This window comes from Bufo gargarizans, chromosome 2, assembly GCF_014858855.1.
Source record: "Bufo gargarizans isolate SCDJY-AF-19 chromosome 2, ASM1485885v1, whole genome shotgun sequence".
Lineage (NCBI taxonomy): Eukaryota > Metazoa > Chordata > Amphibia > Anura > Bufonidae > Bufo > Bufo gargarizans.
In genome coordinates, this window is record NC_058081.1 from 604,988,862 (window position 1) to 605,060,950 (window position 72,089).

At 45.9% G+C, this 72,089-nt stretch overlaps 1 protein-coding gene across 2 annotated transcripts; it reads left to right on the forward strand.

Moving 5' to 3' along the window:
- The first annotated feature begins 11,282 nt into the window (after nucleotides 1-11,282).
- SLC37A2 (solute carrier family 37 member 2) lies at nucleotides 11,283-40,385 on the forward strand. Of its 2 annotated transcripts, XM_044281989.1 has the most exons (19): nucleotides 11,283-11,506; nucleotides 16,994-17,075; nucleotides 17,432-17,522; nucleotides 23,011-23,089; nucleotides 24,260-24,395; nucleotides 26,864-26,940; nucleotides 28,963-29,129; nucleotides 29,905-29,942; nucleotides 30,953-31,111; nucleotides 31,197-31,287; nucleotides 33,327-33,389; nucleotides 34,170-34,255; nucleotides 34,736-34,784; nucleotides 34,865-34,938; nucleotides 35,062-35,140; nucleotides 35,544-35,641; nucleotides 35,728-35,792; nucleotides 37,753-37,812; nucleotides 40,007-40,385. In XM_044281989.1, the coding sequence occupies exons 1-18, from the start codon at nucleotides 11,448-11,450 to the stop codon at nucleotides 37,796-37,798; spliced, it is 1,539 nt and encodes a 512-aa protein (XP_044137924.1). In that variant the 5' UTR covers nucleotides 11,283-11,447; the 3' UTR covers nucleotides 37,799-37,812; nucleotides 40,007-40,385. The 2 variants fall into 2 exon arrangements, with proteins under 2 accessions (XP_044137924.1, XP_044137925.1); XM_044281990.1 differs by lacking the exon at nucleotides 37,753-37,812 and having other exon boundaries at nucleotides 11,284-11,506.
- The last annotated feature ends 31,704 nt before the right edge of the window (nucleotides 40,386-72,089 follow it).

The following is a 72,089-nucleotide window of genomic DNA, read 5'->3' on the forward strand; positions in this document are numbered from 1 at the left end:
CATGCAAATGTAAAGTCCAATAGGTGTGTGGCTTGTGCAAAGGATTCAGCACAAATATGTTGGCTCCTAAGTGGCGGTATATGGTAGTTACTGAGATATGATACTCCAGGTAAGAGAATTGTATCAAATCTTACCTTGAGCCGGCTGGAGTGAAAACAAGCAGTCACTCACGTGTATGCTGCAGATAATCCCACGTTTAAAGGTTTATTGTATTCGGCGCCAGAGCAATGTGGTCTATGGCGTGCTGTGGTAGACGCTGGGATGGTGCGGTCTATAGCATGTTGCTGGTTTGGCCGTCTGTATCACAGTGTGTGCTGCGTCCCACGTGGTTCGTGACGTACCTCCAGTCCGGGACTCCAACAGAGTATCGCGTGACCTGGTATGCGGCAGTCAGAGTATCAAAGACTATGCCCGGCGAGATCTGGATAAAGTTGTTCACTGGAGCGCTCCAGTAGTTACAAAGAAATATTCTCAGATTAAAGTTCCATCTGAGTATATAAAGAAGGCCTTGATTCTGATGGGAGTATATCAGCTGGTTACGCCAAACGCGTTTCGGGGACCTCTTCCCCTTCCTCAGTGGCAGCTGATCTCCCTAAGTTTGGAATGAGTTTATATAGGCTGCATAGAGAAACAAAAAAGGTGGTTTGGATTCTCAATTCCAGTTTTTTGTTCTCTGTTCCATTTATCATAGGTACTTGCAAAAAGCGGTTTGGATTTTCAATTTCAATGTTCCATTTATCATAGGTGCTGTTCTGTGCAATATTAATGCGATAATTTGAAACGTTATTTGGTTAGGACTTAATTGAATATTTGTCAATAAAATACATTAGATGAATATAATAAATAAATGCTGCAATGTTAATTTAAAACAAAAATAAAAATAAAAATAAATATATAAACAGACGAATACTAAACAGTTCATTCAATTGTTATATATAATCTATAGATAAATGAAAAATAAAAACATGTATATGCACATGTATGTGAATGGTTAAAATATGCATAGTATATATATATCTATATGCATATATATATATACATATATATATATATATATATATATATATATAAAATAAAATGAAAACATAAAACCTATATTGGTGATATGTATTGTTTGATGTCATTGAATAATAGCAAGACTATTCGTAGGTAATTGAAAGAAGAACTATATTTTTCGGACGTATTAAAAAGAAGGACTATATTTTTCGGACATATTAAAAAGAGAAGTATGTTTTCCGGACATATTAAAAAGAGGAAAATGGTGGAAGGGATGTGTGTCCGACTCGGAGGGAGAGACTCAGTGCTGATAAACAGCCTGACATGAGGCTCACCGTCAGAAAACGGACACATAACCTATATCTATAAAAAGCCAAAAATTTCTAGGTCGGCATTCAGACCCAATGGAATAAGACTCCCAAAGTCAAATATCAAACGTGATTCGGCCCTAGACATTCTATCTATATGTTTCCCTCCCCGCCAGTGTGTATCAATTTTTTGTAGTGCCATAAAAAACATACCTGTTGGGTCCTTATTGTGGACTTCTTTAAAATGTTTGGATAGTGAGTGTTTTATGTATCCGTTTCTGATGTTACGCAGATGTTCACTTATCCTTGTTTTTAGGCATCGTTTTGTCCTACCAATGTATTGTTTTCTACACGGACATTGGATAAGATAGATTACACTGGAGGAATTGCAAGTGAGAAAGCTTTTTACCGTTAGGGAGAAGGTATTTTGTGATGAAGTTATGTCAGTGGTTTTTCTTGCAAATTTGGTGATTTTGCATCCTTGGCATTTACCGCATCTGTAGAATCCTTTAAGACTCATCCAATTTCCAGTTAGAGTGGTTTTCTTAGGATTATATTTAACTGAAGGTGCAATTTTTAAGCCTAAATTTTGTGCTCGAGTGTATGTAATTTTTGGTTTTAATGGTAAAAATGAACCAATTATTTTATCCTGTGTCAGCAGGTGCCAATATTTACTAATGATGCGATCAATTTTTTTGTATTGAGTAGAAAAAGGTAATATAATCCTAAAGTCCGTTTTGTTATCTATATTTTCATTTGTTGTACGGTTATCTGGATTCTTGGGGTCTTTTTTAAAAAAGGTTTCTCTTGGTATTTCGTTTACCCTCTGTAACGCTGTTTCCAGGACATGTGCAGGGTATTTTTTATCTGTGAATTTCTCCTTCAATATTTCGGCTTCTTTTTGATATTCTGAGTCTTTTGTGCAGTTTCTTTTCAAACGGCGAAACTGTCCAAAAGGGACATTCGTCAGCCAATGGGGCAAATGGCAGCTTGAATATAAGATATACCCATTTTTGGCTGTCTTTTTCTGAAACGTCCGGCATATATATCTATTTTCATTTTTCATTATATTTAAATCAAGGAATTCCGTTTCTAACTGATTTATATTTGCTGTGAAAGTTAAATTATAGCTGTTGTTATTTATTTCAGAGATAAAGGAACATAGACTGGTTTCGTTGCCTCTCCAGATCAGGATGACGTCATCAATATATCTGCGCCAGAGCACCAGGTTGCCCCCTATATTGGGATCAATGAACGTTTCTTCCCAATTTGCCAAAAACAAATTAGCATAACTGGGGGCAAACCTGGTGCCCATGGCGGTCCCCATGATCTGGAGGTAATAGTTCTCTTTAAAAAAGAAATAATTGTGTTCCAATATATGTTTAACACCTTCTACAATAAATTTTGATTGTTCCGGTTTTAGATTTTCTTTCCCTAATTGAACTTCAAGAGCATAAAGACCTTGATTGTGATTAATTACTGTATATAATGATTTAATATCTAAGGTTGCTAGAATCCAATTATCTTCTACCTTCAATTTTTCTAAGATTTCAATGATTTCTGTAGTATCCTTCAAATATGATTTTGTTTTTTTAACTATTGGTTGTAACCACGAGTCTATATATTTAGACAAATTTGCGGTTAAAGATCCGATGCCGGATATTATGGGACGGCCTGGTGGGCAGGCTGCATCTTTATGTACCTTGGGTAGGCAATACAGCACTGGTAGCCTGCCAGGTGTTCCCATAATGAAATTGAATTCTGTTTTGCTAAGGATTTCTAAGTCCAGTCCTTTAGTGCTATATTTAAGTAATTTTTCTTTAAAAGAGGCAGTTGGATCACCCTTTAAAATCTTTAAAGGGTGATCTAATGTGACAAAAATTGCTTATTTTTACACAGTTTCTTTTTTTACGATGTTCATCTGAGTGGTTAGGTCATGTGATATTTTTATAGAGCTGGTTGTTACGGACGTGGCGATACCTAATATGTATACTTTTTTTGTATTTATTTCACTTCGGCACAATAATAGCAGTTTTGAAGCAAAAAAATAATCATATTATAGTGTCTCCATTGTCTGAGAGTGATAGCTTTTTTATTTTTTGACCGATTCACTTAGGGTATCATTTTTTGCGGGATGAGGTGACGGTCTGATTGGTACTATTTTGTGGGGCATATGCCTCTTTGATCACTTGCTGTTGCAATTTTTGTGATATTTTTTTTTTTTACGGTGTTTACCTGAGGGGTTAGGTCATGTGATATTTTTATAGAGCTTGTTGTTACGGACGTGGCGATACCTAATATGTATATATTTTTTGTTTATGCATTTCACTTTAGCACAATAATAGCAGTTTTGAAACAAAAAAATGATGTTTTAGTGTCTCCATGTTCTGAGAGCTATAGTTTTTTTTATTTTTTGGGGCGATTGTCTTAGGTAGGGGTTCATTTTTTGTGGGATGAGGTGACAGTTTTATTGATACCATTTTGTGGGACATACGCCTTTTTGATCGCTTGGTGTCACACTTTTTGTGATGTAAGGTGAAAAAAATTGAATTTTTTTTACACAGGTTTTTTTTTTTTTTATGGTGTTGATGGATCAGGTTGGATCATGTAATATATTTATAGAGCCGGTCATTACGGACGCAGCGATATCTAATATGTGTGAGTTTTTTTGTTTTGTTTTTTATTATAAAATAAGGGGAAAGTTTTTTTTTTCTTTTTAACTTTATTAATTTTATTACTTTATAATTTTTTTTTAAAACACTTTTTTTTACTTTTTTTTCTTTACTTTATTTCTGATGTTAACTTTTGGGGGTCTGATCCCCTCTGTAATGCATTACAATACATTTGCATTGTAATGCATTGCCTGTTAGTGTATGACACTGAGTCATACACTAACAGGTTGCCTAGGAGACCCAGCCTGAGGCTGGATCTCCTCGGCACCTGTAGAAGGCAGGTCCCGATGCCGTGCAAGGCATTGGGCAGCCTCTGCACGGCATCGGGCTGCCTTGTCACGCATTGGGTCCCTGCCACAGCAGTGCGGGGACTTGATGCGCTCACTCACCCGACACAAAACCCTTCTATTTCTCGGTCAGCGCGGACCGTGGCATAGAAGGGGTTAATCCGCCGGCATTGACTTTTGCAGCGATGCTGGCAGATACAGAAGGGGTCCGGCTACCAGGGACTGCCGAGCCCCTGCAGTTATCGTGCGCACACCACTCCGGTGCCTGCGTGATCACCATGACGTACTATTACATCAAACTGCGGGAACGCAGTGGTTCCCATGACGTAGTAGTACGTTATGGGTCGGGAAGAGGTTAAAGGGGTTTTCCTGGAAAAGATCATGATTATTTATCCTCAGGATAGGTCATCATTATCATATCGGAGGGGTCCAAATCCCGGCATCCCTGTTGATCAGCTGTTTCAAGGAGCCGCTGTGCTCACCAAAGCTCTGAAGGGCAATGCAGGCTCCCAGCCCTTTTCCACGGACAGCACCGTACATTGTATGGTGGCAGTGCTTGGTATTGCAGCTCAGCCTCATTGACTTGAATGGGGTGGAGCTCTAACTAGGCCATGTGACCGGTGTACACTGATGTCACTGGCCTAGGAAGAGGCTGCAGTGCTCCAGGCCTCTTCTAACAGCTGACTGGCAGGGGTCCTGGATGTCGCACCACCGCAGAACAGATACTAATGACCTATCCTGAGGATAAGGGCTCATGCACACGAACGTATTGCGGCTCGCAAACAGTGGATTTGCAATATACAGGCACCGGCCATGTGTGCACCGTATCCAGGGCCGTCTTTAATATTGATTGGACCCTGGGCAAGAATTTACTTGGGCCCCCTGGATCCTGCCTTCACACACCCTAGCATCCCTCCATTACAACACACAGTGAATGGGTCCACATCTGGCTCGGATGCGGACCCAAACAACGGCCGTGTGCATGAGTCCTAAGCACATGCAGTCTCAGGAGTGGTCCACACCGCACCCCTGCCTTGCAGCCTCACAGGAGTACAGGACCCATATCTGTACACGTATGTATGGCATAATTGGGATGCACATCACACATGACGTGACACAGGTCTTTACCAGGCTTCAGGCCAGCAGACACATTATTATTGCCACATGTGTCACATGCCACTACTGACTGTACAGCCATTCAGAGTTCAGACAGTTCACAGTTCCACTTCCTTCAGAAAAGCAGTGGGAACGCGCTGTAAAACGCTCAGGTGTGAACCCAGCCTCACAGATAGAGGCAGCGGCGTTGCTATGGCTGGTGTCACCCTTTGCTCAGGGGGGGGCCCTCATGGTGTGGAATGGTCATTTTTTTCTAAGGAATATAGTTTAACCGTTTATGTGCAAAAGAGAAAAAAAGAAGTCACTAAGTCAGCTCCAATCAGATATCTGCACATAGACCCAGAGTCTTGGTCTATGTGCAGATTGATATCTGATTGGAGCGGACTTCTTTTTTCTCTTTTGCACATAAATGGTTAAACTATATTCCTATGTGAAAATGTCCAGTCCACACCACCCCAGGCCCCCCCTGAGCAAAGATTAGTAAATGTGGCAGATATCTGATTGGAGCTGACTTAGTGACTTCTTTTTTTCTCTTTTGCACATAAACGGTTAAACTATATTCCTTAGAAAAAATGACAAGTCCACACCATGAGGGCCCCCCCTGAGCAAAGATTAGTAAATGTGGCCGGCCGGGTGGTCCCCAGCCACAGTTCAGCAGACATAGAGAACCCAACTCTTTTGTCTCCAGTCTCTCTAATAATCCACCAGTAATTTAAATAACCCCATTAGTGGGGGATTATTAGAGACGGGAGACAAAGGAGTTGGGCTCTCTCTGTCTGCTGAACTGTGGCTGGGGACCACCCGGCCGGCCACATTTACTAATCTTTGCTCAGGGGGGGGGGGGCCTCATGGTGTGGACTTGTCATTTTTTCTAAGGAAAATAGTTTAACCGTTTATGTGCAAAAGAGAAAAAAAGAAGTCACTAAGTCAGCTCCAATCAGATATCTGCCACATTTACTAATCTTTGCTCAGGGGGGGCCTGGGGTGGTGTGGACTGGACATTTTGCTCAGGGGGGCCCTCATGGTGTGGACTTGTCATTTTTTCTAAGGAATATAGTTTAACCGTTTATGTGCAAAAGAGAAAAAAAGAAGTCACTAAGTCAGCTCCAATCGGATATCTGCACATAGACCAAGAGTCTTGGTCTATGTGCAGATTGATATCTGATTGGAGCGGACTTCTTATTTTCTCTTTTACACATAAATGGTTAAACTATATTCCTTAGTGAAAATGACCAGTCCACACCACACCACACCATGAGGGCCCCCCAGGCCCCCCCTGAGTAAAGATGAGTAAATGTGGCAGGTGGTGACCCCAGGCCACAGTTCAGCAGCAGAGTCAGACAGAGAGAAGAACCCTTACCCAACACAACCCCTTATGTCTCCTGGGGCCGTCTGTCTCTATAATAATCCCTTATCCCCCACTTATTTATGAATGGTCGGATCTGGGGTTAATTATTAAATCACATTCAGATATCAAATAAAGTCAATATATTTATGCGCAGCAGTTGCTTTACCTTACCTCAGTCCTCCCCTCCTGGTGCGGCAGTGGCAGGCCGCAGGTCTGGCTGGCTGACTAACTTAAGGTACTGGTACTGCTACTATTAGGTCAGGACGGTGACGTGACATCATGTGAGTGAGTCACCGGTCTGATCTGGTTCTTGTCTGGCAGTGGTCACGTGAGGCGACTCACCACAGCCACCCAATCCCTTTAGCTCCGGAACGGAGGCGGGGACTTAGTCCCTGCTGCTAGCTACTCAGCCGTGGCACCACTCACCAGGCTGAGGTGAGTGACACACCCACTTTTATCACGTGACGGGCGCTGAAGTGCTTCGCTTGTAAGTTCAGGTTGTTCTAGTGAAGAAGACTGCTGCGCAGCTGCGCTGCTGAATAGACAGTCAGAGTCAGTGGATGGGAGTCGCGAGGGCCCCCAGTAGCAACTGGGCCCGGGGCAGCTGCCCCTTTTGCCCTGCAGCAAAGACGGCCCTGACCATATCACTTACATATCACTTACGTACCATATTCACTTGAATGGAAGATACGGAGAGGAAGGCCGCTGAAGCACTACGGAGCATTTCTGTGGCATTTTGGTCCGTGCCTCTGTAATGTCCCGGAGTGCCATTATCACTTCTTTTTGGCACCTTGCTACAGTCTTCTATTTGCTAATGTATAACATCTAATGTATTTTGTGGCATCGCCTATTAATGTGCATATTTTTTCCTGAAACTAGTTATGTTCATGAAATTGGTCTACCAGACGATGGCAGCAACATTAGCAGTGTTAGCTTCCCTGGAGAGGAACCTCCTTGTTCCCTTCCAGCCCTCTCTAGAGAGGGAGGAGTTAGTTAGTTAGAAGTGAGTGTCTAGTCCACCCTCCTTAGGGAGAGGTTGTGTGATGGCTAGCAGAGCACTGCCTGCTCTGCTAGGCCCAGAGGCCCCGCCTCTGAAGTCTACGTGGTTGCTTGTCACCTCCTGGGCTTGCATTGCCTTCATCTAAACTGAAGCTAGAGTTAAGCCAATACATGCTGATGACAAAGATATAGTTTGGAAGCTGTTTGGTTTGCCAATTTATGCCAAGTAAAAGCAACTATTCAACGTTACTACAAGTATTCCACTTGTTCATCATCCAAGTTCAACTACCCCCTTTTGCACTGCTTCGGACCACATCACGTCTGGGATCCACGGATATCCAGGTAGGAACACAGTGACATGTGTAAATATCTACAGAGACTGAAGGCCACCCTGCACCACTCTGGCAATCCTACCTCTGGGTACCAACATTACCGTCTACAAAGGGAGCCTTGTGCTTCCGCTGCTTAACCGCAGCTGGCGTCACGTTTACTTGCTCTATAAGAGGGACATATGTCGTAGAAACCTCCTAAAGGGCAAGGGATCCCCCAGGTGTGGCCTTAGTGGGTCGTTGCATTCCTGCACCTCAAAAAAAAGAACATGCTCTATTTTTTTGCGGTGCGGACAGATTGCAGACCCTTTCAAGTTGAATGGGTCTGCATCAGTCAGCACAGTGCCTGTGTATTGGGGACTACAAGTTGCGGTCCCCAGTGCACAGTCTGGGCTGTGTGCATGAGTCCTAAGTCGTGGAGTGGAGTGCTGGCACCCCAAACCCGCCCTGATCAGCTGTTGGGCAATAGCTCCAGTGCTGGAACTATTGCCAAACAGCTAATCGTCCTGGGTGCGGGGCGTTAGATCCCCACTGATTATCTATCTCCTGAGCATAGGTCATCACTTAATAAAGAGTGGACAATACCTTTAATGTCTTTGAGATACAGGAATGAGATCCTGTCAGATCCTGCAGGGAGTCACATAGTAGAGAACTGGAAAAATTAATCAGAAGTGGAAAACAAGTGCTGGACAGGAAACGAATGGGGACTGGACATGCAGTGTTCTATAGGGAACCAGTCATTTTTAGGAATGCACCAATATGTGCCAATTTGCTTGATTTTCAAAAGAGTTTGTGCATTTCTTAGTCGCAATATTGTTAACAGTCCGTAAATTCCTGGACAGTCCGTAAAATAGGGAACTTTTCTCCAGCACCGTTTTTCTGTTTTTGGCTTAGGATATGGCTACACAGTGATTTTGGGCACGTGTCGCACACCCAAGTGTAGCAGCACAGTCATGGAAATGAATGGGGTCGCCGTATAATTCATGTTTGCCTCAACCGCAACTCCAGAATCGCAAAAAATCTACACGTTGGATTTTTTGGGCAATTTTGCAGTCGGCAAACGTGCAAGTTGCGCTGCGACCCCCTTCATTTCTATGGCTGCACTGCGATACATCTCACACCTAAAATCACTGTGTTGTACCCTAAGGTTACTTTCACACTTGCGGCAGAGTGATCCCACAAGCAGTTCCGTCGCCGGAACTGCCTGCCGGATCCGTCAAAACGTATGCCAACTGATGGCATTTGTAAGACTGATCAGGATCCTGATCCGTCTTATAAATGCATTGAAATGCCAGATCCGTCTTTCCGGTGTCACCCGGGAGGACGGATCCGGCACTAATACATTCCTGTGGAAAAAAAATATCCGGCATTCAGGCAAGTGTTCAGTTTTTTGGGCCGGAGATAAAACCGTAGCATGCTGCGGTTTTATGGCCTCTTTCACACTTGCGTTGTCCGGATCCGGCGTGTACTCCACTTGCCGGAATTACACGCCGGATCCAGAAAAACAGATCCTTCTTCAAAATGCTTTCAGTGTTACTATGGCAGCCAGGATGCTATTAAAGTCCTGGTTGCCATAGTAGGAGCGGGGGAGCGGTATACTTACAGTCCGCGCGGCTCCCGGGGCGCTCCAGAATGACGTCAGAGCGCCCCATGCGCATGGATGACGTGCCATGGCGATCACGTCATCCATGCGCGTGGGGCGCCCTGACGTCACTCTGGAGCGCCCCGGGAGCCGCACGGACTGTAAGTATGCTGCTCCCCCGCTCCCCGCTACACTTTACCATGGCAAACAGGACTTTAGAGTCCCCGCAGCCATGGTAACCATTCAGAAAAAGCTACACGTCGGATCCGGCAATGCGCCGAAACAACGTTTAGCTTAAGGCCGGATCCAGATCAATGCCTTTCAATGGGCATTAATTCCGGATCCGGCCTTGCGGCAAGTCTTTTTGGCCGGAGCAAAAAGCGCAGCATGCTGCGGTATTTTCTCCGGCCAAAAAACGTTCCGTTACTGAAGACATCCTGATGCATCCTGAACGGATTTCACTCCATTCAGAATGCATGGTGATAATCCTGATCAGGATTCTTCCGGCATGAGCCCCGACGACAGAACTCTATGCTGGAAGAAAAGAACGCAGGTGTGAAAGAGCCCTATCTCTGTCCTGATCAGTCAAAAAGACTGAACTGAAGACATCCTGAACGGATTACTCTCCATTCAGAATGCATGGGGATAAAACTGATCAGTTCTTCTCCGGTATTGAGCCCCTAGGTCGGAACTCTATGCTGGAAAATAAAAACGCCATTCTGTTTTGTGACTGGACACAAAACCTCTGGAAGCTGCTCTGGCACTGAAAACAATATACGTCAATGGTTATGGATCCGTTTTTTTTAGGAACCTGAATAATCGGATCCATTACCCATTGACTTCTAGTGATGGATCACTTTTCTTTACCTTTTGATTTCACACAACTGCATCCTAATGGAACGGATACATCCTGATGTGCAAAATCAGAACAGATCCGTTTTATTCCGGTATTGAGATCTTCTTCCAGGTCTCAATACCTGAATTAACAGCGCAGGTGTAAAAGTAGCTTAAGGGCTCATGCACACGAATGAATTTTCTTTCCGTGTCCGTTCCGTTTTTTTTTCTGGACTGTATGCGGAACCATTCATTTCAATTGGTCTGCGAAAAAACAAAAACAAAGTTACTCCGTGTGCATTCCATTTCTGTATGTCCGCATGTCTGTTCCACAAAAAAATAGAACATGTCCTATTATTGTCGCATTACGGACAAGGATCTATTAGGGGCCAGCTGTTCTGTTCCGCAAAATCCGTATTCTGCGGACCACAAAATACATAAGTTCCTATGCACGAGCCCTAAATACAGGCTATTGTGACAGTAGTTCTCATAATTTCCCATGTCACATAGACATTTTAGACATATTAGTATCCTGAACCATAGACGTATGTTATTAGTAATCTTTACAATTTCTGATGCTTTTCGAGTTTGTTAAAAAACGTTGACTGGCTGTGATTTGTCGGCGAGAGGAGGTCACCCGGCAGGCTGAAGGAGTTCCTCTCATAACTTCTTCCAGCACACTTGTCTTGTCACGTTGTTGCAACATCCATGTATCATTTCAAGTCTCTGTGGAATTACTGGGGGGGGGGGATAGTCTAGGCTCCAACCACTGTAGTCACATGACTGCTGGGAGGATCACAAGCTGTCTGCTAATTCTCATTCATTATGTGTTAGGATCTGGGAGGGTGTATGGAGGGGAAGCTCCTGTATATAACTGAGGAGAGCTGCATCCAGGAGCCCAGTACATCAGTGATCCACCCCTCTAACCCTCACCAGGACCCCCCAGTATCTGAAGGACACTCTCCATACCCCGACAATGAGATCCTGCCTGGCTCCAGCCATCAGGCTGATGCATGCTGTATCCAGGGACAGCTGGTAAGATATTCCTTTGTCTTGTGTGTGTATAGCCGGGGGATGGGGCATGTGACCTTAGCTCTGCTGCAGGCTATGGTGGTCAGATCTGTGCTTGGTCACATCAGGTCCTCCTGGCATCACTGACGTTCTCCGAAATAGTCTGGATACAACAGTCATTGGGTTGAAACTGAGAGACTGATCTTAAATAGGGTTATTGTAACAGTGTAGGTATGGTCAGCTCTGCTGAACGCTAGTTATTTCAATGGAAGGCGACAAGCTTTTTTTTTACTTTATGCACTTATATAGCGCTACTATATTCCGCAGCGCTTTACAGACATTAGCATCCAACTGTCCCCAATGGGGCTCACAATCTAAGTTCCCTGTCAGTATATCTTTGGAGTGTGGGAGGAAACCGGAGAACCCGGCGGAAACCCACGCAAACACGGGGAGAACATACAAACTCCATGCAGATGTTGGGACCCCAGCGCTGCAAGGCACAAGTGCTAACCACTGAGCCACCGTGCTGCCCATAGTTGTCAGTAGTGTTGAGCGAACTTGTGTTTTCAAGTTCGGCGTACAAGATTCGGGTTATCTAAGAATTACGTCATGGATTCCGCTACCACGGACCATAAGTTCAGGGTTGCCAACCAGAATTTTTCTTTTTTCTGGACAACTTATCCCAAAATCACAGACAGCCAACATTTTTTATGGACAAGTTAGAAAACCATAATGAATGATAAAGATTATAAGTAATACATATCTATAGCTCAATATAATGATAAGAACTTCTTATCAGCATTTACTCTGAGATGTAACATAATGATAATTACCACCAAAATAATCTAGTCATGAACCACCAGTCTCAAAAAAAATCACAGACACATCTATTTTATTTTTTCTGGACACATGTAAAAAGTCGCCTATTTTTACAGACTGTCCAGAAATTTCTGGATGGTTGGCAACCCTGCATAAGTTATGGTCCATGGTAGCGGAATCCATAAGGGAATTCTTAGATAACCTTAACCTTGTACGCCAAACTTGAAAACACAAGTTCACTCATATCTAGTTGTCAGGTCTGTGGCACCGCTCATCTCCAGTGGTCAGCTTAGGATCCACCCTGTTGTTTCGTCTCTTCACTGACAGCAAACTGTGGTGGGAGATTGGAAGCAGACCTGGTCTCTGTTTAGACTGCGCAGTTGTCAGCTGAACTATTTCTCCATGTCTGATGGAAATCTGCATGTGTTTTTGCATAGTTATTGACATGCAGATCCAGATGAGGATTTCTTCTTTCATTTACAACAGATATAACACCTTGAAGACGTGGACACCCCACTGCATTGTGGTATCTGCTAAAGTTATTTAAATCTGGCACAAATTCTGACAAATTAGTCAGAATGACGCTCCCTACTTCATCTCTTTGGTGTAAGATCATACTAGGTTATGTTTCTACGCAATGTGAAAGTTGTATATAAATTACATTGATAATCTCAAAGGCAGTACAACATTCATTCTAATTTATGGGGAGCAACTTTATTCCTGTGACAAAATTGAGCAATAGTTGTAAAGTCACCTAAAATTCTTCTCCCTTTAAACAAAACGTCTGACTGCTGGGGTAAACCGAGCGTCTGTTCAAAGAAATGTCCTCCAACTGCACAGAGTGTATATACAGACAAAGGAAGGGTTATGTATGTACTGCTTTATTGTGGCTGATGCTGCTAATTGACTGCTAGTAAATTTACTGACAGCTACTGTATTGCTCTGCACTTCTCACATCTGTAGACTTAGTAAATTTACTGACAGCTACTGGATTGCTCTGCACTTCTCACATCTGTAGACTTAGTAAATGTACTGACAGCTGCTGTATTGCTCTGCACTTCTCACATCTGTAGACTTAGTAAATTTACTGACAGCTACTGTATTGCTCTGCACTTCTCACATCTGTAGACTTAGTAAATGTACTGACAGCTGCTGTATTGCTCTGCACTTCTCACATCTGTAGACTTAGTAAATGTACTGACAGCTGCTGTATTGCTCTGCACTTCTCACATCTGTAGACTTAGTAAATTTACTGACAGCTGCTGTATTGCTCTGCACTTCTCACATCTGTAGACTTAGTACATTGACTGACAGCTACTGTATTGCTCTGCACTTTTCACATCTGTAGACTTAGTAAATTTACTGACAGCTACTGTTTTGCTCTGCACTTCTCACATCTGTAGACTTAGTAAATTTACTGACAGCTACTGTATTGCTCTGCACTTCTCACATCTGTAGACTTAGTAAATTTACTGACAGCTACTGTATTGCTCTGCACTTCTCACATCTGTAGACTTAGTAAATTTACTGACAGCTACTGTATTGCTCTGCACTTCTCACATCTGTAGACCACTAATAAATTTCCTGACAGTGGCTAAATTCCTCTGCACTTCTCACATCTGTAGACCACTAGTAAATTTACTGACAGCTACTGCATTGCTCTGCACTTCTCACATCTGTAGACTTAGTAAATTTACTGACAGCTACTGTATTGCTCTGCACTTCTCACATCTGTAGACCACTAGTAAATTTCCTGAAAGCGGCTAAATTGCTCTGCACTTCTCACATCTGTAGACCACTAGTAAATTTCCTGAAAGCGGCTAAATTGCTCTGCACTTCTCACATCTGTAGACCACTAGTAAATATACTGACAGCTACTGCATTGCTCAGCACGTCATACATTTGCAGACTGCTAGTAATTTTACTGACAGCTGCTGCATTGCTCTGGGGTTCTCACATCTTCAGGCTTCTCTGCTCATTCTGGGGGACGTCTTCTAATAGGCAGAACCTCACCCTGGCCACAGTGCTCTACTCTGTTACAACATCTAGAAACTGCAGATCAACATATATTTCTCCTTTCTCAAATAAAAGCCACAGTCCCCGGCCTGTGTCAGCAAAGTGCTCTGCTCCCGTCTGCTCTGCGCCTGATAACGCCGTGGGATTTTTCTCGACCGTCAGCTACAACCCAACCGTCCAGTGACTGATAACAGAGAGTAATAGAGGGCAAATGAAGAAACATTAGAGGTTTAAATGAATATATTACAAGTTTTACTGAATCTTTTCTCACAAGACTATACATCAATCTTCTCAGCTCCTCCTGCTCTATAACATGGTGCTGTGAGATTACACTGCATTTTATAGTGACAGCTTCACTTTAACCCCCTAAAGCTATAGGACATACCTGTATGGAATAAGCTCGCTCCATATATGGCGGGTGGCGGCTGTGTAATACTTTAGACACTCGACAGCAGTGACCAGAATTGGAGGCAACTCTGATTCTGGTAATTTGACTCTTCAGATGCCACGGTCAATGGTGAGCTCCTTTTGTCCTCCAATTGGAGGCCCTGTGGTGAAATTGTGGGGCTCTTATTGGTTGCTATGGCATCCTGGGGCCTTGTGAAAGCTCCCTGGCCTGTCATAGAAAGCTGCCTGCAAAGCCGTACCTGAAGTACAGCCTAATAGATTGCCAGTAAAAATCCCATAGACTGCAATAGTTTTCTACTGCAGTCTATGGAACGTGCGATCAGAACAGCACATGTACAAATCCCCTAAGGGGACTAAAAAGTATAGTGAAAAAAGTGTTTTTAAAAATATTAGACCACAAATATACAAAAAATTTAAATCACCCCCTTTCCCCCCCCCCCAATTTTACACATAAAAATAAACAAAAAATAAAGATAATTGGTATTTTTGCATCCAAAAAATGTGTTTTACCATTTTCCAGTGCTTGTCCCACAAACAGTAATCCCTTATTTCGGCTATGTGAATAGAAATTATGGCTCTTGGAAGGCAGAGGAGGGAAACCGAAAATGCAAAAATTAAAATTGGCCACTTCCTTAAAGGGGTAGTAATTATTTTTTTCATCAAGTGCCCCGTTCTCTAGCTTTCAGTCCCTGCGCTGTTTACATCTGGTTGTGGTCACAAGTGGCACATCACAGCTGAAACCAATTATTGGCTGCAGCGGAGCATGTGACCATGTCCCGGGACCAGAACATGGATATGTCAAGCCAGCTTGGAGGACCAAGGTGGCAGGGAGCAGGAAAGTATGAAACCTCTATTTACTGAGGCAAGCTGCAGGCATTAGATAAAAATCCTTTAAGGGATTAATATGCAGCAATAGGTTGCTGTTAGGAAGGAGCATTATTATGGTCTCTTCTGCACTGGGAATAGAAAGACTGTGCAAATAATCAAAATTTTGTGGTAAAGAATGTCAGATGTTTACCATACACAAGCGCCTCTAATACAGAAATATACACTGCCATGTACATAGTACATAGACAATAATAGTACATCATGGTAAAAATACACATAATTATAACTGTACAGAATTATTGTTACTGGTCACAATCAGAATATAGACAGATGAGAATAACTCTAGATATATAGACCTTATAATGACACCCGCTGCGACGGGCCATTCTTGGGTCGGTATAATTAGAATTATTCTTATATGTACGTCTTGAGTCAGGTGGTGCATATATTTCCTATTATGTCTATAGTCTAACAATACTTCTGCTCCTGTACATTATTATTGTGCTATACCGCATATACCGTACTTGTAATCACGATGGCGCTGTTATTGTGGTACGTGTCTCCACCCTTTTCAAGTTTTATGTGTATTTTTCCCTGTAGTATTAATAAAGATGTATAGATATATTGTTTGTATACTTGGCAGTGTTTTCTATTCTGGTTGCAGTGCTAATAGATAGACTGATGTATATTTTGGGAGGAGAAGTGCTGGGATGGAAAGAATATGCAGAGTGTTAGTGTACAGTGAGTGATGGAACATTTCCCCACCATGATGAATCCTTTGTGGTTTATGTGGGTGATGCCACATCTGGAGCAGATTTCCTCATCGCCTCAGTCATGTGAGCAATCTGTCTCTCAACTTCACCAAGGATAAGAGCGCTGTCTAATTTAAAGGGCTGCAGGACAATAACGTAGCGAACAGAAGAATGACATGCTGATGCTTGGAGTACAGGACAATGACATGGGGGGGACGGGACATAACCGTTACATTGCTTATGTTTAGGGGAGTACAGGACAATGACATGCAGAGACTTGGCAGTAGGGGGCAATAACATTGCTGACACTTGGGGGTACAGGACAGTTACACTGCTGACATTTGAGAGTACAGGATAGTTACATTGCTGACACTTGGAGCATACAGGACAATTACATTGCTGACATTTGGGGAGTGCAGGGAAATTACATGGCTGACACTTGGGGGGGGGGGGGGGTACAGGACAATGACGTTGCTGACATTTGGGGGGTATAGGACAATGACGTTGCTGACATTTGGGGGGTATAGGACAATGACGTTGCTGACATTTGGGGGGTACAGGACAATGACGTTGCTGACATTTGGGGGGTACAGGACAATGACATGCTGACACTTGAGGGGTGGGGTGCAGAACAATGGCAGACTGTAAGGGGAACTCTACCTCTAATCGCTATCTGTCTTGATTCCAGGTATCGGGGCTTCATTATGGTTCTGACATTTTTGTTTTATACAAGTTATCATCTTTCCCGGAAGCCGATCAGTGTTGTAAAGGTGAGTGCGACTTTATGTTCTCTGTATGAGGGAGGGGCACTGCTTGAAATGCGGATAATTCTATGTTTTTTTTCTGGGTGGGCTGTAAACATCCACTTCCCTCTCTTTTAACTAAAAAAGTGGTTTTAATTCTTTCTGAATATTTTTCTGTCCCCTGTTACCTGATGGGAACACGATCCCCCCCTAATGCAGCATATGTATCACATGTATCTTGGCACATTTTCCACTCAGAAGTCTAGGAAAGCTGGGTGATAATGGCAGGGCATAGTCATTGTCACTCTGCTCTCCTGGAGCAGATAGTAGAGAACACTTTCTAGATTCCAGCTACCCATGTGGCTAACATTTTGTGATTTCAGAGTCAGTTACACAGAAACTGTTCGGAGATTCCCAATCCACCTGCAAATATTTCTGAAAATGACACAACGTGGTGTAGCTGGGCACCATTCGGTGAGTAAATCCTGACGCTTCTAGGTAAACGGACAAATGGCAGATTTCCAGCAGTACTCTCAGGACATGGTAGGGCTTACAAGTCCACAAGGGGACTCATTGCCAATCTTCCAAAAATTCCACTCCAGATGTGCAAAAGATCCAAAGGTCTGTAATTTGGTGCATCCAGCCTATAACTTGTCCTCTACTAGTTGGCACACGTGTGGTGCCCGGATGGGAATGCTGGCATGTAAGCGTTTAGTCACTGGTCCATCTGGTGTTCTGAATGGTGGCAAGTTTAGGCAGATACTTGCACAACTGGCCGTTCCCATTTGGACATCTATGTCATATTGATACCATGTTCATACATTTCACTGAACTACGACCTCACCCCGTCCGGTTTAACTGGACTATCCTGCGCCTCTGCTGACCTCAAGTGCATGGGCTGTGTTTGTGCTTGGGAAGGAATGCATGTGCAGCTTGAAGACCGGATTACGTTAGGGTTTGGTTTCTGAGAAAACTTTGTGTTTTTTTGTTTGTTTGTTTTTTTACTTTCAGCGGGTCAGGTTTAGGCCTCTTTTACATGATAATGTTTTGCAAACTGCAAATCCACAAAATACGGATATCGGATGTGATAGAAATGCTTATTCTTGTCCACAAAATGGACAAGAATAGGGCATGTTCTATCATTTGTGGACAGACGCACACACCGCTGCGGACAACACAATGACATTGCCTGCTATCTGAATTTTCTGTGGTCCATAAAAATGAATCAGTCCGGACCTGAACAGTTAAGCCCTGATCACTTGAATGGGGTTTCTGAGCCCAGGCCAGTGATACTAGTCATGACGTCACTGGGCTTGTGGGAAACAACGAGAAGACCACAGCACTACTGCCAGAGAAGGCCGCGGTGCTCACATCAGTGCCGATGCCTTCTCAAACAGCTGATCTCCGGGGGTACCGGTTGTGGGAACCCCACCGATCAGATGCTGACTATCTTTCCAGAGGATAGTTAATCAGTAAGAAAAAGCTGCAGAATTAAGACAATATAGGAATGACTTGGAAGAAGATACCAATTAAAGGGGTTATCCAATCCTAAAAAGCCCCTCCTGCCCCCATATGCGGGACCCTCCAACGCTGAATATACTTACCCGGGTCCCTGCTCCGTTCGCCGCTCCTGGTCCCCGCACCCCCACTGCTGCCTCTCTCCGTGCACCAATGGCAGACGGGGACGAGCATCGCAGCTGACGCTAGGGAGGCTTGTCCCTGTCCCAGCCTGCCATTGGATGTGCCCCCCCCATGACACTGGATGTTTTATCCGTGCACGGGGAGAAGCGGCGGTGTGGGGACCAGGAGCGGCGCAGGGAGGAGGGACCTGGGTAAGTATATTCAGCGTCGGGGGACCTGCATATGGGTGGGCTTTTTTTGGATTGAATAACCCTTTGACTACCTTAATATCCCTTCTGTAATTTGATCTGTACTACTAATGAGGAAGTGCCAATTCCAGAACCCCCCAGAAGCAAAGTGGAGAATTATGTAGATCTGGGGTGCAAAACCCGAGGCCTGGGAACCCACATGCAGCTAACATTGCCATTCTGTGAGGCCCCAACCATCTACACACACAAAAAGCATGTTTGCATGTTGCTACTCACGTGTAGTTTCCATGTTAAAGAAAAGAATCAGCAGCAGGCAAGTACTACTGGTGGCACTCCAGCAGTATATGAGTTAGAGGTGGCCGTCTATGCATGCAGCTTTTTCCATTGTAGTTTATAGATGTTGTGAAATGCTAAGCACAACACCCATAATCTACAATTGAGCGAGCTACATGCATGCCTGGTCTCATACTCTATGGAGTATTTACTGAGGGAGAAGGGGACCCTCCCAATAGGTGAGTGTCCTGGAGGTGCAACCTGCACCAGACATTTAAGACATATACTTGAGCTATGTCATAAAGGTCTCAGATGGTAATACCCCTTTAACCCGTTCCCAACCGCCTTATGTGTATACACGTCAGCGATCGTGACTTTAAATATGGCGCCCGCTTGCACTGTTTTAAACAGCAGGCATATGGAGCTCATGTCCACAACTGGTGGTAACACCGATCGCAGACTTTAAACCCTTCAGATGCCATGGTCAAATGTGACCACGGCATCTGGAAGTGCAAAAAGACGGAAATCAGGAGGCTGCTGCACATCACTTCTTATGCGGGCTCCATAGGAACATAGTATAATTCTCATAAACTCCAATTCTAATACATTGGAGTCTATGAGAAAAGCAATTTAATAACTGCTTGCTATAGTTCCCTAGGGGAACTATAAAAAAAAAAAAAAAAAGATTTTTTAAATATAAAAATTCAAAAGACCCCAAAATTAAAAGAAAAGTATATAAACAATAAAAAAAACTCATCACCATGTGTGAAAACAGCCGTGCTATAAAAATCTAATATAGAATTTAAAAATCTCATACCGAAAATGGTGAAAAGGAAAAAAGTCAAAATGGCCGATTTGCCGTTTTTTGGTCACTTCAGCTCCCACCAATTTTTTTTTTTTTATAGAAAGCAATCAAAAGGTCATACACATCCCAAAATGAATCAATGAAAAGAACAGATTGCCCTGCAAAAATGAGCCCTCACACAGCTCCAAACACTTTTAAAAATAAAAAAGTAAGATTATGGTGATGCGAAGAGAATTTTTTTTTCTCCAAAGATTATATATTTTTTTTTCAGTATTAAAACATAAGAAAAACTATACATGTGGGGTATTGTTGTAATCATACTGACCCAGAGAATGAAAGTAACAGGTCAATTTTACCGCATAGGAAACGCTGTAAAAACAAAACCCATAAAACTGTGGTGGTTGTTTTTTTAAAAATAAATTTTTTATTTAAATTCCACCCCATTTGAATTTTTTTTTCCTGCTTTTTTCCACTACATTGTATGCCGCCATAAATGGTGCCATTAGAAAGTACAACTTGTCCCACAAAAACCAAGCCCCCATACGGCTATGTGAATAGAAAAATAAAAAAAGTTATGGCTTTGGGAAGGCTGGGGTTTAAAAAAAAAAATAATTTCATAAAGGGATTAAGTTATAGGTTGAGACTGAATGGCAGCATGCGTCAAGTGGTATGAGGATTGTGATATTGTATTGCATTTGACCTACTGTGACGTGTTTGTCACAAAAATTGGCAGGGCCATCACAATTGATTGTGGATTTGTGCTGAATGTTTCTGGGGAGCGGCACAAGATGACAGAGGAAGAAGGCAATGATCTTACCTGACTTCCCCAAGAATAAAGCAGAACTAGTGGCCTGCAGGTTGAAACATCGAATCACCTTGCAGACAATCAGAAAGTCACTTAAGGCCCCCTATATACATTGATGTATTGTCTTCCAAACCCGTTTTGGCCAGACGGAGAGAAGGACCGCCAGTAAAATTAGTTCTGGGGCCCACTGTACAGCTAGATGCAAATATTATCTGCACACACAGTGGTCAGCAGCAGCCAGATGCTAGAAATGACTTAATATAGGGGTCTCTGCAGAAAGGGGGTCCTGGCTGGTCTACTTCTGTACCTACAAGCACCTGAGCCATCCAGTGCATCTACAGTAATATACTGGGTAGTCTGTAGTCTACTAAGTTTTCTTATGGACATAGGGAGCACATAACATTTCAAACAACCTATCTATATGTAGTGCAGTCAGTCTACTGTGCCATGTGCTACTTGTGCAGAGGGTGGGGGGGGGGGGGGGACGACGACTAGGGACCACCCTGCAATCCAGCAGTGGTGGTCGTGCTTGCACACTATAGGAAAAGGCGTCTGCCTCTCTGGTGGCCGGGACCATGGGAGCACATATACGCGCGCATGCAGAGCAGCTCCCATCCCTTATCTGCATGAGTGTATAATTTGATGGAAAAATGAATCCAGCCAGCAAAGGAAGCAATATGGACAATCACAATACATTAGTAAGTGTCTTGTATTCACTTTCTCTACATGATAAGGCTACATGCACACAAACGTTTTTTGTTTCCGTGCCCGTTCCGTTTTTTTGTGGATAGGATGCGGACCCATTTATTTCAATGGGTCCGCAAAAAATGCGGACAGCACATCGTGTGCTGTCCTCATCAGTATGTCCGTTCCCTAGCCCCGCAAAAAAATAATAAATAGAACATGTCCTATTCTTGTCCGTTTTAGAAATTATTACAATGGATCCGCAAAAAATAAAACGGATGGCATACGGATGTAATCTGTTATTTATTTTCGGATCCGCAATTTGCGGACCGCAAAACTCATACAGTCGTGTGCATGTAGCCTAAATGTAATTTGCTAATGCCAGACAGCCCCTTTAACAAGGAGAGAGAGTCAACTCCCAAAATCCTTAAAATCCATGGTAAATGCAAACCATGACTTCTTACTTGTAGGGCAACATCTGATATGGGCACAACTGCCCCTCTGAGGGGTGACTGATACGACCTGGATTACCCGGCAGGTTTGTCTCTCTGTCATGGTGGTCACACTGGTTGTCTTGGGGAGAAGACTCTCCATATACAGCACAGGTCATTTGTGTCTCGTGCAGCTTTGAGGAAATGCTGCTCCTGAGATGAGTGAGGAACATTTCTTACACGAAGTTCTGCTCTTCTGTTTAAGGCTATTTATAGGAAACCGCTGTCTTCTTAAAATGAAAACCCAGATCCACATTCATCGCACATGACCTGCTGTTTGTTCATGGAAAAGCATTTGACAGGAGGCATATGTCAGGTTTTCCACTTGCTTATAATAGATTAATTATATTGTTCTGACACATCAACCATGTGGATCCTATAGGAAAATATTGAGACAGTCTTTTGGTCTCCTACATGGATAATGGGGGGGGGGGGGGAACGGGGGGTTGGTGACAACTACTAATGGCTTCCGTAACATCATAGCACATCTATCCCTGCTTCCTCACTTCTCCAGCGTAGCCTGTGTCAGTTTCCACTGTTGTCCTAGTATTACTTGTATGACATGGAGGAGCAGAGCTCTGTCACACACCATGGAGTGCTTCTGGCTCTTTAAAGGGGTTGTTTCCCTTCAGCAAATGGCATTTATCATGTAGAGAAAGTTAATACAAGCCACTTACTAATGTATTGTGATTGTCTATATTGTCGTCTTTGCTGGCTGGATAAATTTTTCCATTGTATTATTCACTTCTCGTTTCAATGGTTACGACCACCCTGCAATCCAGCATCGGTCGCCGTGCTTGCCCACTTTGGCAAAAAGCGCTGGGCTACACACACTCCCTTGGTTTCGGCCAATAGCAAGGCCATTACTTTTTCCTATAGTGTGCAAGCACGGCCAAGTGAAAAATGAATCCAGCCAGCAAAGGAGGCAATGGCTTGTGTTAACTTTCTCTACATGATAAATGCCATATGGACAAGTGAGACAACCCCTTTAACTGCACTTTAAAAGGGGTTCTGCCACTGAATAACAGGTTTTAACAGAGAACTTGTTTATTAACCTGAGCTGCTTTTTCTTTAGATCAGTCCAATTACAAAGAACTTCTGGGTTCCCTGGACACCTCCTTCTTGGTGGCTTACGCCATTGGCATGTTCCTCAGGTGGGTGGCAGATATGAATGCATTAGTGACATGTAGAGATGACCTGCCATCTATGTGTTGCCAACGTACTCTATAAAAATCCACATACAAAAGAAACATATAGCAAACAGTAAAACATCAACAAAGTTGTTACAAAGTAAAAGAAATGGGAACTGGCAAGTACAGGAGATGATACGGCTACTTTGCTGCAGTGCAGGGGATAAGTTTAAAGGGCCGGTCCAGTTTTATATAAACGAGGCCATGCTCGCTGCTTGTAGCAAATATAGTCAGACTTTACAATGCACCTTATGATATGGATATCATCCGTTTTTTTTTTGTTTGTTTTTTTGCGGATCTGCAATTTGGTCGTGTGCATGTAGCTTTATTTGTACATTCTCATTGCTACACGGCAGTCGAAGAGTGAATCATAAGGTTACTGTCCCTTTTACTAGCCTAGGGGGCGCACCCTCACTGATGGGAAATGTACTGTGTAATACATATATATTTCCATGACAATCAATGTATTGTGCTTGTATAAAACTGTATTATCTCCTCATCACCTTTAGGAAAATTAAAGTCATAACAAGGATCATTTCTCTGTAAATTACAGCGTTTGGGTAGAAGGGCGATCAAATACAATCTCTTTTCTTTTCTGTTTCTTTGAAATCTTGTGGAGCTGAATAAACAAATTAAATCCATGTTTAGCTGCAATGATTAACCTTTGAAAGCAGGAAATTTGAGCTGCAGCAAAAACTTGTTCTGATAATGAAGTGACCAATGATGGACAAAAGTCTAAGGGCAAAAATGAGTCACATTAATCTGGCCAATACTGGAGCAATAATCGGTGCTACAGAGCGGGGGAAGGGGGGGGACTTTTATTGTAACCTAAATGGGAGAGGAATGTAACTACTATAATACCGCCCTAGGTATTGAAAATAATAATATAATACCACCCTAGAAGTTGAAAACAAGAACTATTATAATACCATCCCTATGTACAACAATTGAACTACTATAATACTAAAATAGAGCTACTATAGTACTACCCCCTATGTACAAGAATTCTTTAGGATCTCATCATGTATCAGTGGTGTCTCTATTTCTCAGGAGTTGACAATTAGAATGAGTGTTTTGTGTAGGAGATATTTTTGGAGTAAACTATTATTATTTTTTTCTTTTCTTTCTTTTCAGTGGCATTTTTGGCGAGCGGCTCCCCTTGCGCTATTACTTGTCCGGTGGTATGATCACGTGTGGGGTGTTAACAATCTTCCTGGGTCTGGGCTATTACTGGAATATTCATGCCCTTTGGTACTATATTCTCTTTCAGGTAACAGTCCAGATGTCAGGTGCTATATTTTGTTTCAGGTGAAGAAGACTCCAGTATATGGACACATGCTGTGACGCGTGACATAATATTATTATTATTTATTATTAAAGTGCCATTCATTCCATGGCGCTGTACATATGATGGGGTGCACATACATAATACAGACAACTGCACTAAGCATGAACAAGATGAGTTACAGACTGGTACAGAAGGAGAGAGGGGCCCTTACAATCTACAAGGTATGGGAGAAGGACACAGTAGGAGAGGGTGAAGTTGGTCATGGCGGTACAGAGGCAGCAGGGTCACTGGTTGTAGGCTTGTCTAAAGAGGTGGGTTTTCAGGTTTCTTTTGAAGGATTCCACTGTAGGTGAGAGTCTGATGTGTTGGGGTAGCGAGTTCCAGAGTGTGGGGGATGCACGGGAGAAATCTTGGAGGTGAGTGTGGGAAGAGGCGATAAGAGGAGAGGAGAGAAGGAGGTCGTGTGGGGATGTATCGGGAAAGAGAGATGTAGGGAAGGGACAGGTTGTGGACAGCCTTATATGTATTTGTTAGTAGTGATGGACGAACATCTGCTGGGACGGTTCGCAAACGCGATCAAATGTTCGCAAACCACAAGTTCGCGGCGGGTCCCATTAATTTTAATGGTAGGCGAACCTGAAAAACCTTCAGCTCATATTTGCAGCCAAGAAAAATTTACTAGAAGTGCGCAAATAGTCCCACAACATGGACAGCGACATACCAGATGTATTATTCGGATTTGCAATCTCCATAAAAAAAAAATTCAATGAGAAATATCGGCAATATAATTTTCGCGTACACGCATGTGCAAATGCACTATACAGTACCCAAATGCACTATAAAGAAAGTATATTGGTATATAACACCCCGCTTCAATCAGTTTTTTTGGGGACGACTGGTATATCACACCAGTAGAAATTATTTGTTCCAATAACGCTTGTCCCTCTATATACCTGCAGTATCGCAGCAGAACCGCACACAACTGCCGCACAATACATATGCACTATAATATACTTTCTAACATAGAAAGTATATTATAACATTGTACAAGGAAGGCAATCCATTAGAATATACGTAAAGATAAAACGTAACCTTTAATCATTTTATTATGAGGGTCCATTCACACGTCCGTAAGTGTTTTGCGGATCTGCAAAAGACAGACACCGGCAATGTGCATTCCGCAATTTGTGGACAGCACATCGCCGGCACTATAATAGAAAATGCCTAATCTTGTCTGCAATTGCGGACAAGAATAGGACATGTTCTATTTTTTTGCGGAAACGGAAGCACAGATGCGGAAGTGCGGATCCGCAAATGCGTATGTGGACCGCACATTCTGGCCTCATTGAAAATAAATGGGTCTGCACCCGGTCCGCAAAATTGCGGAACGGATGCGGACCCATTTTGCGGACGTGTGAATGGAAAAGATATCCCTCTAAATGAAATTATTAAAGTTAAGCAAAAAGCATAGATGTGATAGGCAATAACAAGTGCTCGGCGGCACCAAATCAGGTGTTCGACGGCACCAAATCAGAAACCATATGTCCTACCACAATCCGGGGGGTTCCAATGCACATCCATGAATCCCCGAGGGAAAGCAAAAAACATCTATCCCTGGGCTAGATGATGATTGAATTTATGTGGTATTGAAGGACAGGGTGGGCAAAGAACTGTCCCTGATATTGCCCTACAGGGGGGTGCTATTCTGGCCCCGATAGCCTAACCACAGTCCACCCGCCCTAATAAGAGCGACCCCGTCCGGAACCTTACCCTATTTAAAAATGGCCCTAGTAAGCCCCTAGCCCCCTGACTTCCAGGTGATCACTATATAGAGCTATGTGTTTTTGACTCATTATAAAAGTATAAGTATATCACACCCCATCGCACACCTATACTAGTGCTTAAAATGACTTTTGTGGCCCTATTAGCTAGCGTTTGGTGTCCCTAACAGTCTGTCCCTACTCCACAAAGCAACCTCTCCCTACACTGGCTAAACACTGAATGTAAAATGGCGGCCAGATCAGGTTTATTTATAAGGTAGGGGGTGTGTCCATGTGCTGAAACGTCTCAATTGGCTGCCCTGTACCACCTGATGGATGTGTCATGGGTCAAAGTTCTTCACAATGTAAAAGAATATGGCAGGCGCAAATTTCTCCATATGTTCGGCGAATCACGAACACGCAAAGTTCGCCGCAAAACGACCGCTGGGCGAACCGCAAGGCCATCTCCATTTGTTATTTATATATTATAGTTATAAATGCTATGTTCTAGAGCTGTAGCTCCCTGTTTTATCAGTCTCTTCAGTATTACAGTACATTTGCGCTCACTTCTTTTCCATCTTGTTCCCCCCATTGCTGCTCCCCTTATAGTTTATTGTCCCTCCTGCAGTCTCTTTCCGGTCTAGTTTATATTTTGTTGTTGGTGACCTTGTGCGTATTCGCATTCAACAGATACTGAATGGACTGGCTCAGACGACGGGGTGGCCCTCCGTTGTTGCCTGCATGGGAAATTGGTTTGGTAAAGGAAAGTAAGTACCCTATTTTTCTTACTATAAGACGCCTCCGAGTTTAGAGACCAGAAATAAACACTTTCTATTAGTCTTATTAAAACTTTTCTGGTAGTTTAATGATGTGGAGGGGTCAATATAACTTTAATGGTCTAGCGTAGAAGGGGTTAATCGTTACAGTTCGGTCCTGTTAACCCTAGTGTGTCATCTTCTGACTACTGAAACAAACGGCAATGGAGCATGTGGTCACATGATAGGAGTATCAACATCACACATTACAGGGTACAGTACTATACACTACCAAAGGTCTTGTTACTGGTCTGACTCCTCCCACTGGAGACATCATCAACGGTCCTTTAGCTACATTCAAGGGATTGTCTCAGTTCACCAAGTAGCATTAAAGGGGTATTCCCATCACATACAATGGGGGCATATCGCTAGGCTATGCCCCCATTGTCTGATAGGTGCAGGTCCCACCTCTGAGACCCGCACCTACAACGAGAACGGAGCGGGGAGAGCTGTGGCTGGAGGACCCCGTGGTCCGTCCGTCCACCACCAAGCGATGTTCCCATACAAGTGAATGGGTGCGCATCACGCACACCGGCACCTGCTCCCATTCTTTTCTATGGGACAGACGGAAATAGCCGAGCCAGTGCTCAGCTATTTTTGGAGGCCACATAGAAATGAAAGGAGGGTGGCTGCGCATGTGCAAGGCATTTATTAATCTATTGTGATTTTCCATATTGCTCCTTTCCTGGCTTGATTAATTTTTCCATCACATTATACACTGCTCATATCCAGGGGTCACGACCACCCTGTAATCTAGCAGCGGTGGTCCTTCTTGCCCACTATAGGAAAAATCTTCAGCCTCTCCAGTGGCTGGGACCGCGGGAATACATATGGGCCGACATTTTTCCTAAAGTGTGCAAGCACTGTGCACACACCTAGATCCAGCAAAGAGCTGCCTGGGTGCTCTGCTAAACCATCAAGGAAGCAGTCGGGGAGGTCTGGCACTGCATGAGCACCCTGATTGTAGAATGTAATACGCAGGAACTTTTAAAGGGTTTCTACCACCAGATTTGGTCCTATTTAGCTGACTGACACTAGTGATGTGCTAGTGTCAGCAGTCCATAACAGTGTTCTTACTTATCATCTGTCTGTTGCCGTTCACCTTAAAAACGTACTTTTATAGATATGCTAATGAGCCTCTAGGTGCTATGCGGGCGTCATTAGCACCTAGAGGGCTCCGTCCACTAACCATTTCAGCCGTCCATCGCGTCCCTCCAGACCGCCCAGCTCCTGTTGATTGATGTAAAACTTCTCAGTATCTCGTACCAATTCCCGTGCCTGCGCCGTGCGCTTCTGTATTCGGCGCAGGCGCAGTGAGTGAATGCCGCGCTCCTGGTGCCGGCTTCCTCACTGTAACGTAGTTGGCGCAGGCGCAGTGAGGAACCCGGCGCCGGAAGAATACAGAAGCGCACAGTGCAGGCGCGGGAATTGGTACGAGATACTGAGAAGTTTTACGTCAATCAACAGGAGCGGGGCGGTCTGGAGGGACGCGATGGACGGCTGAAATGGTTAGTGGACGGAGCCCTCTAGGTGCTAATGACGCCCACATAGCACCTATAGGCTCATTAGCATATCTATAAAAGTATGTTTTTAAGGTGAACGCCAGCAGACAGATGATAAGTAAGAACAATGTTATGGACTGCTGACACTAGCACATCGCTAGTGTCAGTCAGCTAAATAGGGCCAAATCTGGTGGTAGAAACCTAAGCACAATCTTTTTTCCTGCTAAAAAAGTAAGTCTTATGGTCCATAGAATACTGTGACTTCAGTAATCTGGGAGTTGTTGAATCCTATAGACAGTAAATATATTCTTGATGTATGAGGAGCCAGGAGGCTAAACAGTGGCGCCTGAGCATGGCTCAGCAGTGTCAGAGAAATTAGTCCATATCATTCTCTATATAATTCCATCAGCTACTGAGATAATACAAAGATGACCTTGGTCCACTATAACCCTCAATATCTGTCTAATTACAGGAGAGGATTCATCATGGGTATCTGGAATTCTCACACTGCTGTGGGGAATATACTTGGGTCACTTATTGCAGGGGCATTTGTCTCCACTGCCTGGGGTCTGTCCTTCATCGTGCCTGGAGTCATCATCGCCTCATGTGGAATAATCTGCTTCTTTTTCCTCATTGAATGTGAGTTCTACATCAATTTACTGAATTGCTGCCCTCTAGTGTGGGTGCGGGGTAACTAATGACTCAAATTCAAGTGGAATATTATGATCTTGCTGACTAACATGATGCCTTGTGAAATCCATGATGTCATTCTCAAGAAAACAGACTTTTATGCAAATAAAGGCTTCATTGTACGGAGGGATGGATGCACCGACTGTACAATTGACGTAGCATGCGCAGGATTACAGGGCCAGGCAGGAGGTTGATGATGCCTAGTCCTGTCAGGCATGGGGAGGGGGCAGTGACCAATGTTGCAGAGTAGAGGAGATGAACTGAAGCCCACGTATGGGAAAAAAGTCTGTTTTCTTGGAAATGTAACTGATTTAGTCATAGACTGTATGTCTGGTTTATTAAGGTTGATCCTGCGGACTGGCTTCCTATAGAAAGTAGCTTTGTTACACACACTCTTATTCCCTTGAGATTCAACCATCAGAGGACACTGGATATATTGTGCAGGTTTTATATCAGAATGCTTCTATAATAATACTATATTAAGCAATTGTTCCATTCTTGTCTGTATAATCAGATAGGTTTCTCAAGCGCTACCAGGCGCTTCATTGCAATATTCAGACCATGCACAGCTTTATGCTCGTCTGCATATGGAGCTGCTCCCAAGAACTGTTGGTGGCCACCATAATCCACTGAACATTGCCCATGAGCCAGTCGTGTGCTTGATGAAATGGCAACCCCTAAATTATTCAGACTGAATTGTGTTCCCTTCTTCTCATCTGCACAGATCCGGAAGATGTTGGCTGCACTTCTCCTGATCAGATAGTAAGTTCTTTGTATTCTCACAGATTGTGTTATTTTTTTACAGCCAGTGAAAGATAAGATAAACTCATTGGAAATTATATTTGTTGGTGATTTATCTTCTTGGGCATTAATGTGTCTGACTCTGCACCCACAGAATGATATTTCTTGAAGCTTGTCTTACTCCATCACTTGTTTCTGGGGGGGAGCAATGGCATCATTGCTTGTTTTGGCAGGCGGTGGTGGCATCATTGTTTGTATCTGGGGGTGGCGTGGCATTCTCGCTTGTGTCTGCGGGCAGCGGTCGCATCCTCACTTGTGTCTGTGGGGAATGGTGGCATCCTCACTTGTGTCTGGGAGAAGTGGTGGCATTTCTTGTGTCTGCGGGCAGCGGTCGCATCCTCACTTGTGTCTGGGGGGGGGGGGGGGAAGCGGGGGTGTCATCGCTTGTGTCTGGCAGGGAGCGGTGGTGTCATCGCTTGTGTCTGGCAGGGAGCGGTGGTGTCATCGCTTGTGTCTGGCAGGGAGCGTTGGTGTCATCGCTTGTGTCTAAAGGGGAGCGCTGGTGTCATCGCTTGTGTCTGGCAGGGAGCGTTGGTGTCATCGCTTGTGTCTGGCAGGGAGCGTTGGTGTCATCGCTTGTGTCTGGCAGGGAGCGTTGGTGTCATTGCTTGTGTCTGTCAGGGAGCAGTGGGACCCTCGCTTGTATCTGGGGGGGAGCAGTGGTGATCTCATGTCTAGGGCAGAGCGGTGGCATCATTGATTGTGTCTGGAGGGAGTGGTCGCTTGTGTCTGGGGGCAGCAGTGGCGTCATTGCATGTGTCTTGGGGAGAGCGGTGGTGTCATCGATTGTGTCTGGGAGGAGCGGTCTCTTGTGTATGGGGGCAGCGGTGGCGTCATCGCTTGTCTCATGATTTCTTATTATGTATAACAGTCACACACTTTATATCACACACTCTTTATGCTATGTAATTTGCTGTAATTTCATGTTCTTCCCATCACGTTTCTTACCCACCATGATACTTGAATTCCAGGAAGAGAAGGGTGAGCTGGGAGACGTCCAAATAATAAACAGCAGCACAGAAAACATCTTTAAAAATGAGCCGACCACTGACCTGGACGAGTCTATCAGTCCACAAGAGCCCGCAGAGCACCCTCAGGCCATCAGCTTTTGTGGAGCCCTGAAGATCCCGGTATGCTGGGTCTGGTGGAGGGGGTGTTCTATGTCACACCTGTTGTGTTTTCTATCTGATACCTGTGGATTTCTGATCTCTACAGGGAGTGGTGGAATTCTCACTGTGTCTGCTGTTTGCCAAGTTGGTCAGTTACACGTTCCTGTACTGGTTGCCACTCTACATCGCCAACGTGGGTAAGGACCCCGGAGCCTTCATTGCAGCTCAGTCAGGGGAGATCAGTACCCCCAATTAGATCAACAAACTAATAAAGTCAGTATAGTACCTAAAGGGCAGCTCTAACTTAAACTGGCTGCAGCTTATTTATAGCATAATCACATAGGCCTGCTCATGAAGCCTTAAATGGAATTTCTGGCTGTATGTAAAACCTTACTTATCATGTAATGAAAAATTCTGCAATTTGCTAATATAATATGTGCTCTAATACACAGTCAAGTCACATTATTACGACCACTAGCTAATATCTAGAGTACCTGTCGTGTACAGCATGGACAGCAGCTAGACGGGCTGGGAGTGACTCAATAGGGTTCCCGGTAGGTTGTCGCAGGTATCTGGAGCCATCCCACAGCTGCTGGACCAGGCAGTCATGAGATGCGCCACATTGAAGTTTACACTGTCTAATAGAGGGTTGCAGAACTTTTCATTATGCACCAGGCTTGGTCAGGCCCCTTTTAAAGAGGACCGGTCACCTCTTCTGACATGTCTGTTTTAGTAACTACCTGTATTCTACCTGTAATAACCATTCTGGAGAATCTATTCTTATGACTCCATGCTGTGCCATTCCTCTGTGTTCTACTAGAAGTTTATGAATGAATAGTCAGCAGCTTGTAGTGAAGGTCCGACACACCCACTACTGGTAACACCCAGCAGTCCCTTTATTGCAGATTGCTGGCAATTTATTTGTACACTTCTGGCAGGAATAATTGAGGAATGGCACAACAGAGTTAGGCTACTTTCACACTTGCGGCAGAGTGATCCGGCAAGCAGCTCCGTCGCCAGCAATCTGCATGTAGATTGATCCGGATGCGGATCCGTCTTACAAATGCATTGCAAGAACGGATCCGTCTGTCATACAGACAAACGGATCCGTTTCTCTATTTTCCCCCCCACCATTTTAAAGGTCTGCGCATGCGCAGACCGGAAGGACAGATCCGGCATTGCGGTATTTTTAATGCCGGATCTGGCACTAATACATTTCAATGTAAATTAATGCCGGATCTGGCATTCTGGCAAGTGTTCCGGAATTTGGGACGGAGATAATACCGCAGCATGCTGCGGTATTATCTCTGTCCTGAAAAGTAAAAAAGACTGAACTGAAGACATCCTGATGCATCCTGAACGGATTACTCTCCATTCAAAATGCATGGGGATAAAACTGATCCGTTCTTTTCCGGTATAGAGCCCCTAGGACGGAACTCTATGCCGGAAAAGAAAAACTCTAGTGTGAAAGTACCCTTATATGAATAGATGCTCTTGAATTGTTATCACATGGGGAAGGCAAGTAGTTCCTAAAACAGAAATGGTATTCCAATCCAAATGATCACAGCATTCTTCTATTAATTGGCGCTCTCAGGGTGCTCGTCTAGACATGTTCCCAGCTCCACCTCAGGAACACTTTTCATGTAAATATACAAATCAACAGCACTCCAGACTTGCAAGTGAAATAATCAATGATTTTTATTCAGCCAGACAGGGTTATAATAAATTCAGGCAACGTTTCGGGCTATATGTAGCCCTTCATCAGGCCTGGTATATAATTGCAATCCTGTGGAATCCTGTGTGACTAACAGCTTCCCAATCATTTCAGTGGAGAAACGTGGCCTTATGCACATTTTTTATGCAGCAGATTTAAAAACCACTTGAGCAGTGGTATGTTACTTCTTTGAAGCATATTTTTTTGAAGTATAAAATAGGTTGCGGTATTTGGAGGAATTTTGGTCACCCAAAACACAATGGGGGACATTTATCAAAACTGTTGCTAAAGAGAACTGGTTTAATTGCCCGAAACAACCAATCAGATTGATCCTTTCATTTTCTAAAGTAGCTTTGAAAAATTAAACATGGAATCTGATTGGTTGCTCTGGGCAACTAAGCCAGTTTCCCTTAGCAACAGTTTTGGTAAATGTTCTCAGATGCAGATCTGGTGATGATCATTTGGCCCATACAATATGTCCGGTTCATATCCAATTATTTAAGTGCTGTCTATTTCTTGCAGCTCACTTTGATCCTAAGCAGGCTGGAGACATGTCCACGTTGTTTGATGCAGGCGGCATTGTGGGTAAGTTCTGCCCTCCTGTAACTTGTTGTTCCTCTACAATGCCAAGCTGTCGGTCCATCTTCTATCATTTGCAGAATTCACCACATCTACAGCAATTCAGCTGCTTCTTTCCTGGAGCTACCTACCTCCTGCCTCCCAGCAGCCCCTCCTGACACTTATTCTATCCTACCTCCATATATTGTCTCTAAGGCCATTTTGTCTCCAAGGGACATAAAGCTGTGAGAGGCCTCACTTTGTAATTAAACCTTAAAGGCCACTGATCGGGGCAATTATTGGGAAGAAGCATTCCTAGGTTTTAGCTCTGGGTGCCATGATTATCATACAGACCCATGTATACATAGACGAATTGAAGTATTCTTCCAGTTTTTTTTAGATATACTAATGTACAAAGTTGCTGTAGAAAGGGGTTGGGGAGAACATGGCTATTGGCTTAGGACCCGATGCCACTCTTAGTGTGTTCTGCTTTTTCTTCATTTGTCAGTCTCCTGATGATACCAACAAAAAAAAAAGTGGTGGCTTCTAGGTGGGCAGATGTCTTACCAGTAGTATTGAGGTATCTTCTCAGATCCTCAAAGTACGTAAGGAGCTTCTCCTATCCTGTCCAGTCATACTGTAAGGTTGGGTAAGTCTAGGGACTCCAAGTGAAGAGACATGAGTCCTCCTCCCTATATGTAAGGCCTTTTTTTTTTTTATAATTACATTGGTGTAATGTGATTTTTGGAGAAAAGTTCTGTATAAATTTTATTTCCACGATTTGATTCCATTTTTTTTCTCTTGCAGGTGGAATCTTGGCTGGACTAATATCTGATTTCATTGGAGGAAGAGCCATCACCTGCTGCGTTATGTTGATCCTGACAGCACCCATGGTGAGTGGTCAGTGCTGGAGGCCAATGCTGTGTAAATGACCATGTATACCACACACAGTGGTATAGATGAAGCAGATATGTCTCCTGACTCTCCTCACCTTTATCTGTGCATCAGGAGTGGTCCGAGCACTACGTTCAGATAGGTTCATGTCCCCATGTTAATCCTGAGCTTCAACTGTTAATGAAGCAACAATAAACAATGAAGCAACAATAAACAATTCTGTATGTATAGCTGCTATAACCTGAGCATCGTTTGGTATATAATTATATATGTACAGCAGGTATAAGTTATACATCTTCTTGTATATAGTGATATGGACCATGCTGGTATAACCTGGGCATCTTCTGTATATAATTATATATGTAAAGCTGGTATAAGTTTTATACATCTTCTTGTATATAGTGATATGAAACATGCTGGTATAACCTGGGCATCGTCTGTATATACGGTAATTATATATGTACATATGTTTTTTGTAGCTCTTCATCTACAATCAGTATGGGCAGATGGCAGTTTCCACCACAATCGGTAAGTTTTATATCTTTATTGTTTCTTTACCAGCACGCTGTGTACATTTAGTGTTACATTTTGGGCTTTTCTCTCTGCAGCTATGCTCATCGTATGTGGCCTGCTGGTTAACGGGCCCTATTCACTTATCACCACTGCGGTGTCTGCAGATCTGGTAAGACCTTTTGACCAGCATAGTCAGTGGTCTGACCGCGTCCATGTGCCTGCCCTCTGATGAGATGGACCAGGGCTGGTGAGCCCATCTTTGAATAATGATTCGTCTGATTTTTACTTTCAGGGAACACATGAATCTTTACGTGGAAATGCCAAAGCGCTTTCTACCGTCACTGCCATTATTGACGGCTGTGGGTCGATAGGTCAGTACAAGGATGATGTAATACATTATACTGTAAAATTCCTTTAATTTAATGGGAGTTGAAGAATTAGTAATTATTCTGTATCTAACAAACCTTTTTTTAAATCTTTTTTTAAATCTTTTTATTGATTTTCAACACAGAAAGGAAAAAACATAACAATTGAAAAACGGTTGCTCCGCATAAGCTCTCCATCATTATCAAACATTTCTAAAATTCATACTTAGCCTTCAGGAAGATCAGTAATATTATTGTCTTGTTCTGGATTGTCACATTCCGGATTAAAGGAATTTTACTGTCCTATAATGATATTATAAATAGCTGTCGGGCTATGTTTTTGAGGCTAGTACAGGGCTCCTGATTCAGGAGAAGATCTATAATATTATTTGTATTTCTTCTTAACCAGGAGCTGCTTTGGGCCCGACCCTTGCATCCGTGCTCTCGTCCAAGGGCTGGAACTACGTCTTCTACATGTTGATTGTGTCTGACCTCCTAGCTTGTTTAGTAAGTGCATCCCCACCCAGCACTGGACTGTGCCCCTGATAGGATATATTGTCACATTTACTGACTGATTTGCTCACTCCTTACAGTTTTTGGCTCGTCTGGTGTATAAGGAAATTATAGAATTGTGTCATTGTTTCAAGAGGGCCAGAGGGTGAGTGTTACTAAGATAAATGCAATGTATATGGGCTTTCTGTATTCTTAAATACAGTCATTGACAAAACGTTAACATCTGTGGGCGAATGTGCTGCGGGATACCATACGGAACCTGTATGCCTTCATGACCACGCTCTAATGTTGTTATTTCATTATATTCCAACAACTTTTTTTTGTCAATGAGTGTAAAATGTATTAACTTTATATCAAGGTCTCCAGTAACCTTAGCCTGGCGGTCTAGACCTGCACCAAATTTATCACAGGGGCTCGGGCTGGAGGATAAATGTGGTGCAGGGTTAGACATTTTTGTCTAACTCTATAGGAACTGATGGTTGGCTCAGTTTTAGACAGAATTTTACGCCAGAATTCGGTCTGAGTGCTGAGACCCCCACGATCACTAGAATTCTATGAGCCCATCTCGATCCTGTCTCCTGCGCTATGTGAGCACTTCGCTCTCTTCTTTCTAGGGATCGGAAGGGGTCTCAACACTCAGACCCCTACTGATGAAAACCTTTGATATGCTGCTTAGACATATTAACCCTTTCGCTACCAGCACCGTACATGTACAGCGTTGGAGCGATAGGTAATTATGGCGTACCTTGGAAGCGAACCAGAGTTCGGGAAATGTTTTTTTACAGTGCAAATTAATTTATGAAGTTATTGCGCAAAGTCTCGCGAGACTTCACGAAGCAATAACTTCGGCTCATCGGAGCCAATACATTCTAATACTGTACGGAGCTCCTGCTCCGTACAGTATTAAAATGAAGTTTTATGCGAATCGACTTCGGATGTTTCATCCGAAGTCCATTCTCTCATCCCTAGTTGTATCTCGTACTGACCAGAGAATGTGGGCATGGGTCATTTTTGCTGCAAACGGAACGCCATGGGAACAGAACCTGTAAAACAGTGGAGGAATTGCGTTTTAGTTTTGTTTTTGTTCTTTTGCTATTCCACCCCATTTGGGATTTAATTTTTATTTTTTACGGCTTTCCACTACATTGTATGCCATAATTAAGGGCATTAGAAAGTACAACTTGTCCCGCAAAAAATAAGCCCTTATACAGCTATGTGAACGGAAATATAAAAAAGTTATGGCTCAAGGAATATAGGGAAGAAAAATGAAAACGCAAAAACGAAGAAACCTCCGGTATCCTAAGGGCTTTTGTAGGCTCATTGACCCTTTAAACGCAGCTGTACAAACCTCTCTCCCATCCTTGAGCCCAGCTCTGACCTACACCGGTACATTGGAACAAACTGCAGCTGTTTGGGTAACACTAGGTTAGACTGGATTTAAAATGAGGATGTTTGTATCTGTGACAACATAGGCCTTGTACATGCTGAGGAACTGAAACCCCAGTGTATAGGAGAAAGTGTCAGCTCTTTTTATTCTTTGCGGATTACGCTTTATTATTCAGAAGGCTGGAAAAGACATTAATTTGCCATATGTTAGGTTCCATGTTACAGACGCAACATGTGGACCTCCCTTAGTTTCACTGAATGAAATAGATCACCATAGTCACAAAGGGTCTGCATGAAATTGGTTTTCCACAGCAACATACAGTATCTTATGCAAGATCACAGCGCAAATTCACGTGCGATATGTTAGCTGTTGGGAAGTTGGGGGTGGACCTCTGCAATAATTGCAAATAATCCGAAAGTTGGATTCATTTGCAGGTGAGTTTGCTTGCATGTAATGTCATGGAACCCCATAGAAGTCCATTACACGGAGTATCACGCTGCATTTTCATGGCTCCACCCAAGTCAGCTAACTCCCATGGAGCCACGCAGTCTTGCTGCACCCTAACCTTATTAGAAATGCTTCTAGCAGACGATCAGTCGCCAGATTAAAGGAATTCTACTGGAAAAATTATTTGGAGATGATGCAGAGGGTAGATATCTGAATGACTGAGCGACTATTCTGACATGAAATGAACAGCGTCCTTCCTGTGTCTTTGTAGCGATAGTCTGGCATTAAAGCACAGTAATTCTGGGACGGTCGAGTAGTTGTAATGCACACTGTGAGTATACTGTGTCCTGGAAATGAGAATCGCGCTCTGCAAAGTGTCAACCAGATGCGGCTTTATTAGGAGTCCGACCAGATGCAAAACTTTCCATCCGTCACTGCAGTGTATAGGATACAGAAGGGTCACTAGATATAAAGCCTGGTCACACTGGGTAACAACTGTAACTAGATATAAAATAATGGAATTACTAAGATTTCATTAGCAGTGCTGTCATATTACAGCTTTTGATTCTCCCGAATCACGACAAAAACCACTGTATACACCCTTACTACTTTATATTAACTACTAACCATTGTCCCAATCGGCACAGGTCGCTGTATTCACCTGTTGTCCATAGTGGTGGTATTGTAGGGAGGTTTGTCCCTGTGCTACCTGTTCCTAACAGCAGGGGGCAGCATACTTCCCTAGATTCACTGTAATTGGTCTCTGGTGTCCCTAAACTTACATTTTCCCAGTAACCCATTGCATTAACCACTAACCCAATGACGTAATGTCACAGTTTAAGTGTTGCATCTGTTGGACGACTCGCTTATTGATCTCTTCTCTCTCATTAATCTACTGCTAATTACATGTGATGAGAATAATCTGCATCCATTGAGCAGATTAAGAATTAACAAAAGGCAAGAAATTCTCCATAATGATGAGTAGAATCTGAATACCTGATAAATATCTTTACATGTACACGATCAATTTATAATCCATTAATCTGTACAGAAATAATATCTGGCTGCTCCTCAACTACTTTAGCGTCTTTCTGGCTAAGGCCTCAAGCACGCGACTGGATTTTCCATCTGTGTGCGATCTGCATTTTTTGTGGATATCACCTTGACCATTCATTTCTATGGGGCCATGCACACATCCGTATTCCAGATCCGCGTGGCTGCTCCGCAAGTTATAGAACATGTCCTATTCTGGTCTGCATTGCAGATGAGTATAAACATTTCTATGAATGGGAGTCAGAAAAATGCAGAGTGCACCTAGGAAGTATCTGTATTTTGCGGATCTGTGGTTTGCGGACAGAAATAGGCGCACGCCTTTGTGTATGACGTCTTATGCAGATCCTCAAAATATATCCTGTAGCAGCTGGAGAACCCCACTGCAAAGAGGAGGACTTCATCTCAGTCAGTGCACAGTAATAATGTTGTCCAGGGCAACACCTTTAACCTAAGGGTATATTCGGATGTGGTGGCTGTGCCAATGTTCTTCTCGCATGTTCAAGAACCAACCGTGCAGCAAAAAATGCACACCGTTTTATCATGGTCTTAATGACCTTCACCACTGCGACCTGTATACACCATATGGGTATACCCTAACGCTGGGTTCACACCTGAGCGTTTTACAGCGCGTTCCTACGCGCTGTAAAACGCACAACAGGCAAGAACCAATGATTCCCTATGGGAATGGTTCTCACCTGGGCGTTTTACAGGACGTACGATCGCGCTGTAAAACGCCCGACGCTCAAACAAGTGCTTGAGCTTTTTTTTGGGCGTTTGTCGCGCGTTCCCGCACATAGAAATTAGGGAACGCGCGACAATGTGTGCACCCCTGTCTCTGTATGCGCGATTGTAAACGCCCGTACAATCGCGCATACAGAGCGCTCGTTTCAGAACGCTCAGGTCTGAACCCAGCGTTAGGCTCTGTCCTCCTCTGCAAAAAGAGATTCTGCAGAGGTTTGTCATTGAGCTATCTCAGTGCACTAGCAGTATTGTCCAATTTGGTGAAATGAACAGTCCAGCGCTGCTGAATCTGTGAATTTTTATATATACAGAAGTGGGACATTTTTACTTTAACTTGACATTTAACACTTTACATACCATGAGACAGTAAACTTTAACATGACGTGCCACTGAAAATGTTAAACTAAAAGTTTGCGGCATGTGTATCTAGTAATGCTTCCCTCGTAGTGCCCCCTAGTGGTCATAATGAAAGTAGCAGTGTCCGTGTATCTTTTCCTTCGGATTGTCACTCCTCATCCGATGTAGATCTGGCTTGGATGCTGCAGTGATTTTTGCTTAGGTGTGCTTGCTTTCTGCTCGTGGCTCAATCAGTAACTGCCTTGATCCGGTGTTGGGTTCTGAAGGACAAACCTGATTATGTTTCACCGCCTGATCTACGCCTCATTGGGCAGATGATTTCTGTGTTTCATCCTTTGTAGTTTGGCAGATAACTCCTCTTGTCTTGCTTTCAGGTTCACAGAGATGTGATGGTCAGATGTGCAGCACCCGGGTGTCCTGCTCCTCCTGTTCTGCTGGCCGGTTCAGCTTTACTGCTGCTATTTTAAGTATAAGCAAACGCTGGAAGTTTTTTTTTTTTTTTTTTGTTTGTTTTGTTTTGTTTTAGTTTTTCAATACAGATTTTAAAGACTTTGGTGATCCAATGAACCTCCATATTGCAGTATACAAACCCATGTGACAGGAATGTTACATTGTGTCTCATTATTGAATGAGCCCATTCATGATCTGTATACAATGTATATGAGAACAATTCCAGAGGCAGAGATGAAAACATATATTTTTTTGTATGTTGAGACAGCAAAGAAAATGTGAATAAAATCTACCTAAAATACAGAGATGTCTCAACTGTGTCCTTCATATGTCCTGTGTAGAATGAGACATTGGATAGAAAATACAATATATGTATGTGTGTGTGTATGTATATCTATATGCACTGACAAAAAAAATAACACGCGCAGATAGAAAAGTGGGATTGCTGCAATACTTGGCATGCAGTTATAGCTCAGGCAGATGTGTTAATCATTATAGGTGTAGACACTGGGTCTTGCCACAAGAGGGCAATAAACTGTATCTGTATAGCGCCGCCTAATGTTTGTTTTTTTCTTATTTCTTTGACCTGCTCACTGAGATGGCCACACCTGCTCAGTTTCATCCTTTAACTGCTTCCTGAACTGTGATTTTATTTTTTTTTAAAATATTTTTACATAAGGCTACTTTCACACTGGCGTTTCACAGATTCTTTTAAAACGGAACCATCAATAAAATGACTTAACGGAGGCGAACGGAAGCCATTCAGACGCATCCGTACAAACATTACCATCTGTAATGTGGATCCGTTTGTCACGTTCATTTCCGTTTTTGCATCCGTTTAGCGGATCCATTTTGTATTGAGTAGCATCTCAAAGTGTCCCCCCACTTTATGTATTCAGATCCCCAGGGTTGTCATTAGCTTTGAAGCATTTAAATGCTCCGTTGCTAATCACTTGGGGGCAGTCTGGTTGAAATTCCAAGTCTGTCCGGTTTCAGCTCTGATCACGGACCACAGCTTTCGGACTCTTGTACACGACTATATGCACTAAAAGATGTATAGTGTTCGTTAGCGGGCCATATGTCCCGGATCGGCATTGATCGTGCATACGGGTGTACATAGCATCATGATGCTGTCCATGTTGTGCCGCACACTGGGCTATTGTCCTGCACTCATATGATCTATTAGTGCTAGACAATAGCCCCGTGGGCAGCTCGACTTGCACAGCATCATTGTAAACTATGATGCTGTGTACTCCCGTGAGCACGATTAATGCCATTACGGGACATATGGCCAGCTCACGGACAGTATGTCTCGGGGGGCATACAGTCATGTGCAAGAGGCCTTAACAGCAGTATGTACCTTGAGTGTCCCTTGTAATTACACTAGTTCTATTAGAGCATCATCGGGAAATCATTAATCAAACTGTAAAATTCAGGATTTTCCTAAGTTATGACGTAAAGTCATGATTTTATGAAAGACACGGAGGCGAGTATTTGCTTAACTCTTTCTTTACTGAACATATAGCAGCAAAGACAACTGAAGAAAAAAAGACATCAGTGTAACCATGGTAACAACTCCACCCCCATAGCCCCTATATAAGGCGCATCCCCACTTGGACACTTCCTCTTTCTTTGTGAACTTCAACCGATGAAAACCTGGAACGGTCAACAAACAGCCTGAACTCCGGCTGTGAACAACGCTGGATTGCAGCAAGGTAATCACCTGGGAACAGCTGACGGAGGATGATCAACCTGAAGAGAAAATAAGACATCATGGTAATATGGATACAAACAATCCGAGTGTGGACAACCATACCTGGACTCATTCCCTGCGAAAGCAATAAGGTATTAAATGAATACAAATAAGTAACATTCCATGCAAGGCCACAAGACATCACAGACCAAACGGGAGGGTTCAAAATAATGGGAGGGAAATACTCGCCTCCGTGTCCTTCATAAAATCATGACTTTACGTCATAACTTAGGAAAATCCAGAATTTTATATCAAGAGACGGAGGCTCATATTTGCTAGTTTAAAGCTGAGCAATCACGGAGGAAAAAGCGTGAGGAACAGGTCTAAAATAGAATTCCCGAAATGTAGCAACGCGGGACCAGTCTGCCAAACGCAACACGTCCTCCAAACGAGCACCAGCCACAGACATAGAGGTAGCCGCTGCCCCACGCACAGAATGCGCGGTAAATATGGACGTGTCGATACCGGATAGGGATAGGATCCATTTAACCCAACGGGACAGCGTGACACTTGAAACCGGCGCAAAAGGGCGGCGGAACGAAATGAAAAGCTGGGGATCATTCCCAGAGCGAGAAGCCAGAGTGCGAGCCTCATACTCCCGGAGACAGGCCACCGGACACAACTGCAGAGAGGAAGGGAAAGACGGATAAGCAACGGACTTAATGCCCGTCTTAGTGCGTCGAGAAATATTGAACAAAACTCCCTCAGGCGTAAAATAGCGAGCATCAATATCCAAAGCCCGGACGTCAGAAACACGTTTACATGAAATCAAACACAAAAGGGTCACTAACTTGGCCGATAGCTGTCGGAGAGACAACATAGCGTTGGAGGGCCAACTCTCTAAAAACCTGAGAACCGTCGCCACGTCCCAAGTAGAAGAGAAGCGAGGACGTGGAGGCCGTGCTAAACGACAACCGCGCAACAATCTGCACACTAGAGCATGTTGGCCGGCTGGAACACCGTCAAAACCGGAATGCCTGGAAGAAATGGCAGACCGGTACACATTGAGAGTATGGAAAGCCTTCCCCGCTTCAAACAGAGATGTGAGGAACTGAAGAATGTCCGTCACAGGGGCAAGTACGGGATCCAAGTCCCGAGAACCGCACCAACGACTCCAGACGTCCCAAGCAGCGTGATAGGCTCGTCTAGTGCCTGGGGCCAATGCAGACTCCAACAGACGTCTAGTCGCCGCCGAAAAGCCGGAGGGGTCCCAGGAACCCCTGAAATTCGACAGGCGAGAAGATGAAGCGATCCGTCTAGGAGTAGAGGGTGTGGATGACCGTAAGGGTCGAGCAGGAGGAGTGGGAAAGATGGCAAGAGTCGAGGTTCTTCCGACAGAAGACAAAGTAGCTGGGGAAACCACGACTGCGTTCTCCAATAAGGAACTATCAGAACTAACTGGGCCTGCTGGCGGCACCCCTGAGCGAGCACTCGCGGGATGAGTGCGAACGGAGGGAAAGCGTAAAGCAGAGGACCGCCCCAGGGCTGGAGGAAAGCATACACCGCTTCGGCCTCTGGGTCCGGACGCCAGCTGAAGAACCTGGGGAGTTGTGCGTTCAAACGCGACGCGAATAAATCGATGGATAACGGGCCCCAGAGAGATACATTATCCCGGAACACCCCCGAATCCAACTTCCAGTCGCTGGAATCTGAAAGACAACGAGAACTCCAGTCGGCCAACGTGTTGTGTAACCCAGGAAGGTAATCGGCCACGACTGAAAGACCCCTGGACAGGCAAAACTCCCAAAAATCTTTGGCCAGAGAAGACAGGACCCTGGAACGAGTCCCTCCCAGGCAGTTCATATAACGGACAACCGAAACATTGTCCATCCGTAGACGAACACACGCCCGAGCCGACCCGTGAGCAAAGCTGCGGATCGCAAAAGATCCCGCTAAGAGCTCGAGAGCGTTGATATGCAGGTGTGATTCGTCCGGGGACCACGCCCCTCCCGTGGACACCCCTTGACAATGGGCCCCCCAACCCAAAAGGCTGGCATCCGACTCTATGACAAGGTCGGGGCTGGGACCGAAAATGGCTCTGCCATTCCACACAGATAAATTGTGGATCCACCACACGAGCTCGTGTCTGGTCTCTGTGTCCAAAACCAGAGTGTCCGAGAATGAAGCCCCCGCCCTGAGGTGCGCAATCTTGAGCCTCTGAAGGGCTCGATAGTGAAGGGGGGCTGGGAAAATCGCCTGAATGGAAGAAGTTAGAAGCCCAATCAGGCGAGCCAGCTGACGAAGAGATACCTGCGGGAGGGAGAGAGAATGGCGGATCTCTTTGCGGATCGCCTTGACCTTGGATGCAGGCAGACTGAGCGTTTGACTCCCCGAATCTATGGTGAAATCTAGGAACTCTATGGAAGTGGCCGGCAAAAGGCAAGACTTCTCCAGGTTGAGAATGAACCCTAAGCCCTGAAGAAGGTCTTGGGTCAATTTCAGGTGACCAAGTAAAAGGGGCGGATCCTGGGCCATAATCAGGATGTCGTCCAAATAAATGATCAGACGTATCCCCCTGCCCCTGAGCCAGGCCACCGCCGGCTTCATGAGTTTCGTAAAACACCATGGGGCAGACGACAGTCCAAACGGGAGGCAGGTAAAACGCCAGATGCGGCCCCTCCAAAGGAACTGGAGAAGGCTCCGGGACGTAGGTGCCACTGGGACTGTGAGATATGCATCCTTTAGATCCAAATTGACGAACCAGTCTCCTGGTTGAAGCATATCCCTTAACAGATGGATGCCTTCCATTTTGAAATGTCTGTAGCGAACGAAGACATTCAAGTTTTTGAGGTTTATGACTGGACGGAATTGGCCTCCTTTTTTCTGCACCAGGAAAATACTGCTTAGTATTCCCGTGTGCGGATCGGGCGATAATTCTATCGCCTACTTCCGGAAGAGGGAAGAAAGTTCCGTATCTAAGAGCGTCTGCATCTGGATCGAACAAGAAACCCTCAGAATGGAAGGAAGGTTTCTTGGGGCGGACACTAACTCGATGGTGAACCCCTGGACTGTGGAGAGGACCCACTGGTCTGAGGTGATCCTTGACCACGCACGGGAAAAGAAACGGAGTCTTCCCCCAACCTGTAGCGAAATCGGATAAGACACACACAGATGACTTACCATATGGGCGTCTGGATCCTGGAGCGCCACGGAATCCTCTGGAGCGGAACGAACCTCCGCGAGACGGGAAGACGGTCGGCTGGTATTTGGGGTCCTGCAGGGACTGACGATAATTGAAGGAGCCTCTGCCCGTGCCTCTGGGCTGAAAATTGGAGCAGCCGGACAGTCGGCCCCTGAGACTGCCGGCCCTGGAGGAGAAACGAGGCTGGAACACGCGGCGCATAGAACTCTGCGCCTTATCAAGGGCCGTAAAGGCCCCAACATACTTCCCCAATTCTTTAATAAAGGGATCTCCGAAAAGGAGGCCCTGCGCCTCCTTGCCCGACTCAGAAAGGGACAGATTAGCTAATTTCGGCTCTATCTTCATCAAGATGGCCTTGCGTCTCTCTATGGCAATGGAAGTGTTCACATTGCCTACTAAACATATGGCTCTTTGGGCCCAGCCGCTAAGATCCTCTGGATCGACCTGCGTGCCCGCTACTCTAGCGGCCTCGGCTAAATCGAAGATTTTTGCCAGAGGGCCGGTTACATCCAGCAGTTTATCCTGGCAAGCCTTGAGCGCAGAATCAAGCCCCTTGCGGGGGTTGAAACCGTTTTTTGCCAGGAATTGGACCACTTTAGGATCCACGGAAGGGGTTTCGCATATCTTGTTAGGCATTAAGGGACGGGGACATTCTGCGCGCAGTTTGCTGCGAGCCTCCTTGGAAAGAGGCGGGCGGATCCTGGCCTCAAGATATTGGGTCATATGGGTGGCGGGAAGCCACTCAGAGGACCGTGGATGGTGCAGTTGGTCGGGGTTGAACAGAGGATCTCCCATGGGGTCTATAATTGCGTCCTTGACGTCTTCAAGCGGCTCAGTAATTACACCCGTTGTCAGAGACGGGTCATCTAAGGCAGTGTCAACTGCAATATCAACCAACTCATCCCCCGAGTGAGCGGACCAATTCTCACCTGCCTCCTCAACAGACTCTGCGTCTGAATCAGAAACCAGCTCCGGTTGTGCCCGGGCGGTTTTCCAGGATCGCACCCTTTCTGCCGGGCGCGGGTTAGCTCTTTTGCGTGACTTATTCACGCAGTCAGTGGATGGACCAGAGCCATCAGTCAGGAGTGTTCTGGAGGCAGGAGGGGGCATATCAGAAACTGGGTGAGCCCTAAGGGCCTGTGATATCGACTGTGTCAGAGAGGCTGACATGGTCCCCATTGCAGCAACAATTGCATCAGAGATAGATTGCTGCAGCTGTGAAGCCTGCACAACAGGAGCAGAAACCTCATTAACCCTGTGAGGGGTGGTGGGGGCTACCTGAATAGTATGCCTGTCCTGAGTAGAAACGGCAGGGGACGCTGGCACAGAGGACATGATGGACGTGAATCTGTAGGAGTAAGTCACCCCAACAGACCAATAGAGGAAACTAGAAGGAGGAATAAGGGACTAAATGTGCGGCGCAGGGAGGCACAGTAGCTGCTGAGCAGGGCAGTTGCGACAGGAGAAACGAGCGGTGCTGAGATACGGAATAGTACCGGTAGCCGGGACGCACAGACAGAAGCCCGGAAACTGGAGGGGGAGTGGAAAACACAAGTCTCCACCTCCCAGGAGTGAGGGCCAATGAGCGGACGCCAACGGAATGACGTCCGCAATCTCGCGAGATCTCGGCGCCCAGAACGAACAGAATTAAAGATGGCGCCCGAGAATCTCGCACCTCGCGAGATTACGAACGCGCGCAGCCCGGGAAGAAGCGGCGAGAAGGTAAGGACCTGGGATGTGAGGAGGGGGGGGGGGCAAAATGGCCGAACGCAGCGCAGTAAGAGGGGAGAGACCCAAGCGCAGGAACCCGAACCAGAGACACGGCGGTATAAAATAAAAAGGCTGTTAAATGAAACAAAGACAATGACAATGACAACCAAGGAGGACAATAAAAGAGGGGGGGGGGGGAGAAATAATCTCACAGAAAGCGTGAGGCAAAAAAACGGGCAGACAAGGATGGCGACCGCAACAGAGAATTCTACCTGTATAACCCTACCAATATAAAGGGTAAAAACCTAAATATAGTAGGGAATGAAAATCATACAGATTAAACAACCTAGCACAGATCAAATTATAACCATGTACTTATCTGAAGCAGCAAAGAAAGAGGAAGTGTCCAAGTGGGGATGCGCCTTATATAGGGGCTATGGGGGTGGAGTTGTTACCATGGTTACACTGATGTCTTTTTTTTCTTCAGTTGTCTTTGCTGCTATATGTTCAGTAAAGAAAGAGTTAAGCAAATATGAGCCTCCGTGTCTTGATATAAAATTATAATTTATTAATGAATTCATGATGATGCTGATGGACCGTGACTCCCACAAGGGCTCATATGAAATGGCACAAGATTGGCACATGTTCAATCAGAGGGTATACGATCAATAAAGAGCCAAAAGATAGCTCATTATTGATGGTCATGTTCATGGTTCAGCCACCTTTGGCACTAAGGCGGTTTTGAAAAAATAAAAAACTACCAAGGGCGTTCTAATAAACGCACAGTAGTAAGCCTATGGTAGTTTTAATTTCACTGCAGCTGGAGTGCCCACGGTTACTGTTCCCCTGTACAGGTCAATGAAAACACAGACACAGTGAAGTATACTATAATTTTAATATTTTTTTTTTAGAAAACTACAATTAACAACAACAAAAAATGTATAAATAAAAAAAAAATTACAAATGTGCAAAACTTTGAGGGGAGTTGGACTGTTGCGGGGTAGGTGGTCTGGGTCTGGCAATGGTAGCCCCCCTGTCCTGTTGATTATCTGAAATAAAACTACGGGCCACAGGAAAGGATGCAGGGCGAAATTGTGGGGTGTGGAGAATGGAAGGGTCTGAGGAGGAGGGGACCCGAGCATGTGTAGAGGTGGAGGGAGTTTGGAACGAAGTGGGAGGAAAATAGTGGGGAGAAGAAGTAGAATAAGAGACAGAAGGGAACACAGGCTCGGAGGGGTGGGAATGGGAAGGTGGGAAGGTTGGCGGTAATGGGCACTGGTACGGGGTGTAGGTGTGGGATGGGGTTGGGGATTGGGGCGGTGCATAATTTCCCATGACCCGTTCTCTAGCATAATCTTAAACTCGTGCAACTGCTCCGGCGTCATGGAGTCCATCAAATTGATTATGCTTAGCCCATAATGGTAGTTAGAGCTGCGTTGAATCGCTGACTCCGCCCCCTCCCAGCGGCGAATCAAGTCAGCACTAAATACCTTCTGATGTTTGGCAAAACCTTCCAGAGCGTCGGAAACGACCTCTACAAGGTCTACATAATCATTTTGATTTGGCCTACCGGATCTCTGCCTGCTCACCAGGGCTCTCAAATTTGTCCGGAAACCTAAGAGCTTCTGTTGAGCAGAGGGATCCGGTAGGGGACACTGATTGTCCTGAGCCGATTCATGAGGGACAGGAGGGCTGGCGGTGGCGATCCGTTCCGGTTCCGCATCAGGAGGTTGGTTGTTCAGGCTCCTGAGTGTTGGTAGTTCTGTAGAAAAAAAAATAAGTAAAGAATTGTCCTTTTAAATACAGCATCCATGTTCTATGCTATAGCTACCTCATAGGGGGCTGGACATAACAGGGGAGCCAAACACTCCGCTGTCTCAGACAGCCCCTTACACTCAGACGGAGAGAACAGTTGTCCCTCTGACTTTAGGGGGCTGGCCAAAACAGGGGAGCCAAATGCTCTGCTGTCTCAGACACCCCCTTAAAATAAATGCTTTTTACAGTCCTTAAAGGGACACTGACAGGGCCAATAAGCATATTGAGGTATATATATGGCAGTACAGGTCTTATAATGGGTATTACAATCATCTAAGTATCCCCCCTGTCCACATTATACATACAGTAAACTTAAGTTTTATAACCTGCTCCAACGGTCTTCAATCTGCCCAAGGGGCGGCGTTTCACCTCTCTTGCGCCCAGCCAGCCTCCCCCAACTGCCGCTTTGAAGCGCCGCCCAGCTCATGAATATTCCGTTTGCTGGGCGGCTTCTGTGTTCCCCGCTCTGAAGCACTGCGCTGAACAGTGCCCTGCGCATGCGCCGGATCTTGTGAAGTCGGGGACAGTAAGCGCCGCCCAGCGAAGTGAATATTGATGAGCTGGGCGGCGCTTACTGTACCGGACTTCACAAGATCCGGCGCATGCGCCGGGCACTGTAAAGCGCAGCCCTTTAGAGCGGGGACCGCAGAAGCCGCCCAGCAAACTGAATATTCATGAGCTGGGCGGCGCTTCAAAGCGGCAGTTGGGGGAGGCTGGCTGGATACCCATTATAATACCTGTACTACCATATATATACCTCAATATTACCTTGTTGGTGCCATTGTACGTCACAGGAACCCCAGGGCCCCAGGGCCGCCGTATAGATGTATGTAGGTCCTGAGGTTGCTCCGGAGCCACTCGGGGCCTGAACCTCCTTGTTAGAGTCCCTCCTTAAGCGGTCCCGGATAGATCGCCAACGCGTGGTAACCTGTTTGACTGTTGGAAAAAACCTAAAAATTAAAATTTGCATGATGTAAGGATTAACAACAATATTAATGTAGTAAAATACATATTGCTGTACTTACCACATTTCTTCTCAGCCGCCGCAATAAGATGCCCCCAGGTCTCAAAAAATCTGAACATATGTCCCTCCAGAGCCGCTGGGTGTGATGATGATCAGCGTGGTGGCGGTCGGTGTGGTCAGATAAAGATGGACGCGCCTCCACTAGTTGGATGGTGGAGCCTCTGGAACCCTGAAAGAAAAAGAAATACAAAATTAACTGAAAATCCAAAAACAAAATGCAAATTGCAACTACTTAATCAAGACTTGCACGTCTACGACTGCCACGCACACTCCCATGAACTCTGGAGGCGACTGGGGGATCCTGGCAGGCGGCTCTAGGTGCAGGTTCCTAAAACAAAAAATGGTTTAACCATAATGTATTTTAAAAAAAATTAAATATATGTATATATGTAGTAAGGCTGAAGCTCAGCCTGCGTTTGTGGGAGGGGCGAAGGAGGCCTATTTAGCGCGGCCCCACGCTCCCATCACGGACGCCGCGCTCTCACGTGACGTCTCTGCACTTCTAGGTTTCAGTGCCGACGCTGCCGCTCACCCACGCTGCTGCTCGTTTCTGCCTCCGGTCGAAGTTCTCTACCCTCCTGAACTGCGCTCTCCCGGTAAGCTAAGCGGCGCCTCAAGCTGTTCCCTGTCCTGGGAGCCTCGGCGCCGCGCTCTTCACATGTTCACAGGTCCGCATGCTGGCCCCACCTCCCGCACTGGTCTCCAGGCAGCACTGACGCTCGGGTCCCTAGCCCGGCCAGCCCCCCCGCACTGGGAACCCGACAGCTGAGGCCTCCCGAAAATGAATCCTTTAAATATAGGGTTTCAACTGGTGGCATTCCCCTTTTTTGGGCCGTTTTCCTTAGAAGTGTGTTGTTAGCAGTGGCAACTATCTAGAGAAGGGGCGTATTGCTGTTCAGAACGTCATATTTGATGTATTCACGTCTTAAATCTGTCTAGAGATGAACAAGCAATATTAAACAAAACAAATTTGCCATGAATTTCTAAACTGATTCTAATTTTGGCACATCCAAAACTTTTGTAATTAATCTCACACAACTTGCTGAAAATGGCAGCCACCATTTTACAGATCTGACTTAAAGCTTACCATCAAATTTACCATCAAAAAGGATATAATTTAAAAATAAAAAATAAAAAAAAAGAAATCCAACAGTGCAATGTGTTATCAATTAGGCCGTTTTAAAATAGTTACCAACTGTTTAGTCATGTATGTCACTGTCACTTTCCAGCTGGGGCCTCAGTAAAACAGTGCATGCCTGGGCAAGGAGCTGGCTTTGGGCACCAGCAATGCCAAAAGGACGTTATCAGAAAACAAACAGTGAAAGCCCATGCACGCCGTATATACACATGCATTAGGCACTTCAATTAAAGTCTCATATATAATGGAGTCAGGACCCAACCAAGGAGCAGTAAAAAAAAAAAAAAAAAAAAAATCCTCTCTCCAGGTATACAGAGCATGGGCACACACGTTTTGAATTTCATCTTCACGCCATTGTCTGCCACGCAGCAGATCCATGTCAATTTTCCTCAGGTTCATCCACGCTATTGTCTGCCACGCAGCAGATCCATGTCAATTTTCCTTAGGTTCATCTACGCCATCGTCTGCCACGCAGCAGATTCATGTCAATTTTGTCTTTCCTTAAGATGCATTCACGCCATTGTCTGCCACGCAGCAGATTCATGTCAATTTTTCCTTAGGTTCATCTACGCTATTGTCTGCCACGCAGCAGATTCATGTCAATTTTTCCTTAGGTTCATCTACGCTATTGTCTGCCACGCAGCAGATTCAGGTCAATTTTCTTTCCTTAAGTTTCATCCACGCTATTGTCTGCCACGCAGCAGATTCATGTCAATTTTCCTTAGGATTCATCTACGCTATTGTCTGCCACGCAGCAGATTCATGTCAATTTTGTCTTTCCTTAAGATGCATCCACGCTATTGTCTGCCACGCAGCAGATTCATGTAAATTTTTCTTTCCTTAAGATTCATTCACGCTTGTCTGCCACGCAGCAGATTCACGCCAATTTAAATGTTTCTTTCACGTAATCACCTGCCACGCAGCAGATGCCCTTTCCGTCCCGTTTCTTTCCCTGACACGTATCAGGCTTCAGTCGGGTCTGCCACGTAGCAGCCCACGTTAGTTTTCCCGGACATGCATCAGGTTCATCCACCGCCCTGACACGCATCAGGGACAGGTTCTCACGCCTCATGCGGTACTCACTCGCCCCGTCCTAACCCAGGTGCTTCGACGCGCCTCACGAGCTTCACCTCTAGCCACGCAGCTAGCTCACGGGTTCCGGCCGCCTGCAAGGCATCAGGTCATTCAGGGGCACCTCACAGGTGTCAAGCACGGTCAAGCTCGACCCAGCTTTCGCTCCCTGATTCACGTCAGGTTCTACTTTCTGCTGCTTATCTCAAACCTCACCCCATGTTTCTAGGGTCACCCCGGAGGTCTGTTCGGTTCAAAATTCGCTAGGCGAATTCCTCTAGGTACCAATCCCAGGTCACCTTTTCATCCAGGTCGTTTTTCGTTTACGATTTCATCAGCCAAGTCCAGGTAAGTTGGTTTCACTACTTCATTCCTTAGGGTCAGGCCAGCATCCGCAGGTCTTTTCCTTCAGGTAGCCGAGGCCAGCGCATCAGGTAGGTTGGGCCTTTTAACCTCTTCCTGGTAACGGATTCGGTCACTCTTCGGTGTCATTTAGAGGGTTTCACAGAGTCACTCGCTGGTGTCAGGTGGCTCTATCACCCTTCTCACCTTCCATTTTCCTTTTCACAGCACAATGTCCCACGCATTGGATATCGCCGAGACTCGCTCCATTCCAGAATCGCCCGGCTCAGCCCATGGAAGCACCCTTTCAGGCAGGCAATGGACCATCCCGTAACTCATGGCCGAATTAACCAGGAGAGGCATCCGCTATCCTGCCACAGCCCGCAAAGCTGACTTGTACAGGCTACTGACGGCAAGGCCTATCCCAGCGGCTGTAGAGCAGGTGTCTCTGTCCACGGTCCAGACAGCGCTGGCCCAGCTTCATTCTGCTATCAACACTCTCACCAGTTCAGTGTCCGACATGCAGACCAGGTTGCTAGCGGTGGAAACCAGGCCATCAAGTCCAAGCACTCCCATCTCTCCGGCTCCAGGCCCGTCTGCCATCCATGCCCCAACTCCGAGCCAGGCCCCCAGCTCCTTCACTATTTTCCCATCACATTTCGTTCCCGATAATGTCCGAAAGGATATTTTGTCAGGTAAAGACATTAACTTGGCTTCCATACTTATTTCTACCCACGACTTCGACTAGAACAGGACCATTGCATGCAGAGATATATCAGTGGTTCTCAAGTCCAAAGACGCCCGGCTGCATAAAAAGCTCTCCATTCCAGAGTTCGTGCTGGCCTTCAGCCTTTTCCGAGACATCCTATGCTCGGCCCAACCGCACCGCAGAGAGGAACTTGACACCTACCTCTATAGGGTCACTGATTTGGGACACAAGTACGGAGGTCACGCATTTTACGACTACCATCGTTCCTTCTCTGCCAAAGCCGCCGCTGCTCTGTCCCAGTTCCGGCACATCACGGATTGGTCCATACTAGACATGGAGCTCTTCTGCAGGCACTTTGCAGGCCTCAAAGCTCCCACCTGCGCCAATTGCCAGTCCATCCTGCATTCCTCCGACTGGTGTCCCAACTCAGGGGCCCTGGCCCAAGGCAGACCCTCCGCCTTCCCTTCCACGTCTTCAAGTTCAGGGCAGAACACAGACAAATGGGGCAGGCCCATAGTGTTTTTGGGCAGAAGCCAAGTTTGTAACAATTTCAATTGGTCCGACTGCTATTTCTCAAAATGCAAGGCTTTGCATGTTTGCACTATTTGTTTCAGGGCCCACCCCCAGTCGTCCTGTCCGCAAAGGTCATCAAAACAGCTATGACTAGCCGGAGTCAACGCTGATCTACTAGCTGCCCTCCTGCTGCATCACCACGATCCCGCCTTCGTGCAGTTTTTGGTCTCCGGTTTCTCACAAGGGTTCTATACAGGGCTAGTTTCCTACCCGCAAACAACTTGGGAGGGTCCCAATCTTCGTTCCGCCTTGGCGGATCCTGAATCAGTAGACTCCCTCATCCAGTCCGAGATCAGTAAGGGTTTCCTCCTGGGTCCATTCATAGTCCCCCCCTTCGACATCTGGAGGGCCACCCCCATTGGCCTGGTCACAAAAAAAAATTCAAATAAAAAAAGACTGATATTCGACCTTTCTGCTCCTCATGTTTCCAGCACACCTAGCTTAAATTCGCTCATCCCTTCAGAAGAATTCTCTATGCGGTACTCCTCCTTGGACGAGGCCATTCGGTTGATCCTGCAGCTGGGGTCAGGCGCGTGGCTTTCCAAGGCGGACATTGCCGACGCTTTTAAACTGCTTCCGGTCTCACCCCACTTATGGAAATTCTACGGCATCAAGTGGAGGGAACGGTACTATTTCTCAGACAGACTGACATTTGGATCAAAGAGCAGTCCCTGGCTCTTTGATCAATTAGCCACAGCTCTCCACTGGGTCTTGGTCAACCACGGCGGATGCTCCAGGGTCATCCATTATCTCGATTTCCTGTTGATCGAGACCCCAGACCAGGCACCTAATCAGCTCCAGGTACTTCTCGACTTGTTCTCAAAATTAAACGTCCCGATTGCCCCAGCAAAAGTCGAAGGTCCATCTTCAGTCATAACATTCCTGGGGATCATCTTGGATACCGGTAAGATGGAAGCCCGTTTGCCGGACGAAAAACTCCTAAAAATCCAAGATTCCATCAGGAGGTCTGTCGCGGCCAGGACCCTCACCAAGGTCGAACTCCAGTCGATTCTGGGGATGTTAAATTTTGCCTCCAAGATCATGCCCCAGGGGCGGGCATTCACCTCCAGACTGCTGCAACTTTTACCTGCTGCCTCGGATCAGGACTCCTTGATCCACCTCGACGCCGCTGCAACGGCCGATCTTCACATGTGGCACCATTTCCTGACCAGCTGGAACGGCATCTCCCTCTTCGTCCCTTCCTGGGACGATAATTCTCCCACCGTGTTTTCCGACGCAGCAGGTTCAAAAGGGTTTGCAGCCATTTTCAAGAACCACTGGTTCGCGGGTCCCTGGCCGCTTCAGATTTCTTCCACCCAGAGTTCCATCAAATCCTCTCCACTGTTAGAAATTTATCCCATCGTGGCAGCTGCCCAGACCTGGGGGGAGGTCTGGAGGAACAAGCCTGTCGTCTTCGTCACGGACAATCAGGCAGTGGTAGAAATCCTCAGCAAAGGTCGCTCCTCCTCTCCACAAATTATGCCCTTCGTCCGCAGATTAGTATGCCTTGCCTTAGAATACAACTTTCATTTTTCATGCAGGTTCATACAGGGTTCAGCAAACACAGCAGCTGATGCCCTCTCCCGTTTCAACTTCCCGTTTTTTTTTCAGGTGATGCCAGACGCCGATCCATCAGGGGTTCCTCCACCTGCCATCGAGACACTGATGATGGATTGAGCAAGCACGTCAGAACTGCCAAGTCACTCATCCATAACTCCCTATCCCTCAATACAGCCAGGAACTACAAGACCGGGTGGGAAACCTTCTCACAATTCTCCATCAGACACCCACAAGGACATCTGGATCAAACAACTCATCTCATGGCATTCCTGGCTTATTGTCACACAGACCTTCACCACCATCAAATTGTACCTGGCAGGGGTACAACATTTCCTCACTTTAGATTTCCCAGGCAGCCAGTCCATATTTTCTTCCCAGGCCATCAAATCCACCCTTAGAGGGATCCAAAAGAGCAGCAATAAGCCGGAGTCCCGCAGGAAACCAGTCACCGGGGCAATGTTCAGGGCTTTTTCCACCTCCCTAGACAACGATCCTTTCGGGCCATACAAAAGCATTGTGATCAAAGCCGCCATGTATCTCTGTTTCTACGGGTTCTTACGGCCCGGGGAATTCACTAGCTCTCCAGGACACGCAGGCCCCACTTCAGACCAGCTGGTCTGGCAGCAGACTCATTGCACCCTTTCTCTCCCTTCCACCAAAACTTCCCAGGTAGGACCTCCAGTCAAAATCATCTACTTCCAGACCTTCAATGAATGGTGCCCGGTGGCCGTGTTCAAAAAGCTTCTCGCCATCTCAAAAATTTCCGCGCCAGGCAGCCCTCTCTTTCCCTTTAACTCCAAAGGTCTCACGACTTCACAGTTCATCCATCACATCAGAACTTTAGCTTCCGGGTTAGGGTTCAATGCCAAGGCCATCTCGGGACATTCGTTTCGCATAGGCGCGGCTTCCGCAGCATCAAGTCACGGGGTCCCAGCACACGTCATCCAGAAAATGGGCAGATGGCAATCCTCCTGCTTCACGCATTACATCCCCAATCCGCGGGCAGAGATCGCCAAAGCTTTCACCAGCTTAGCCCTGTGAGTTCCACCCTCACATTTCCTACCCGTTGACTTTTTGCCCCTCATTTAGCTCGCACTCGGCCATGGCTTCCCGCACACCCCAGCCATCTATAGTGGACAGTCGTGTCATCCCTTTCCCCTCTGTCCTTCGTCACGGTCTCTCACCGTAGCCAGGACCACAAGTAGTAAGGCTGAAGCTCAGCCTGCGTTTGTGGGAGGGGCGAAGGAGGCCTATTTAGCGCGGCCCCACGCTCCCATCACGGACGCCGCGCTCTCACCCCTCCCTCCCGTCCCCTTCTTCACCTCTCTCACCATCAGGCATGCCCCTCATTTAGCTCGCACCCGGCCATGGCTTCCCGCACACCCCAGCCATCTATAGTGGACAGTCGTGTCATCCCTTTCCCCTCTGTCCTTCGTCACGGTCTCTCACCGTAGCCAGGACCACAAATATATATATACACTTCTTGACAGCCCTGGTCCGGGCTTGGTCCACCTCCCCTGGATGATGGCGAGACCACCAATGATGAGCCAGCCACAGCTGGACAGTCAGCAAATGATGAGGAAGAAGCCTATAATAAAAGCACATACTGATTAATGCAACGAATCAAACAGTACAAACTCCAAGCGTTGATTTTATACTTACCGGCCTCTGAATACGATGATGCCTTCTGGGTGGGTGTCTCCAATCAATTGGTTGCTGTGAAGACATCTGTATGCAACATAATACCAGACAAAATGCAGATAACATTAAAAGAACATGTTTAGAGCACGGTTTACAGAGATATGACCAATTTTTATATTTACTTTATAGAAGATAAATTGGTGCTTGCCCACCACAGAACTTTCTCTTTAGTTTAAGCTAAATAAAAAAGAAATAAAAAATTAATCCCCCAAATGCTATCAGCCCCCCCCCCCACAGCCAGCAGTCCCACACAGTGCCAGCAGCCACTGCCAGCAACCCACCTAGTGCCAGCAGCTCCCCCAGTGCCAGCCACCCCCCTAGTGCCAGCAGCTCCCCATAGTGCCAGCAGCCACTGCCAGAGCCAGCAACACCCCTAGTGCCAGCAGACCCCCCAGGGCCAGCAGCTCCCGCAGTGCCAGCAGCCACGGCCAGAGCCAGCAGCCCCCTAGTGCCAGCAGCCTCCTACAGTGCCAGCAGCCACTGCCAGAGCCAGCAACCCCCCCAGTGCCAGCAGCCAACACAGAGCCAGCAGACCCTCACCCAGTGCCAGCAGCCAGAGCCAGCAGCCCCCCCAGTGCCAGCAGCCAGAGCCAGCTGCCCTCCCAGTGCCAGCATCCCCCCCACCACAGTGCCAGTGCCAGCAGCCCCCCCCACCCCAGTGCCAGCAGCCCCCACAAAGCCAGCCACCCCCAGTGCCAGTAGCTTCCCCAGTGCCAGCCCCCCCCCCCCCCCCCAAGTGATAGAACAGATAGAAAAAAATAAAGACAGACAACAGACAAACTTCCAATACTTACCAGTGTTCAGCAAGTCGCTCCTCCAAGATGGCCAACGATGCTGGGAGGGAAAAAAAATTACTGGGCATGCGCAGAGACCTGAACGTTTTAAAGCACAGCCAGTACAAATGGATCCTTCCCCATTGACTTCAATTGTGTTTCCGGACGATTCGGGCACCCATACGCTGCAAGCTGCGTTTTAGTGTTCGCATCCAAAGCGGAACGGTGACCGAATGCAGCCCAACTGATCCTTATCCATTCAGAATGCTGAACTGATCCGTTTGGGGCCGCTTGTAAGAGCCCTTAAACTGATCTCACCCAATGCCAGTGTAAAAGTATCCTTAGTCTTGGGATAACCCCTTTAAATTACAATTATTATATTTGAAATATTGTGTCTCATTACAAGACAGTGTGAGTGCTAGCACCTCTGTATTCAACCAATATATTGTTCCTTTGCTGTCTTTACGGATGACCAGCTACAGGCTTGAGCAGCCATGTTGTCTCGCGAGACTTTGGGTAATAACTTCAGAAATTAATTTCTACTGTAAAAAAAACATTTACGGAACTCTGGTTTGGTTCCAAGGTACCACTTAGAACCGAAACAGAGTTCAGTAAAAGGTTTTTAACAGTAGAAATTAATTTCTGAAGTTATTGTGAGATTGTGAAACAGCTCTCATTGTGCACTCTTTGTGTATAATTGTCATTCTGAGTTTGGACCACAAGAGGCCACTGTTTCTCCACACTGCTAACAGACTGCAAGCTTTTGCATATTCATGAGAGGTGGAGCTGAGTTGCAGAAGCTCAGTTTACGGGCCGTTTTTTGCGTTCCGTATACGGTCCGTATATGGAACCATTGATTTCAATGGTTCCACAAAAAAAAGAAATGTACTCTGTATGCATTCCGTTTCAGTATTTCTGTTCCGTTGAAAGATAGAACATGTCCTGTTATTGTCCGCAAATCACGTTCCGTGGCTCTATTCAAGTCAATGGGTCTGCTAAAAAAAAAATGGAACACATAAGAAATGTACTCCGTATGTCTTCCATATCCATTCCGTTTTTGCGGAACCATGTATTGAAAATGTTATGCCCAGCCCAATTTTTTCTATGTAATTACTGTATACTGTATATGCCATACAGAAAAACGGAACGGAACCAAAAACGGAACAACAGATCCATGAAAAACGGACTGCAAAACACTGAAAAAGCCATACGGTCGTGTGCAGGAGGCCTAAACTGAATCTTCTAGCATCCAGGATGTCAGTGCGTCCTAGACCTTCAGGAATGGCAGCTGAGTAATCACCGTCCAGTACAGATCCTGTCCGGAGGAAAAGGAATTGTTTTTCAGGAAGGCTGATAGGAGCTGAGGAACGGAGAACTATCTCACTTGCAGTACCTCATGGTTGCTGAAAGGACTTGTTATTGTTCAGTTGGAAGGCATCATCGGATACAGATCAAGACCTGTGTCAGTAATATTGTGCACGCACCACCTAGTGATGTTTGGCGCCTAAAGATTGGCGCCAAACATCACTAGGCGCCTGTAGTTAGTCAGTCAGGGTCATTGCAGTGTATCAGGCCAAAAATGTAGCTACCGTTAGTACAAGGACTCTGCTACTTAGGCCTCATGCACAAGGCCGTGTTCCGCGGCCGAGAGCGGTCCGTGGTAACCCGGTCGGGATTCCTGCTGACAGCAGGAGCGCACCGCGTCATTGGTTGCTATGACGCCATGCGCTTCATGCAGCCGCTGCTGTACAGTAATACACTATACGAGTGTATTACTGTACAGCGGTGGCGGCATGAAGCACACTGCGTCATAGCAACCAATGACGCGGTGCGCTCCTGCTGTCAGCAGGAATCCCGGCTGGGTTACCACGGACCGCTCTCGGCCGCGGAACTTGGCCGTGTGCATGATGCCTTAAAGAGACATTGCATACTGAGAGCAATCTTCCATGACTACAAACCTATTTAGTGTCTTCATTAAGGAAGTAACATTTGCAGGGGGAAATATTGTATAGAAGTGATAAGTTTGTAAGCTGCTGTGCTGTACCGCAGATGACCCCGAACTAAGCATACACACAATCGTTTGCATTCTGCAAAGGGTAATAACAGGTACGATGGGACAGTTCTAGTTCTATCCGCCAATAGGAAAAATTACGGCAAACTGCCTCGGTATCCACCAGGGGGCATCTTGCTGTGCAGCACAGGGGTTCTCAGATGTTGCTGAGTGCATGTAACTTGATTCTTTGTTCATTTTGGGGTTTTGTTTAATACCTTGTGTGGGGATGTGCTCGTGGTAGGCTACAGTAGCGGCGGCAGTATTGAGGCAATCATAGACAGTCTTTGTGATACACTGTGACTTTATTCACACCGACGGCATAACAGGCAATGTGCAGACCACACAGGTGCATATCCACATAGTGCATAGAACAAAAGTCCTTCCATAGAAAATAAACAGCAGGTTTGAGTCACCTTGTTTTGGATAGACCACAGCAGTTCTGCAGGCTTCTAGGCTATCTGCCTTTGTCTCCCTCAGGCCAGAGCCCCTTTGGCTTGTAGCACCACAGGTCCCAGGGCTATCCTTCAATGTGTGCTGCGCCCAGACTCTCCTTCATCAGCACTCACTCTGTCTGTGGAAATCTCCAGCTCAGCAAGACACACCCCACCCCCATCATCAGCAGGCTGGGTTCTTAAAGGCCCAGCTCCACCAAAAACCTGGGCTGGCCGTGGGGAACAGGCACCCCCCCACTCTTTACCTGTTCCCAGTAAGAACCGGCCCGGACACGCTGCGCCAGCAGCATTCGCCGCTGTAACCGCAATGATCCGGTTCTTACTCCACCGAGGCCAGGACCTCTGGTGGCACGTATCGTCCGTCCATTATTATTCCGGGGACTCTCCTACACTTGTTACAGTAAAAAGAAATTTGATTCACAAAAGCTGGTGTCAAAGTTGCTTTCCTCGTTCGTGACTTCGCTGTATCCTGGGGAGCCCACCCTGGTACACGGCTTACATTATTACCCAAAGCCTCGTCAGACTTCGCAAAGTAATAACTTCGGCTCATCGAAGCCTATGCATTCTAATACTGTACGGAGCGCTTGCTCCGTACAGTATTCTAACGAAGTTTTATGCAAACCGACTTCAGATGTTTCATCTTTAATGAAAGTGATATTTTATTGGAAGTTATAATATTATTTTCAGCCACACCTGCGCTATCATGCTCTCCCGAAAATCTCCATAAACAGTTATTGTGTGCAATGTGTCACTGTTTCATCGGTACAGTATAAGTAATGTATGTATATTGCCTGTATTATACTCGCATGTGCTCGAGCGCCATACTCAAGTCTCCTTCCTGCACGTTTCGCGGCTGCTATGCAGCCAATAAATGTGCAAGTAAGTACTGCCATCACTGTAATGCCATTGGCATTACAGTGATTGGCTGGCCAGAACACGTAATCGGGTGCTATATAGCAACCGATAAAGCATGTTCGGCTCATTTGTAGTCAGGGAGAGCTGCGCTTTGGAAGGGACAGATAGTGTAGGGAGTGTGATCGCAATCTATTTAGTACAAAAACGTTTCTAAGACCCAAAAGTCCTTTTAAGGACTATTGTGTGTGGTGGCAGGCTGGCAGTATTTTATAGCTACAGTACCAATTTTTTTTCCCCTTCCTTTTCAATACTTTTCTTATAGAGGGTGTCTGCAGAGACTTGTGACATCTGTCCAATACCTTCTGTGTGTCAGGGCCAGAGATTCAAGAAATATAAGTGAAAATTAATATATTTTTTACATCATTTTCAATACTTTTTCTATAGAGGTTTATGCAGTGACTTGTGACATCTGTACAATACCTTCTGTGTGTCAGGGCCAGAGATTGGAGAAATCTAAGTCAAAATGAATATATATATTCCTTCATTTTCAATACTTTTTCTATAGAGGGTGTCTGTAGTGACTTGTGACATCTGTCCAATACCTTCTGTGTGTCAGGGCCAGAGACTGGAGAAATATAAATGAAAATGTATATATTTTTCTTCATTTTCAATACTTTATAGAAAAAGTATTGAAAATGAAGGAACAAATATATTAATTTTCACTTATATTTCTCTAATCTCTGGCCCTGACACACAAAAGGTATTGGACAGATTTCACAAGTCACTGCAGACACCCTCTATAGAAAGAGAGTGTCTGCAGTGACTTGTGACATCTGTCCAATACCCCAATACCCCAATACCTTCTGTGTGTCAAGGCCAGAGATTGGAGAAATATAAGTGAAAATTCATATTTTTTTCCCCTTCATTTTCAATACTTTTTTTTTTATAAAGGGTGTCTGCAGTGACTTGTGACATCTGTCCAATACCTTCTGTGTGTCAGTGCCAGGGATAGGAAAAATATAAGTGAAATCTATTTTCCTTTTTCCATACTTTTTCAATATACTGTGCTTGCTGTGAACTGTGACATCCGTGCCACATCTTTTGTGTCAAGCGTGCATATAACATTTAAGGAGGAGGAGCAGGAGATGGTTGCCTCCGCTACAGAGGGTAGTACCCATGGAAGTTTAATTCCATCTGATCAGCGTGGGTGGGCAGAAGAGGAGGAAGAGTATATGAAGATTGAGAGTCATCCTCCTGATGACGACAGCGAAGTCTTGCCTGTTGGTACTCTGGCACACATGGCTGACTTCATGTAAGGCTGCCTTTCCCGTGACTTGCGCGTTATAAGCATTTTAGACAATGCGGATTACTGGGTGTTCACCCTTCTCGACCCCCGCTACAAAGAGAACTTTTCATCTCTCATTCCTCAGGTGGAGAGGATGAGAAAAACAGTGCAATACCAGAAGGTCCTTTTTGAAAAATTGCTCCAAAAATTTCCAGCTGACAACGCTGGCGGCAGAGTCCGTACTTCCTTGGGCAACCAAGGAGGGGAGACAAGGGGAACACACAGCAGTAACAACAGAGGCAGGGCAACACTCTCCAAGGCATGGGAGAGTTTCATGACACCCCGGCAGCACCCTCACCCTGATGCGCGGCCTAGTGTCACAACGAGGGAAAAGTTTTGGAAGATGGTGAAGGAGTAGGTAGCAGACCGTGTCAGTGTCCTCAGTGATCCCTCAGCGCCTTACAACTATTGGGTGTCCAAGCTGTACACGTGGCATGAACTGGCGCTCTACACCTTGGTATCACGATCGGCGTGACTATCACATACGTGACACAGAGGGAGGGAAAGAGGAAGGCCCTGCCCAAGTGAGAGGGAAGGTGGTGACCCCTGACTCACCTTGCGGCTGGCACCTGGCTGCCCTGACGTCCCTAGACGGGTTCCTCACCCGTACGCCGATCACGTGCCTAAAACCCTGGCTTTCCCTAAGATGAGCCCTAGATAGTGAACAGGGCGGTGGGAACACTAGTCCGCACCACTAGCTCTAAAGGAAAACACCAAGGGGAGGACAGACAATACAGACTAAACATATAATCCCAGGTGGGCGACAACAGGAGACAACAAAAAGCCCAACAGGGATCCGGAGGGTAGCACTCTGGAACAACAAACAGGATTCACAGCTCCAGTGGGTCAGTATAGAAGTCCAGGCAGGAAGCTCTATAACTGGCAACTAGAGAAGTGTGAGAGGAGAATATAAGGAGGTTGGGAGTGGCAGACAAGAAACAGCTGAGGAGGAGAAGCTACGGATCCCTGAGTGAGACAAAAAGGATTGCAAGGCAAACACAGAAAACAATCACTAAGAAACAACATGATCTTTAGACATAGAGCGCGCAGCCACCCGCTGCGACTTCCTGACCCCGGGTATAACGGAGTCAGACGTGGCTCTTGACACCCTCGTGACAGTACCCCCCCTTTCACGAGGGGCCTCCGGACACTCAGGACCAGGTCTCTCAGGATTAGAGGCATGGAAAGCCTGAATTAACCTGTTGGCGTTTACCTCTGACGCTGGAACCCACATTCTTTCCTCGGGACCGTAACCCTTCCAATGCACCAGATACTGAAGAGAGCGGCGGACCCGACGAGAATCAACAATTCTGGATATTTGAAACTCCAGATTACCATCCACAATAACAGGAGGAGGTGGCAGCGGTGATGGTTCTAGAGGTGGAACATACTTCTTGAGTAACGACTTATGGAAGGCATTATGGATCTTAAAAGTCTGAGGTAGCTCCAGGCGAAAAGCCACAGGGTTAATGACGGCTACTATTTTATAAGGACCGATGAACCTAGGGCCCAGTTTCCAAGAGGGAACCTTCAACTTAATATTCCTAGTAGACAACCACACATAGTCATTCACTCCTAGGTCCGGACCTGGCGACCGTTTCTTATCGGCCATGCATTTATATTTACCACTCATATTTTTCAAGTTAGCTTGCACCTTCTGCCATACCGATGAAAGAGATGAAGAAAACCGTTCCTCTTCGGGAACCCCAGAAGACCCCCCCTCTTTGAAAAGTACAAAATTGGGGATGAAAACCGTATGCACCAAGAAATGGTGACTTGCCAGTGGATTCCTGACAGCGATTATTTATGGCAAACTCGGCTAACGGTAAATATGATGACCACACCTCTTGGTTTTCAGACACAAAACACCTTAAATATGTTTCTAGGTTTTGGTTGGTACGCTCAGTCTGTCCATTCGACTGAGGATGGAAAGCTGAGGAAAAGGACAAGTGTACCCCCAAACGGGAACAAAAAGCTTTCCAAAACTTAGAAATAAACTAGGTTCCCCGATCCGAAACCACATCAGAAGGGACCCCGTGAAGCTTCACGATTTCACTGATAAACACCTGAGCAAGAGTCTTAGCATTAGGAAGTGCGGGTAGCGCAATAAAGTGTACCATTTTGCTAAACCTGTCTACTACTACCAAGATAACTGTTTTACCCGCAGACAACGGTAAGTCAGTGATGAAATCCATTGATAGATGTGTCCATGGCCTATTGGGGATGAAAAGTGGCAATAAAGACCCTGCTGGACGTGTATGAGAGACTTTCGCGCGTGCACAAGTAGAACAAGTAGACACGAAATCCATTACATCCTGACGCAACCTTGGCCACCAAAAACGACGAGACAATAGCTCCAAGGTTGCTTTACTACCCGGGTGCCCAGCAAGTGCCGAATTATGATGTTCCTTTAATAATTCAAGACGCAGGTTTAACGGTACAAACAATTTCTCTGAGGGGCAAGAGGCCGGGGCGTCCCCCTGGGCCTCTAACACCTTTCCCTCTAGAACAGAGTGTACAGCAGAGACAACCACTCCTCTTTGTAAAATAGGTACCGGATCACTAACATTACCCCCTCCAGGGAAACTACGAGATAATGTGTCTGCCTTGGTATTTTTTGCCCCAGGACGATAGGTGATTACAAAGTTAAATCTGGTAAAGAATAGCGACCACCTAGCTTGTCTAGGGGTGAGACGCTTAGCCGATTCTAGGTACAGAAGGTTTTTGTGATCCGTAATCACCGTGACGGAGTGGATTGCTCCCTCTAAAAAGTGACACCACTCTTCAAACGCCAGTTTAATCGCTAACAGTTCCCTATTTCCAATATCATAGTTCTTTTCCGCTGTAGATAACTTTTTGGAAAAGAAAGCGCAAGGACGCCATTTGCCAGGAGACGGACCCTGAGACAATACAGCCCCCACTCCCACCTCTGACGCATCTACTTCAACAATAAAAGGCTGGGAGACATCAGGGTGAATTAGAACAGGTGCCGAGGTAAATCTCTCTTTTAGAGAGGAAAATGCAATTTTAGCGGCGTCAGACCATTTAGAAAAATCAGTCCCCTTCCTAGTCATGTCAGTAAGGGGTTTAACGATCACTGAATAATTTTTAATGAACTTTCTATAGAAATTTGCGAAACCCAAAAACCGTTGTAGAGCTTTAAGGTTCTCAGGAAGATCCCAATCTAAAATTGCCTGGACCTTCCTAGGATCCATACGGAAACCTGAAGCAGATAATAGATATCCTAGGAACTGTATTTCCTGAACGGCGAAGACACATTTTTCAATTTTCGCATATAATTTATTCGTCCGTAGGACCTACAGTACTTGCCTGACATATGTAGTGTACGGGAGAGTAATACCCCGTCACTACAGAAGGGTCACTTGGGTACTGTCGTTCCCCCTGTATTTAAGGGGAGGTTGGTATAAAACATCTTGTACTGTAATGCTATGTACTTCCTGTTACTGTGAAATGTGCATGTGCAGGCCGGCTAGGGTGTCATTCCAGCTCTGAGTCACTAGAGGGAGCTAGGGAACCCTAGTTTATATAAGGCCCAGTCAGGAAGTAGTAGTAAGTCAGACAGTGGGAAGAGGAGTCAGAAATGATCCTGTGTCTGAGTGAAGGCCAGGCTATGGGCCTGTGAGAGCAGAGCAGGCCTGAAGCCTGCCGACTAGGAGAGGGTAGTAAAGGCCCTGTAACCGGGTTCCGGATCCAAGGAAAAGGTTCCCCTCCTGAGTCATCATCCGTTTAGCTGAAACAGCATAAGCAAGCCACCAGCCAAGACACAGAATACCACAGAGGCCGATCAGATAAAGCAAGAGGTACTCAAGATAACAGAGGAGGTACTAGATAAGGACAGCTTCAAGGGTACGCCAGATAAAGGGCATTAGACCTTGGAGAGAAAGTCACATGTTTCAGGACCAGCCAGGAATAGTGTGCAAGCCGCCTGTACTGCATCTCCTGTAATCAACACTCTGTATAAAACATTGCTAAGACCGGCCATTCTGTACTTCCAAGAACCAGCTGTATTCCAATAGTAACCAACTGTCTTTCATGGAACTGCGCTTCCAACTGCGTCCATGTATTATACTCACTGATATTCAGTAAAAGTTCCAGTTTTTGTTGGCTATCCTATGCTTGCTTCATTCTTCTACAATACTATACACGGCGTGTCACCGTTTAATTGACACTGGCGTCACGAACTTTTAAATACCTGCCTGTTCCAGTATTTGCCCCAATTGAAGACGACAGTGGATCCCAGGTTAGTGAGTCAATCTGCACTACAAAGCCCAGCATACACTACTGACCCCCTGGGACACTGCATCGCTCTTTTTGGCGTCACGAACAGGATCCGCATACTTCTGAAGTGCAGAGAAGTGTGAACTGTGTGCTTTAACCATTCCACCACCGTATTACAAAGACTGTACCCTTTATTCCCAAATCTGTGGATTACAATTGTGCCTGGGAGGAATCAGAGACGCTGTACTGTGTTGCGCTACCCCCAGAGAGAAAATCGTATTTGTGGACTGTGATTTATTGGACTTTTCATCAACCTGCTTGCTGTTATTGAATTGCAGCATCAGGACATCTAAAATGGCCGCCGACGCCATGAGGCTTTTTACTGCGCCATCACGATGCACAGAGGCGCGAATATTTGGCGCCAAAACCCTCCAAGAGGGAGGAGGAGATTGTCCTGGAGCGCCACCCACCTTGAGAAGTGATGATGCGGCTGACTTCCCTGAAGAGTTACGCCTGGGGGGCGGGCCTCAGATGGAGGTAGACCGGCCCAGTGTGTGGGAGGAGCCAGTGTCGACTCTGCACACGGTGGAGCAAGAGAGGCTAGACAGCTATCAGCGGGCGGAGGACTGCGCTGAGGCCCGACGTCTAGCAGCGGCTGCTACAGTTACCCAAGAAGCCACTGTTGCCGGACCCCCGGTAGCACCGATGACCTGCACCAAGGCTGACATAGAGGCTCTACGCAAGAGAGTTTACTGGGTGGAGGACCTCGGGTACGCAGGATGCGTGCAGTGTATCCCGTTTCCCAGAACGGATGCAGAGATGGAGGCAATGAAAGACAAGCCTCCCCCTTTAAAGATCGTCAGAGGAGATGGTTTCCAGATATGGCCGGCTAGGCCTGAACAGTTGCTGCAGGAATCTTTTATGGAGTCGTCATCGGATGAGGAATATGACACTCGTCTGTGAGTAGGCCTTTCTTCATGTCTGTCTCCATAATGGCCGTTTTGTCCCTCCGGTTGGCAGAACTGGTCAAGCTTGCTGCCAGTTATACACGGCCGGTGGCATTCTAACCGAATGATGGTGCCACTGTATACCACTGCTTCCAGCTGCCCATGTTGTGTTCGGGACATCCGGTCTGCTGCTACAATCCCAGTTGTGCCTTTTTACCCCCATTTCAGGTTGAAAGGACATTTTTATGTCAGCACTATTTTAAAGGGTAAGCAGGACTTGCCAGGATAACATGGCCCTGGTATTGTTAGAGTCCTGTATTGTCATTTTATATATGTGCTGCTGACTGTATTTAGTAACCGGTTTTTTATTCACGTCTATGTGCCCAGAGATGGACTTCCTATGTGCAAGCCTCTGAGAGGTTAATTTTATTATGGACTTATTTATTGTCATGGACTATCCTGGTTTTTAACATTCGCTGTGCCAGGTCAGCGCCCCCGTTCCACTCACTTTCCTGAGAAGAAGAGATCGACGCCCCTTGTCACTGCACTTCACCTTTGCCAATTGGGTCTGATATGAGTGTAATTGACATATATGCATGTGTCTTTCTCTATTTCAGGTAATGATTCCAGTTGGGCGGGCCCTGATGGAGTACGAGGTCGTACTCAGCTTAAAGCAGCGGGGTATGTAGTGTACGGGAGAGTAATACCCCGTCACTACAGAAGGGTCACTTGGGTACTGTCGTTCCCCCTGTATTTAAGGGGAGGTTGGTATAAAACATCTTGTACTGTAATGCTATGTACTTCCTGTTACTGTGAAATGTGCATGTGCAGGCCGGCTAGGGTGTCATTCCAGCTCTGAGTCACTAGAGGGAGCTAGGGAACCCTAGTTTATATAAGGCCCAGTCAGGAAGTAGTAGTAAGTCAGACAGTGGGAAGAGGAGTCAGAAATGATCCTGTGTCTGAGTGAAGGCCAGGCTATGGGCCTGTGAGAGCAGAGCAGGCCTGAAGCCTGCCGACTAGGAGAGGGTAGTAAAGGCCCTGTAACCGGGTTCCGGATCCAAGGAAAAGGTCCCCCTCCTGAGTCATCATCCGTTTAGCTGAAACAGCATAAGCAAGCCACCAGCCAAGACACAGAATACCACAGAGGCCGATCAGATAAAGCAAGAGGTACTCAAGATAACAGAGGAGGTACTAGATAAGGACAGCTTCAAGGGTACGCCAGATAAAGGGCATTAGACCTTGGAGAGAAAGTCACATGTTTCAGGACCAGCCAGGAATAGTGTGCAAGCCGCCTGTACTGCATCTCCTGTAATCAACACTCTGTATAAAACATTGCTAAGACCGGCCATTCTGTACTTCCAAGAACCAGCTGTATTCCAATAGTAACCAACTGTCTTTCATGGAACTGCGCTTCCAACTGCGTCCATGTATTATACTCACTGATATTCAGTAAAAGTTCCAGTTTTTGTTGGCTATCCTATGCTTGCTTCATTCTTCTACAATACTATACACGGCGTGTCACCGTTTAATTGACACTGGCGTCACGAACTTTTAAATACCTGCCTGTTCCAGTATTTGCCCCAATTGAAGACGACAGTGGATCCCAGGTTAGTGAGTCAATCTGCACTACAAAGCCCAGCATACACTACTGACCCCCTGGGACACTGCACATGTACTTCATGTGTTTTCAGATCAGCCGAATAAATTAAGATATCATCTAGGTATATGACTACAAACCTGCCGATGAGATGACTAAAAATATCATTAACGAAATGTTGGAAGACAGCAGGGGCATTGGTCAGACCGAAAGGCATGACTAAATTTTCATAATGCCCCTCAGGGGTGTTAAAACCTGTCTTCCACTCATCCCCTTCCTTGATACGAATCAGATTGTAGGCCCCCCTAAGATCAAGTTTGGAGAACCACCTAGCACCCGCAATCTGATTAAAAAGGTCAGGAATGAGAGGAAGAGGGTATGGGTCTCGGATGGTTATCCGGTTTAGCTCACGGAAATCTAGGCAAGGACGCAGGCCCCCATCTTTCTTTTTAACAAAGAAAAACCCTGCAGCCACGGGTGAAGAAGAGGGTCTGATGTGTCCCTTAGCCAGACTCTCGGAGATATAATCTTTCATGGCTTGTCTCTCGGGACCCGAAAGAATATACAACCTGGACTTGGGTAATTTTGCACCGGGAATCAGGTTAACCGGGCAATCATAAGGACGATGAGGTGGTAGCTTCTGACAACCCTTTTCAGAAAAAACGTCCTCAAAGTCCGAAATAAATGTAGGTAGGGAAGCTATGGAGGCGATTAAGCAATTGTTATTTAAGCAATTCTCTCTGCAATGCTCACTCCACTCCAATATCTCCCTGGCCTGCCAATCCACCACTGGATTATGCGCTACCAACCAGGGAAGACCCAATACCACAGGAGAGGGAAGGCCCTCCAGAACGTAACATGAAAGACACTCATTATGGTGGTCCCCTACCCGAAGGTGTAAATTATGGACAATGTGAGTGAGGTTTCTCTGAGACAGAGGAGCAGAATCAATAGCGAATATGGGAATAGGTCTCTGCAGCGTACAGAGAGACAAACCCATAGTGCGGGCAAAATGGGCATCTATCAAATTTACCCCTGCTCCACTGTCTAGAAAAAAAGAAATAGACTCCGTCTTAACACCAAAAACAATAACCGCTGGCAACACAAATTGAGATGTTCGTATGGAGGAAACGTATACCCCCCGGCTGACATCCTCCGCACAGCCTGGGGTTAGTAGTTTTCTGACGGTCTTTTGTTTTTGAGAAAGGAGGGACAGACATTAATGAAATGACCCCTCCCCCCACAGAAAAAACAAGCCCCCCACCTACGGCGAACCTCAGGAGGACAGACCTGACGAGAAGTTCCTCCTAGCTGCATAGGCTCATCTAAGTCAGTACAGACTAACTGCTGCTTGGGAGAGGTTACCAATTGCTCAGGAATTTTCGATCTCTCCCTAAGACGTCTATCTATTCTGATAGAGAGGGACATAACAGCATCAATGGAAAGGGGGGTCTCATACAGCGCCAGCGCATCCTTAACCCTTTCAGATAACCCAGAGCAGAACTGACTCCTGAGAGCCGGGTCGTTCCACTGAGTATCCGTAGCCCACCTACGGAACTCTGAGCAATATTCCTCTGCTGGCCGATCTCCCTGTAGGAGTCTCCGTAACTTTGACTCAGCCAGGGCGACTCGGTCAGGGTCATCATATATGAGACCCAAAGCCCCAAAAAATCCCTCCACTGACCGGAGAGCCTGGGAACCAGGGGGTAACGAGAACGCCCAGGATTGCGGGTCCCCCTGAAGCAGGGAAATAACAATCCCCACCCGCTGCTCTTCATTACCTGAGGAGTAAGGGCGCAGCTTAAAATATAATTTGCAGGCCTCACGGAACGTCACAAATTTGTCCCTTCCCCCAGAAAATCTGTCAGGAAGAACAACCTTGGGTTCTGTAACAACCTGGTTACCCATAGCAACCGCTGGGCTTGCGGTCTGCTGCATTTGCTGCTGTTGTTGGAGGACAGACGCCTTCAATCCTGCCACCTCCAAAGACAGGCCTTGAAGCTGTTTTGCCAAAGCAGCAATAGGATCCATATTGGATTCTAAGTAGAGAGAAAAAAAAAATATTTTATTTATTTTTTCTCTCAAAAAATAAGGGCCAGTTATAATATCACGATCGGCGTGACTATCACATACGTGACACAGAGGGAGGGAAAGAGGAAGGCCCTGCCCAAGTGAGAGGGAAGGTGGTGACCCCTGACTCACCTTGCGGCTGGCACCGGGCTGCCCTGACGTCCCTAGACGGGTTCCTCACCCGTACGCCGATCACGTGCCTAAAACCCTGGCTTTCCCTAAGATGAGCCCTAGATAGTGAACAGGGCGGTGGGAACACTAGTCCGCACCACTAGCTCTAAAGGAAAACACCAAGGGGAGGACAGACAATACAGACTAAACATATAATCCCAGGTGGGCGACAACAGGAGACAACAAAAAGCCCAACAGGGATCCGGAGGGTAGCACTCTGGAACAACAACCAGGATTCACAGCTCCAGTGGGTCAGTATAGAAGTCCAGACAGGAAGCTCTATAACTGGCAACTAGAGAAGTGTGAGAGGAGAATATAAGGAGGTTGGGGGTGGCAGACAAGAAACAGCTGAGGAGGAGAAGCTACGGATCCCTGAGTGAGACAAAAAGGATTGCAAGGCAAACACAGAAAACAATCACTAAGAAACAACATGATCTTTAGAAATAGAGCGCACAGCCACCCGCTGCGACTTCCTGACCCCGGGTATAACGGAGTCAGACGTGGCTCTTGACACCCTCGTGACACTTGGAGGTGCCGGCCTGCCTTTGTCTGAGCGGGTATTTAGTGCTGCCGGTGGCATTATAACAGGTAAGCGTATATGCCTGTCAACTGAAAATGCTGACAGGTTGACTCTTATAATATATGAACAAGGCCTGGATTGCTCCAGACTTCTCGACGCCACCAGCGGAAAGCGGATGAACAAAGGCACTTTAAATGTGTTGTTTAATGTACTCAATACACTGTATTCCCATGCACCCCTTCCATCCCAAAAAAGGGTATATGGTTAAACCTTCCTTTTCTCATCCTCCTCCTCCTCCATCATATTAACATGCTTATTCGTCACATATAATGCCCTCACATATATACCCTCGCATATCATTTTTTACAGGGTCAGCTCACCTGCAGGCCCTCGCATATAATGTTTTACAGGGTCAGCTCAACTGCAGGCACTCACATATAATGTTTT

Coding starts and splice junctions, on each gene's coding strand:
- SLC37A2 (XM_044281989.1), top strand. CDS start 11,448: ATGAGATCCTGCCTGGCTCCAGCCATCAGGCTGATGCATGCTGTATCC. Junction 29,130..29,904: donor CTTCTTTTTCCTCATTGAAT/GTGAGTTCTACA, acceptor TCATCTGCACAG/ATCCGGAAGATGTTGGCTGC. Junction 34,256..34,735: donor TGATCCTGACAGCACCCATG/GTGAGTGGTCAG, acceptor TGTTTTTTGTAG/CTCTTCATCTACAATCAGTA.